General features: G+C 45.0%; 3 protein-coding genes across 6 annotated transcripts in view; all 3 read right to left on the minus strand.

Moving 5' to 3' along the window:
- LOC306780080 (heterogeneous nuclear ribonucleoprotein L-like) overlaps positions 1–7677 on the minus strand; it is a 12197-nt gene extending 4520 nt beyond the window's left edge. For both annotated transcript variants that reach the window (XM_079272288.1, XM_079272287.1), the window contains exons 1-6: positions 7551–7677; positions 4805–4920; positions 4340–4577; positions 3480–3565; positions 3034–3130; positions 2683–2755 (exon numbers count right to left, since the gene is read on the minus strand). In XM_079272288.1, coding sequence (XP_079128414.1) covers positions 2683–2755; positions 3034–3130; positions 3480–3565; positions 4340–4577; positions 4805–4920; positions 7551–7628 — 688 coding nt within the window. In that variant the 5' untranslated portion in view covers positions 7629–7677. The remainder of the gene's footprint in view (positions 1–2682; positions 2756–3033; positions 3131–3479; positions 3566–4339; positions 4578–4804; positions 4921–7550) is intronic.
- A 1558-nt stretch (positions 7678–9235) lies between these two features.
- srsf7a (serine and arginine rich splicing factor 7a) lies at positions 9236–17244 on the minus strand. 2 transcript variants are annotated; one of them, XR_013772131.1, is made up of 11 exons: positions 17198–17244; positions 17031–17090; positions 16026–16145; positions 15467–15706; positions 14644–14820; positions 14432–14518; positions 14287–14328; positions 13970–14014; positions 13244–13336; positions 11314–11866; positions 9236–10133 (listed from the first exon to the last, which is right to left on the minus strand). XR_013772131.1 is itself a non-coding variant. In XM_079272091.1 (9 exons), the coding sequence occupies exons 2-9, from the start codon at positions 16058–16060 to the stop codon at positions 10082–10084; spliced, it is 771 nt and encodes a 256-aa protein (XP_079128217.1). In that variant the 5' UTR covers positions 16061–16145; positions 17031–17230; the 3' UTR covers positions 9236–10081. The 2 variants fall into 2 exon arrangements, 1 of the variants encoding a protein (XP_079128217.1); XM_079272091.1 differs by lacking the exon at positions 11314–11866 and having other exon boundaries at positions 17031–17230.
- A 9209-nt stretch (positions 17245–26453) lies between these two features.
- Positions 26454–52002, minus strand: slc8a2b (solute carrier family 8 member 2b; the record flags this gene model as incomplete). 2 transcript variants are annotated; one of them, XM_079271760.1, is made up of 14 exons in its annotated part: positions 26454–26830; positions 28006–28272; positions 28500–28599; positions 30935–31059; positions 32371–32388; positions 34742–34845; positions 36114–36487; positions 40129–40259; positions 40960–41155; positions 42496–42621; positions 46643–46996; positions 47978–48205; positions 48581–48718; positions 51616–52002. In XM_079271760.1, the coding sequence occupies 14 exons, from the start codon at positions 52000–52002 to the stop codon at positions 26454–26456; spliced, it is 2925 nt and encodes a 974-aa protein (XP_079127886.1). The 2 variants fall into 2 exon arrangements, with proteins under 2 accessions (XP_079127886.1, XP_079127887.1); XM_079271761.1 differs by lacking the exon at positions 32371–32388 and having other exon boundaries at positions 51616–51933.
- Positions 52003–72089: the final 20087 nt, after the last annotated feature.

Here is a 72089-nt window from a genome sequence, read left to right on the forward strand (position 1 = left end):
CCCAGAAAGAGAAAGATTAAGGCTGTATGAGAGAGGGGGGGAGGAATGGAGTCATGTCAGCCCTGTGTGGCGATGTTGGGTGCTGGGACTTTGGAGTCATGTGGTGCTGTGCAGGTATGTTCCCCGGGGAGGGGCTCGATTTACTTACTGCATGCTTACAAACAGTGGGGCGGAAGATATTTGCTGCAGCAGTTCCACCACTCATTTCAATCCATCCATCCCACACTCTTTATCCGTTTCCTCTCTTGGGGGAAACAACTCTCCACCTCAGGATCGACTCCCTGGTTTTATCAAGCTGAAACGCCCCATTGGTGGGTTGGTTGGTCGGCCGTTTGGCTGGCCTTTCTTCCTTTTTGTCCCTTTTTTTGGAATAGTCCGCTTAGCGCCCACTGGTAGGCCTTGAGGCTGCCATAGAGCACAGTTCAGTTGGGTAGCTGGCTCCTCTTAGCCGCACATAGCCAAACCTGCATCACATGGAAGGCGTTACACAGGTTCTAGACTTTAGAATAATTAAAAAAAAAAAAAAAAAAAAAAAAAAAAAAAAGAACTGCACTCTAAAAAGGAGAAGGGATAGCTAAACAGGGATGCATGGAGGAAGAAAATCATAGGGAGAAAAAGATGAAGGGATGAGGAGAAAGAGCAAGAGAGAAAAGCTGAATTTCACTCTGGAAGAAACACATAAAACCAAAAGACGGGCCTGAGTGTGCTTGATGGTGTTGTCAGCAGTGTCTCGTCTTCATCAGTTGTCTTGTGTTGACTCCAGTGTGGCTGGCTACAGCTTGATTCGGGCGTGCGAGTCATCTATTGGATCAGTTGGTGCCGGCGCCAGAGAGTGTCGGAGAGAGTGTGCTGCTTGAACGGGTTTTTGTTTCGCCGCCCAAAACGGTACAGGAAGGGCCGAGGCTTTTGCAAATGTCGACTGGTTAGTATCAGTATGCAGTCAGTTGGTTGTACCGCGATGTCAGTCTCTACCTTCTGTTTGGGTGGATGCTGTGTCTTCTCTGGTATCAGTCTCCGTTGGGTGTAGACAGTGGGGGGGTGGCGGGGTTGTTGATGCAAGCTTTGGCCTGCTTTCAATGTGTCATTCGCTTGTGTCTCGAAATGGGTACGAGGAAAAAAAAAAACAGGGGGAAGGGCCCAAGTGTAGCTCAGTGCCCAAACCCCCCCCACCACCCTCTAGAAGTGGCTCTTCGTGGCTCTTGTGCTGGAATGCGGCGACGAGGAATGAGTGGTATATCAGTCCTACATCGGCATGTTGAATGGGTGGTGTCTTGTAGTTTGTCCCCTCGTGTCTCAGGGGACATTTGGCCCTCTGTATGATAGTGGCTGTGTCCTCACTGAAGAAGTGGATACTTGAGATGGTGGTGATGTTGTCAGCATGTATCAGCCTCTCCCTCCTGTGCGTGTTTTTTGTTGCTGTTGGACTTGCTGATAGCACCGATTTATCAGGAGGAGATAAGAGTCACATGACGTTGCAGATGTTCTGTTTACCGACGCTGGTCCTTGCCTCTGTTCTCACTTCTCAGACAAATCACACTTCAAAATAAGGCTGGAGTTTGGCCAACTGCTCTTTTGTCAGAGCCACTTTGATTTTTCTCAAACTCATGCTAGACTTTAGTACGTTGTTGGTCAAGTTTAAAAACAGCTACAATGGGAGAATTTAAGGCAGAAGTTAGACAGTGGAAAAGACCAGGCTCAGTCTGGGTGGCAAAGAAATGTGTCTCCAGTGACTGACTTAAAATACATGTTGCCGTAAAAAAATATATATCTATCTATCGATATAGATATATAGTAACATTGCTAACATTTTTAACTTAATGCAACATTTAGAGGTGTGGCCAGGAAGGCAGGAAGCGCAAATGCTGGTAAAAAGAACACCGACTGAAATATGCAGACAGGATGCTCAACAGACAGCAGTGAGCTCTGCTGCCCTGGCGCCCCGTGTCATCAAGTGCCGCAAAAACTTCAATCCCTTGCAGAGAATGAATATTTGACACTCCCCCACTCTTACTACAACTGGCTTAAAATAAATAAAAGTAAACGAGAATATGTTTTGATATCAGGTAGTGACTTACTGGCAGTGACTTGCAGCTAAGACAAAGTCGAGAGATATGAAGGAGCTGAAACACAGGTTTACAGGAGGAGATGCCAGTCGGCAGGAATTACAGCTCAGGTGCTGAAACTGACATAGCATCCGTCGCTACATAGTTTTTGTGTTTAGAACAAAACAAAAACGCCAGCCTGAAGCTATAAAGACGGGAGTAACACAGTTTACATTGGTTTAATGTCACCTTTGTGTCTGCAAATGTGTTCCTGCCATTCCTGCCACACTGTAGCTTTAAAATGAAATATGTACCTGGAATTGGGGGTATTCATTTAACATCTCGTGGCAAAATGATAAATAACCACTAACTTCCACAGCTGGATTGCTTTGAGCAATCTAACCTGAATATTATAGTCATGGCGCCCCTGCCTTCCCCAAATTAAATTGAGACAAAGAGCAACACATCAGTCATAATGCCACGCAAGTTCTTCCCAAAAAGCACTACATGTCAGCATATTGGACACAATTTAAATCTATTTAGTAGCATTATCAATGAAGAGTGTTGCTGAAACTCCCCACAGTGGCAGCAAGGATGCTCAACGTCAGGCTCGTGGTTTGGGAGAGTGTGGATGTTTTACCTGGGCCTCCGAGGTTGGGGTTTGTGTAGTCCCAGGTGTCCTGGTCATTCTTGAACACATTCAGACGAGTGGGCTGAGGAGACAATCGATATGAATACAAGCATGAAGATACAAACTAAAAGTTCAACAAAATATGTATGTTCTTTACACACACATTTAGACAGTAACACAGGGATTGGATATGAAAATTAAGCGTCTGGAAGCAATAAGCTGCACTCATTACACCTTTGTAAACCATGTGTTAATCTAGTTGTGAGGCATTACGTCAACCCAGAAGGGTAACATTTCCAGCATGTTATTGTGCAGGTGTGTGTTATTCTGTGTCCAACGGGCCGGGCTTTGCAGCTGTACCTTGGCGTACTCGATCTTCAGCGTGCAGCAGCCAGAGTAGATGTCTGCTCCGTTAAGGGACGCCTTGGCCCGCTGGGCGCTTTGCACGGAGTCGAACGTAATGACAGGAGTTAAGGACAATATGTGGAAGCATCTCTTCCTGACAGAAATGATGGATTAGACTACCAAAAAACACAAAAGGGTACTTTTTCAACTGAGGAGCAGTGTGCAGGTTTTTTTTGGATGCATGTGCTTATGCTTCCTGATGAGTGACAGACGCTGCCAGCCAATCACCAGTTCATTATGACATGTTTTAGAACAGGTTTGTACCAGAAAACAGGCGTTTCAAACTGAACCAACACACCAGACAAGTTAATAAAACTACAGCGACAACCGTTTGTTCAAAATACCGGGAGTCAACAATCAGATTGTGCCGCCTGTCAGATAGCACCCGCGAAAAAGGATATTCAACCATCGCCTGGACGCCGTTCTTCCTGAAGATGACGATTCTCTGGACAGGCCCGCAGTTGTTGCAGATGGTGTAGAGGACGTCCTGTGAAAATATACCGGGTTAAAAAAACAAAAAAACAATATTCATACAACACAGGGGCGAATGTTAAAATCGAAAAGTGAACATAACACTGAAGCATGTGTAAATCTGATCTTGGTTTAACATGCAAACTGTAACAAAAGGTTTAGTTCGCTAGTACAGTCAGAAATATATACGGAACAACAACCTCTGAGGAGAGATAAAGGCTCGTTGTAGCAAGAGACTAAGTTTAACCGTTTATTTTTCCGGTAAGTACATTACAAACAAGCCTGGTTTTGACTAGCCAAAATTCAGAATCTTAATTTACATCAAAGCTGATAATAAGAATTATGGACGCACCCGTCTAACAATTTTCTGATATAATCAGCTGATTAATCCACAATGAAAATCATTGCAGCCCTATGACAGACCACAATATCAGCCAGAGAAAAGCAGGTGTTTGCTTCACGTTGGCAGCATTGTGTGCGTGTGCGTGCTGCCATACCAAGCAGTTGACAGACACAAGTGTAGTCATGTTATTAAATATTTCAGCACCTCAAATTCTGCTAGCAAGGGGAGCGGCAAAGGAGTCGGGTAAGACATTACAAGCCATAACAAACATTAGCCAGCTGACGTTTGCACACAGGCTTCTGTTTAATGCCAACAGCGCTGACACTTCAACACCCAGGTCACAAGACGCAGCCCTCACACTGGTGCCACTATTCTGTGGGACTTCAAAATGTATAGTCAAAAAATGTGATGAAGCTGCACAAATCTAGTTGAAATGTGTGCATTTACCGAGGTGATGGGGTAGATGGGGTTCATGATGGTGAGCAGAAGAACATTGTTGACACTTCTGGAGTCGTCGGAGTCTCCCGGCCTGGAGATCTTCTGGCTCGTGGAGTAGTTGATGAAGGCCGGGTGGCCGGCGATGTATACTTGGTTGTCTGCAGCATAGGTCACGGCTGTGGACGCTCCGTTCATGTCTTCGTACTCCACCAGTGCCTGGCGCTTCTTGGGCATCACCACCACATAGCTTAACAAAACAAAAGCAGTTAAATGAAAGGACCGATGCTGTGAACTCAACTGGGTCAACATTGAGGCTTTGCTGCTGGTCACAATTTCACCTGTAACTTCATATCTTGCAGTTAAAAAAGGTTGAAAGTTGCCAAACCCCTAAACCCAACATCATTTGTGCTGTGCTAAAATCCAGGTTCTTTCTAACACATTTTCCACACAAGTGGAGCTGCTCTCTTCCTCTACCTGATTGCTCCAAATTCTTGCAAAGCCTCCACCAGGTCAGCCTCAGTAACGCCATCCACCAGCCCCCGGACGTGCACCACAACGGATGGAAGGGTCTTGTGTGGGTCTTCGTATCCCTGTGTTTAAGAAAACAAGAGAATTAGCCGACTTGTTCAGTGTGAATATTTACTTATCTGAAGCAGACACATGTGTCCGAGCCTTCTCTGATACAATCTTGTGGTCTGCTGCCTCCAACAATGCTACCACAAAATGTATGAAAAGAAAAACATGCAAGCAGAAAAATGTGAATCAATACTCTACATAATAGTGGGAAAGTACAGGTATAAAATAACTACAGAAAACAGAAAAAATATATAATACTTTTGTAGACCGGTGTACATACAGTAGAGCTGCAACAATTAGTTAAAATAGACCAAATTACTAATCTAGAAATTGATTGGGCAGATTAATTGATAATGGAAATAATAGTTAGCTGCAGACCTAGTGATATAGAGAATAAACCATACCGAACTAGTATTTTGTAGCAAACTACCATGTTGCTGTACCAGTCTGTGCATATTTATTATGGGGTGTATATGAGTAAATTTACTTAAGTACAAGCACCTTGAATTTGTTGTTGAATATTTCCATTTTATTGAACTAACTCTACTACGTGTCAGGCGGTAAATGTTTTAATTCACGACACTTCTCATTACCATGTATCTGTGAACCGTAAAGTGAAGGATTACGTGTTTTCTGAGCAGTAACGTTAGTTCAATTGAACTATAAACATCCATAGCAGCACAATGCTACATACACAACAATGCAGCAGTAACACTCATCCTAAAGACACCGTAGTAGTAAAACAATGGCACCATTTGACTAACGTTACATTATGAGCTCTACTTTTAAACACTTAAAGCACATTGTGCAGAGTATATTTAATGCTGGCTTTTGCTTGCTTGTTTGTATTAGTATTTTCGCAGTGTGGTATTAGCAACGTTACTTTTACTCAAGTAGAGAATCGGAATACTTTTTCCACCTCCTGGATAAGTGTGTAACGCATCATTTGCCCGAAACAATTCAGAGACTACAGGGCAAATAGATGCCGTTCCTAAGTTTGGCCTGGATATGGAGTGGTCTCACCGACGTCACGATCTCCTTAGTTACGAGGTCGGTCGGCCATGTTGGAGTACATACAGAACCTACATGGCGGCGAGTAAACAAGGAAGTGCGGCGAAAATACCATACTTTGAATCACTGGATAGTGCATCAAAGGTTCGCTACCTGGCCAAATTGAAGGTTATTGGTAACTTGGATCCCTATACGATGAGTGCAGATCGTTTCAGTGCCGATCCTACTTATCTTCCATCGGTAAACTACGCCAACATCTACGCGTATCTCGTGAACACCCCCAGTCCTACACAAAAGACGAGTTGGCGTGCTACAAAGGGCTCGACGCTTATAATCAGTTTGTCAGTGGATGGGTCCGAGACGTCAAAGCAACGGTCGTCGAGAATTCTCATCTCGTCATTGGAAGAGTAAATATATACAGATCTGGTCAGATATTTAGCAATATTCAATGTTTACTCAGTGCAAACAGACACGTGTGTTTGTTTACATTGTACATGCACGTCATTGTGTGCGTGTGTGTAGGAATTAACTTTAAACTAACTCCTAACTTCATCCATCGGTGTGTGTATATATATATGATCTGACGTTAAACTCATATCAAGCAATGCTGAGGCTGCATCTCTGTGTTTCGCCTGTTGTACACGCTCGACACGTCTCTGGTACCGACTGCTGTCACGGGCCGATGAAGCTTCGGTAACCTTCTCATGTCCAAGTTTAATTTATATTTCCTTTATTAAATACTGTTCACAAACGAATTAGTAAATAAAATCACTGACTACTTATAAAGTGATCCGCACATACTCTAGTGTACGCCAAATTCCATTCCTTTATATCTCGAGAGATGCGTGACAGCCATTTCTCGCGACGTCGCTTGGATAGCTCCTTCGTGTCATTTCCTTGATGTGCAGTGACCGCTGGCAAACCAAAGAATGATTTCTTGTCTCTATCAGCTCTGCTGCCACAACCAAAGACAGCACAAAAGTTCACCACCGACTCAGCCGTGCATGCCAGTGGCTTTGTGTGTACTCCAACATGGCCGACAGCTAAACTGTGACGTCACACGAGACCACTCCATACCTCAAAGCATGCTAATTGACCTCGGGTTGCAGCTGGGGGAAAGCCAGGGGCAGCTAATCGCCGTGCATTATTTAAATGTTTAATTTAATACTTTTCTCCAACTGAAAATGGATATTATTTTTATTTAACATACACGTGACGTTACAGTAACACTAAAATGTTAGCGGCACTAAAATCCCGTCGGACACTGGCCAGTCTCATTATCACACGGTTAGCTCACAGCTAGCATGTTGCTAACCAATACCGTGTACGTTACTAGAACAAAGCCGGGCTCAGGCGAGGCCCGGTCGGAGCAACCGATCAAACGATCCCTCTCAGGGCAGCCCAGCACGGGTAGATGCGCGGAGAGTGTTTCTGGATGCATCTTTGAGAGGCCCTGCTGTGTAACTACGTGACAGAGCTGCTAAAACACGACAAACCTTCAAAAAATGACCTGTGACGCTCCGTGACACTTTTTTTGACAAACGCGCATCTGACTGAATTGAACCACGAACGAGCGTGTTCATTCGGTAACTTATACTAATATTCCACTGCGGCTCACGCGCACACGACTCACCGTGGCCATCCCGTCGGTTTTCTGTCGTTTCGTTGCCCTGCCGTCCTCGCTGTAGTAACGGCTCGCTGCAGTAGCCATGTTGTCCCGGTTAAAAAGGATGGTGGTAGTGACGCTAAACTGAAATGGACGGAAAAGTCGAGAAAAACGAGGCTGTTGTATCCACGCCCAGTACAGCGGCAACGCGGGCTGTGATTGGCTCAGGCAGCCGTCGATCTATCTGTTGGCTTGAGTACCAGGCAATAAGGGCGCGGTACGCGTTCACGAGGTTTAAATTTAGAACCATAGAAGACAGAAACGTTCAGGATCTGATTTATTATAAATAAAACATCTATAGATATAGCACCAACGACCAACTATTAAATAAGAAAATAAAGCAATAATGTAGGTTTTAAACAATACAAATAGTGCAAATAAATAGACATGAATGGATTACCGTATGTACATAGTGTGTAGGATTTCTGTTCACAATTTTATCCCACATTGTCTTGTGATAAGTTGTGTTAAGAGTTCAAATTGATTGAATATTGACAATTGTTTTTTTTTTAATTAAAGAGTCAATGTTATTTCTGTCTGACATAGTTCAATGTTTTACTCTTGTCCAGCTTCGGTTTCCTCATTTTAGCTGGATGTCTATTTCTGTGTATGTGCAGAGAACAAGAAAACATACCATATCCCAATAAAAGTGATTCTTAAACTTTCAGTGTTGGTAATTTTTTTAAGTCAGTTACAGAGCTGTTTTGCAGTAAACGGTCACCAAAGACTAGGGTTGGGTATCATTTGGGTTTTTTCCGATACCGGTACTAAAACGATACTTTTAAAACGATACCGGTGCCTAAACGGTGCCTGAACCGATACTTTTTTCTTCAAATTGAACAATATATTAACGGTTTAAAGTATACTATAAATATAAATAAATACAAAACACTTGGCTTCAAACTACAGCTTCAAACTTTTTAACTATGAACAATATATTAACTGTTAACAGTTTACAGTATACTTAAATAAATATAAATAAATACAAAACACACACACACTCTGTACACACACTACAGCTTCAAACTTCAGCAATTATTTTGCAGCAATATGAGCATATTTTCCTTCTCTGGCAAAATACGACACGTCTCATGACTTTATTTTACCAGTTGGTGGCGGTAATGCGCCAATTCGTCGTTTGCCAACCGCCACTACTCCTCAAAGGAGGAGAAGAAGAAGCTTTCGCGTGCCTGTGTTGTTGTGCTTATGAGCGGCAGCGCTAAGTAGCCCGTTGTAATACTATGAGTGAGGAGCGGAGGACTGAGTCCTGCTGCCAGAGTCACGGAATCATCAGAGTAGTGTAAAAAAAGTATTTCAATCGGCTCAGGCACCGAAATCTGCGTTACGTTTCGGTCCGGTAGATACCGGACGTTTAGGAACAGGTTCCATATTGGCACCGAGTTTCGGTACCCAACCCGACCAAAGACATGTATTTTAAGTTTGTGACGCTGTTTTAAGCCTGCAGTTTCAAAATGTGCACTCTTTAGAAATGCAATGAACTAGTACACCACTGTAAAAATATCTCACGAAAAACTGCTGATACCGTGACATCTTTCACAGAACATATCAAAAGAAATTATGAGAATAAATACACTATTTGTTTTTAATTACGCAAAACAAACTTAGTGGTTAAAGAAATTAAGACGACTGAGGTATGTTGAGGAGGTTTATTCAAAAATAAAAACTGCCACTGCCTTACCATATCAGCCAGGAACATAACATAACTGTTAAAGCAGCCCGTACAGAAATCAAACTTCAGCACTGTATAATATCTTAAAATTAAAAAGACACTGGAACAAATCGGAGACCAACACATGGGGGGGAATCTATTCAGCACACGGTGAACAGGCTCATAAAAGGGACAGTGCAGCACAGAAACAACAAACAGTAGGAATGGGACATTTTATTTAAGGGCATGCGGGCCAGCAACTACCTCCTTATGCAGAGTAGAGACTTATAACGGCATTTGAACTCAATCAAATTGGAGCGCGAAACCAAAAAAATGGAATCGTATTGTCGATTCTCAATGGGGGAAAAAATAGTTCGATGTTTCGAAATTTTAGGGATTAAAAAGTTTTTCGACGCGTCGTCACCCTCGAGAAGCGCATCGACTGCCCCCATCTTCCACTGAAAATGTGCTGTACAAGCCGCTCTAATCGCTGCTCAAAGTCAACGGCAACATTGGGCATTGCCCTAACACGGGTGTTTCTTCTTACACATGCTACGCAACTTCAAAATTAGAAAAAGGAGACATGCAGCAGCAGAAACACCGGAAACAATCTATCAAATGGAAACAGATTGTTGTCTGCTACACTGACTAAATCTTCAACAATCTGAGGCTGCACGAAGACGACAGTCCTGGGGAAAGAAAGGAAACTAAAAAAGACTGGGACTAGACGGACAGGTAAAAAAAAAAAAAGCTGCTGTAGGGCTGTAAAAGCAGACAGGGTGTGGGGGGGTTTGAGGGTCTGTCTGTTAAACTAACTAGTCTTCTTCACTCAGTTGTCTGCTGGCGCAGGGCTTCGGTGTTGACTTGCTGAACGGGAGCGACTGAAACAGAAAGGGAGAGGGGTTAGCTCGCTGCAGGGGAGGAATGAAGATCAGCACACACACACACACCACATTACTCAACATATTGACACAGTGTACACCTTCTAAGAGTCCCCGACTGGATGGGTGCTGAAAACCTCTTTTGGCCTCTCTTTAAAAATAAAAATGTCAAGAACCACAGATCTTTTTAAAGCTGTCTTTAGGCCACTAATCTTTGCATTTCAACGAAGAAATAACAGTCTATGGTGAGAAAGCTAAATACATAATTGAACCCCCTAGAACAAAAAAACCCCAAAAACACTACAATAACTAAACTACAGACTGTAAGCATAGTTACTGCTCTAAAGAGATTTACAATTTAACCCTTCGGTCTACAAACAAAAAGTTGAATAGAAACTGTTCTATACCAACTGCATATTTGAAAGCCATCATTATCATTGTACCAAGTTTGAGAACTGAAATAAGTACAGTGGAAACCTCTTAAAAGTAATCAGGTGAGGGACCTGATCACTTTGGATCACCAAGTGGGTGATTAATATTATTATATATATTTTTTTCTTCATTTCTCTTGCAGAATACCATCTAACTGACATCTGAATATGTACTACATAAACGGACAGATCAATTTGACTGACTTTCACAATACAGTGTCCGGTGAGGCGTTAATGTGCACATTCGTTTTCCGTCTCCATCACTAGCAGCCACGACTGTTAACATTAACAACGTAGCCAGAGGAACACCAGCTGTGCGTTCCAATACCCATACTAACATACTACTTAGTATGCCAGAAAAATATTTAGTACGTCCCAATACACAGTATGTCAAATGACAGCGGCCGTCTTGGTTACTATAAGTAAATGATCTAAGCAGCTACTGCACAGGAATGATTGGGTCCCGAGCCTTCTGATCCAACATAAGCGGTTTCCACTGTACTGGTAGAGAAGCCTAAAACAGTAATGATGCTGCAAACATGTATGGCACAAGAATAAAAACATATGATAAAGAGATAACTCACTCATCCACTCTCACATGCACACACACACACACACGCTCTGAGCATGCTTGTTAAAAAGGCTCAACTTTAGCTTGATAATCACCAGTTATAATCCCAGAACTACATCAACCCTGTGCATTCTCTCACTATGAACATGAGCTTTTCAGGGGTTTGATTTTTGGTTACCTTTGGAGACAGTGGCAGAAACAACAAGTACAGAGAAGCGAAGGATGAAAGGACTGTAGGACGGATGACTACAACTCGGAGAGACACTGCGCTGCGAAGGCTCTTGAAGACTGATCTCTCTCGCCAGCTTTCTCTCACTTTCAGAAGCTAAGACAGAGGCCGAAGAACTCTGGTAGGTAGGGGGTTCTGGTAGGTAGGCAATGGATTTTAAACGGTAGTGGTCGAGCTCTGATCTGTGTGGGTCGGCCCTCTGGTACGTCTGAAGGCTGGCTGGCTGGCTGGGTGACTCTAGCAGATCTACTGTGTGTGTGCGAGGACGGATCTCGTCTGAGCGTGTGCGTCGGTCGAACAGACGGGGTCGCCCATTCACTGTGTGGGAGGGTTCGGTCGGTAGGTCGACCTCTTTCTCGCTGTCTAACACCGGATGCAGGCGAAGGCTGATCTCAGGTCAGCGCTTAGTCACCCTCCCGCAGGACGTACACACCGCCAGCTGGCAGACCCTGGGCCTGGTGTCAGCTGTGGTGTCAGTGCAGTGCTCAGCTCCCACCACACGCTTTAAAGAAAATATGAAAAATAAACAAAACTGTGCTGCAAAGATGCTTAACTTAAAAAGATCACACCAATGGTGTCGTATCATTATTATTTTTGTCTGATGTCAGCTAATGTCTCTCTGGAGAGTTCACTTAAAATAGCCAAATTCAGCAGAGGGCATTTCAATTTAAGAAAAAGGTAAAAACATTTACAATAGTACCTCTGACCTAGGGCTGGGCGATATGGCCAAAATATTCTATGGCGATAAAGGTCTCGATAACGATATACATCACAAAATAGCATGTTTTCTGGTAATAAATAAGTAGACTATATGAAATAAACATTTGGTAAAGCTTTCTTTGTATACTCTTATGTGAATTAAAAAAAGTCATTTTATTAAGAACTAAAAGTTTCAAGTGAAAATATGAAGAAGAAAACAGTTTCCAGCTACACACCGACTGTTTAAACTCATTCGCACAAATACAGATTTTTCACATTAAGTAAATAGTTTGACCAGATTTTCAGAGAAATTTGAGTCAGTATGTGCTCGTCATTATCAATTTAGACAATATTATCGCGACATCTCAATTTCATAGTGGTAACAAATAAATTATCATATTGAATTATCGCCCAGCCCTACTTCGACAGTTTTTATTTAACACTCGTCAAACCAATAAATACAATTGTCCCTCTTGCTCTGACAGCCCTGAATTCACTTCCTGTAGACTGAAGCTACACCTATGGTGGGTGAGATCTAAAGGAAAGGGTACAGAGGATATGGGTGCATCTCACTGGTTTTTAGCTGCTAACAGGCTCAACAGTTCATAAGCTGAGTGTCTCTCGCGTGCTCCGTTTTCAAGATCCAGTCAGACTGAGAAAAGAGCTGCACCGCGTTAACCAGCGCAGAGCCGTCAAGAGGTGGAAAAGGGAGCACACGATAGAGAGAGGGGTCTAATCTTTATTCTACTCATTACTTCCCTACACCGGACAGAGGTCACTGTCCTCTACCCCTCCCCACTGCTGTCCAGCAGCAGAGGCAGAAGACGCAGATCTCTCGGTGGTCTCGCCGCTCGTCCGTCTCGCCGTCGAGTGGCAGTTGTCTGGTGGCAGCATGGCGATCTCCGGTGGAAGGAGGGTCTACTGAAACAGTCACTCCCTGTCTAGGATGGAGCACCTACTTCTGTAAAGAACTTAACTGACCCTCTCCTGGAACGGGAACATAGTTGTGGTCTGAACTTTGATATCTACAAAATCTAGAGTGGTTGGATCTAGACCCTTACTGCTGAGGTGTTACATGAGTCTAAAATGTCTTGGTAAAACACTGACAGGACTAAGCACTAGAAATGTATTAAAACAGGCCTGTTTCAGTGGACGAGAGACATCTAGAATGGGGGTTTACCTGCTCCTCTTGTGATTGGCCACCGGGGATCGTGATCGGGAACGCGAAGCGGAGCGCCTTCTGGGCGCGGAGGCGGACCGAGACCTGGAACGACTGGAGGAGAGGGGGGGGGGGGGAAAACATTTACGTGCTCCGCTGTTGGATGAGGAAGCTGGAATTATGCTTCTGCAGAGATACATATGAACATCTTTGCAAACCGAAGCAGCGAAGGGTGTTATGGGTAGACTGCACGAGCTCGCAGACGTGCACAACTCCCAAATCTCAATGTGCAGTCCTCGATCGGTTGATCCAACATTGTGCAGTAGAATGAGATCTTCTTTTAGAGCTCTGGAAACTAAATTCCTCTTCACAGCTGTTAATATGGTTGCCCATGTTGTCACTGTCCTGTCAAATCAGGTCGATAAATCCAAATTCTTTGTAGTTTGTTGTAGATGCAGTGTTTTTGATTTGTGTGATTTATTTTGACTGAGTTCTTCTGTATTTTCGTTACACTGTGGTTTTACTGAACAATCAACACAGAGAATCGTAATTTTAGGCCTACGTCCTGACTTAAGAAAATGTAATTTTTCAACAGAGAACATCCCAAAGCAGAACTGTTGTACTTTCTACGTCTCACTCTGCAGTCGCGTCTCCGGTGCAGAAGCCTTGCGACGACAGCAATGATGCGTTTCAGATACAAGCTGTGTGTCAGCTACGGCGTGAAAACCTGCTGCACACACGACCTACCTTCTCACTGGAGTCCTGGACTTGGAGCGGGCCGGGGAGCCGGACCTACCATGACGGGAAGCACAGCGGATTTAATTACAGCTCTGGTGGAAACGATGGCAACACTTGAGCCATCTAACGACCAGAGTGGGGGTGACAAAAACAACAAGCACCAGAGGGAATGTACTGATCATCGGTTCTGCCCTTCTGCCGCAGAACCGGATTAACAACGCGGATGAAGAGTGGCTACACCTGTCACATACAGTGTATCTCCAACGATACCAAAAGCACTGTAGTACCATAACAGTTACTTATAGATCAACTAATTATATTCTTACCTGCTCCTGCGTCTGGAATAGGATGGAGATCGACGACGGCTCCTGAGAAAAGAACAAAAAAGTATAAACAAAAGGCTCATCTGTTGACCTGGCTCCCATGAATAAACATGACACAAAGAGTGTCTGTGTTTCAGTGCTGACTTACCGGCTGCGGCTGCGGCTGCGGGAGCGGGAACGAGAGTGATAACGGCGGCCGCGGGACCTGGAGCGAGATCGGGAATGGGAGCGAGACCTGGAACGGAAACACACAAACATCTCTTATTCTCTGCTGTCTTTTGATGGGACAAGAAGGATGAGTGGCACTCGTGTCAACGCGCATCGCTTCAGCCACATGCAAAACGGACTGTATCCCCTAACCTGCTGCGACGGCCTCCTCGCTTGCTAAAGCGGTAGCAGTCGTAGGCATAGTGGCCCCGGTCCCCGCACTGGTAACACCGATCGCTGGGGTCGAACTGCCGTCGGCTGGGGCGCCCGCGGCCCTTCCTGGAGAGGCCGGTTGACAACTCCACTCGAACCCGTGAACCACAGAGGAGCCTGAGGAGAGGAAAGGGTCAGCGAGGGAGGCTGCAGGGACAGAAACCCTGAACAACATTACACTGTTGTCCTCTAAGATTCCTATAATATTTGTGTTCCTTTTGTCTGTTACAAAAGGGATGGTTGCTTTAAAGAGAGCTTAAACAATGGCTTCAGTTCGCCGTCAGGTAAAGCCGTGAAAATATTCTATTACACTTAATAATACATTTTATTTATTGAGCGCTTTTCATAATTCTCAAAGACACTTTACATTAAAATCATGATATAAAAGAAAGCTGTACACTAAATTTGTAAAACACATAATATCGGTCACACACTAAAAGCAGTTTGTGATTTGAATATGGAAAGGTCAGTGCAGTCTCGGATGTGTTTGGGGAGAGAGTTCCAACTGATGTTGATTTTTTTTAAATGTCTGAAATAGCTACTGTAGGTAGTCCTATGGATAAGTACTTCATACAACCCCACTTAAAAACATGCAAACTGCCCCTTCAAAGGCTACACACTTGTAGATGGGATTTGTACATTATACAGCAGTGGGTAATTTTTAGATTTTTTAAAAATCTTTTGTGCTTCCTCTATTTTTATTGAAGAACAAAACAGAGGACTACTGAATATTTCCGGACAATGTTACAGGATATCAACTTACTTTCCATCCATGCCTTTCACTGCATCTTCTGCATCTCTGGGATCCTCAAACTCCACAAAGGCGAACCCAGGTGGGTTCCTGGCCACCCAGACGGTCCTCAGTGGGCCATAATAACTGAACGCTCGCTCCAGCTCCCCTTTGGCGGCACCATTGCCCAAGTCTCCGACGTACACTTTACAGTCGGTGGCCCGAGACGAACTACGGGAGGAGGAATGGTGCGACATTTCTCGGTCTCGTTGCCTGTTGGGAAAATGTGCATAAATCAGTCAATTAATCATTAAGATAATTTACAAAATGTACTCTCGTAATTTTTCAAGCAAAATTGAAATCCCCTGGTACTAATACAGCATTGGGAAAATCTGACATTGATCTCTTAGTGATGGCGAAAACAATCTGATTAATTCATTAAATATTACAGGAGATAATTGTGACCCTCTGCCCACCGTCAGCCTAATAAACATTACATTTGTGCTGTTTAAATACAGATTTTCGTCCAAAGCCATTTACAATCCGCAAACACCCTTCTTACACATTACAACTGCAAGTGCTGGTTACAGACCTTTTCACTTTCTCAGAGAGATCTTCTGAGCTCATGATGGATGCCTTTCTACAGATCAGAAGTTCTCACAGGACAGCAATGCTACACACATCGGAGTGTCGTGTAGAATATGATGCGCTGCTGCAGATTACAGTGTATAAATGAGTTAGAATGCAGCATACACATTCATGCAGCAGTCATATTAATCCAGAAACATCGTATATAATAGTAAAACGCTGACATGGAACATTTTAAAGCACAATCAATAATGTTATTTTTCATATTTTGAGTACATTCAGCTGATAATACTTTTACTTTAGTTAGGATTGGAATGCAGGATTTTTTTTTTTTTTACTTGTAGTAGAGTATTTTCATAATGCGGTACTAGCACCGTTATTTAAGTAAAGGATCTGAATACTTCTTCTTAGAAAACATCTCGGTTGGTCACACGAGCGCCTGTTCGCGCGCCAAGCACCAGCCTCCTGCAATCTCTTAACATGACCCATCACGTCCTGTTCAGTGGTGTCAACCGTATCTACACAGGACGGACTTTGCGTTATAGTATTGCCGTTATAGCGGAACAATAACCGCGTTGTATTTAACCGTCTCCGTTAACTAATGTTAGTTAGATACAGAGCAGTTATTTTCTAACCGGGCACCTTTCATTGGGGCCAATAACAAGTCTATAAAACCGTACTATGATGATTAACGCTACATGGTGTCTGACACCAGCGGAAGACGCACTGTTTTGAACTAAATGAGATACGCGGATTAGTCTGTGTCGTGTTAGCTTGATCAGTCAAGAGGGGCCATTTCTAGCTCACCAAACCACCACTAAATATTAAATTTAATATTTAGACACACTTTTTAAGAGACAACTATTCGACTCAAATACACAATATATCTGTTTGGTGTGTGCATGTACCTTAACATGTATTTAATTGGTTAAACATGGAGAATTAGCCGAAGGCCTCGCTCTCCGCCTGCTCAAAAACAATGGCGACCGCACGCGCTAGCTAACGTTACCTTCTGCCGCCGCTCCGATGATTACCGACTCAGCTCCGCGCAGGGGGGAAATTCAGCCGCCTGAAACAGAAACCCGAGGTGGTATTAAACCAATTTACCAATGTTTTTTCTCAGAATTATCTTGCTAAATTGCCACTTTCGTGGACATTAACGGCGATTCCACATGCCTATCCCACAGGTTGGCCGGGTTAACCACTAGAAACGTAACACAGCCCCCCGAACTAACTGCGTCACATCCGCATCTGCGCACTGTGACATTAAAAAAAGGCACACCTCCGATGAATACTTTCAGAATACAGTGACCAAACTGGCCGCTCAGATCAAAGTACCTCGGATTTGGTACAGCACTTGAGTAAACGTAGGCCTACTTAGTTACATTCCACCACCCGAAACACCAACAACATTCCCCAGTAACAATAATAAAGAAGGACATGCTGATTATCTGTATAAATGCGCCATTTTCTATCAAACAATATAAATCTGAAGTAATCAGTTACCACTGGAGAGCAGTAAACACATTAATATCAGTATGAATACCTATACGATACATCAAGATGAAGAATGTGTTGTTGTTTCTAAGTCTGCAAACCTGTTATTAAAGTTATCTTTTCCTCACTATTTCTAATTCATATCTGAGTGTATCAGTCTTGTCACTATATTTTGAAAGGGCAAGCCGGTGTCCCTCGTGGAACTCATGGTCCCATAGGACAAAGGTCAGGGGTCTCTGAAGCCAGAGCTGCAATTGTGTTTTAAGGTACACTACGAGAAAAAACTTGGTTTTGGTGGAAAGAAAACATCGTAAATCCACATTTAGGTGTTTATTTTACTATTTGGTCTTCTGCGTCTGTAGAGTTTTACTAAGTTCACCAAAAGCTAGCATAAGATAATGCCTCATTTGCATATGATATTTGCATAAAACTTGTATTACAAAAAATAATTGCCCTGACAATCAACTGTGGAAGTTGTATGGTGATATCTATATTTTTATCATATTTTTTTTATCATATTCACCTGTCTTCACAATATATGGAATTGTATCTATAAAGGCTGTTTTCTTCAAATAACTTCTTTCTCACTCTGAGCCAGTAATATATATTCTGAAGGTTCTTATAGAGGGCTTTGTTTATTTCATTCACATTCTGATTTATGTAACCTTTTGTTCCTAAAAACATGGTCAAATGTTGTTGTTTTTAATGGCTGTTGACAGTCTTTTCTGATTTTTGAAGTGATACAAGGAGATATCCAAAAAACCCTCGGTAAAACCCTTTGACTCTAATGTGTCAACAAAATGAAACAATCATTTTGAACCTGGCTTTATCCAATGTTTTATGATAATGCCTCATATGCATATTCAAACACACAATTTCAGAAAAAGTGTCATGCTAAAAAGAATTGTCTAAATGTAAATAATCTGTCAGGATCCAGGATCCCTGTCTGCCTCCAGACACCTCCCATGGCCGCACCCTTAATCGTGCACGGCTGAGGACACTCAAGCCGATCACCTCCTGCAGCCTGACACACCAGACTCAGGGCCCCTTAATGAGTATCCTGCCACTACATAAGCTCTGGCCCTGCAGTCTGGGAGTGTCAGGTCGTACCGTCTTTAACCCGCTGAAACCCCGTGGCATCCTCTGCCCTCCTTGTGTTTGTGGATACACTCCGCCGCTCTGCCCTCCTTGTGGTCTACGGATTACACTCTGTCGACTCCAGTATCGAGCCACGGGACTTCACGCCGTCAACTCACCAGCCCTCCAGTGTCGAGCCACGGGACTCACACGTCGATCTGTTGACTCCAGTATCGAGCCACGGGACTTCACGCCGTCAACTCACCAGCCCTCCAGTGTCGCGCCACGGGCCTCACACCGTCGATCTGCCGCTCGGGTGTCGGACCACGGGCTCCACACCAGCAACCCACCTGTCTAAATAAAACCTGATTAACATTCACTTCTGTCTCCTGTGGTCTTGCGTTTGGGTCCTACCTGCGGACTCCCACATGACAGAACGACCTGACCCTAATGGACCCAGCAACCACAGGAGCAGCTACGCTGTACAGCACCACCAGGCTGCTGGAGGAGATGAGACGTTTCGCTGCTGAGGTTTCTCGGGTTGGCTGGTGCGGGCAGGAACTAGCCCGGACAGTCAAGTCTCCACCAGTTCCAGCACCCGCACTATTCCCAGCTGTCCTCGCTCCGCCGGGCTGGGAATCCCCCGTGCCGGCTCCCGATCCCTATGATGGAACACTGGGGAGGTGCCAGGGCTTCCTGGTGCTATGCCAACGGGCCTTTGACCGGCAGCCGCAGACTTTTGCTTCGGACGGGTCCAAGGTGTCCTACGTGGTGGGATTACTGCGGGGAAGGGCTTTGGACTGGGCCGAGAGAACGCTAGGTGAGCGGCCTAATACGGTGGACTTTGTGGCGGATCTGATGAGGGTTTTTGACCCTCTGAGGGACTCGGATTATCTGGCCAAGCACCTTCTCAGCCGGAGACTGAGCCATGGAAGTGTAGCGGAACACTCAGTGGCCCGGCCGACTCCGGCTCCCCGTAGTCGGACGGCATTGCAGCCAGCTACTGTTCCTGCCACCTCTTTGCCACAGCCAGCTCCGGTTCCTACCGCCTCTGCGACACAGCTTTCTCCAGTTCCCGCCGCTGCCGTCCCAGAGCAGCAGCGACCTCCAGTCCCGGCCGCCGCTGTCTCCGTACCGTGGCGACCTCCAGTCCCGGCCGCTGCCGTCCCAGGGCAGCAGCGACCTCCAGTTCCCGCCGCTGCCGTCCCAGAGCAGCAGCGACCTTCAGTCCCGGCCGCCGCCGTCTCCGTACCGCAGCGACCTCCAGTCCCGGCCGCTGCCGTCCCAGGGCAGCAGCGACCTCCAGTTCCCGCCGCTGCCGTCCCAGAGCGGCAGCGACCTCGGGTCCCGGCCGCCGCCGTCTCCGTACCGCGGCGACCTCCAGTCCCGGCTGCTGCCGTCCCAGGGCAGCAGCGACCTCCAGTCCCGGCCGCTGTCATCCCAGAGCAGCAGCGACCTCCAGTTCCCGCCGCTGCCGTCCCGGAGCAGCAGCGACCTCCAGGTCCCGCCGCTGCCGTCCCGGAGCAGCAGCGACCTCCAGTCCCGGCTGTCGTCTCGGAGCCGCAGCTATCCCCGGACCTCGCGGCCGCGGAGCCAGAGCTGCTCCCAGTTCCTGCCGCCGCAGCTCCAGTTCCTGCCGCCGCAGCTCCAGTTCCTGCCGCCGCAGCTCCAGTTCCTGCCGCCGCAGCTCCAGTTCCTGCCGCCGCAGCGGCAGCTCCAGTTCCTGCCGCGGCCGCCTCTACGCCAGTTCCTGCCGCTGCCGCCTCTACGCCGCAGCCCGCTCCAGTTCCTGCCGCCTCAGCGCCAGCTCCAGTTCCTGCCGCCTCAGCGCCGCAGCCAACTTCAGTTCCTGCTGCCTCCGCGCCGCAGCTATCCCCGGACCTGGCCGCCGCCGCCTCAGTGCCGCAGCTATCCCCGGACCTGGCGCCGCCGCCTCAGTGCTGCAGCTATCCCCGGACCTGGCCGCCGCCGTGTCGCAGCCTCTCCCAGACCCGGCCGCCGTCCCAGAGGCGCAACGACCTCCAGTTGCCGTCTCTGAGCGGCAGCGACCTCCAGTGCCCGCTGCCGTCGCGGAGCAGCAGAGACCTCCAGCACCCGCCACTGCTGCACCAGCATCCTATTCTCCAGAGCCCTTCCGCCCGCCCGGCCGTCCGCCGGAGCACTCGTGTCCGGAGCCCTTCTGCCCTCCCGGCCGTCCGCCGGAGCACCGGTGGCCGACGCTCTTCGGCGGCCCCGTGGCCGGTCAGATCCTGTCACCCCTCCTCCGGACCCCCGCCGCCCACCCTAGTCGGCCTTGTAGCTGTGGGGACATCCCTCCTCCGGACCCCCTCCACCCGCCCTGTTTTGTGTCTTGTTTTACGTCTGGAATCCGTTCCTTAAAGGGGGGGTACTGTCAGGATCCAGGATCCCTGTCTGCCTCCAGACACCTCCCATGGCCGCACCCTTAATCGTGCACGGCTGAGGACACTCAAGCCGATCACCTCCTGCAGCCTGACACACCAGACTCAGGGCCCCTTAATGAGTATCCTGCCACTACATAAGCTCTGGCCCTGCAGTCTGGGAGTGTCAGGTCGTACCGTCTTTAACCCGCTGAAACCCCGTGGCATCCTCTGCCCTCCTTGTGTTTGTGGATACACTCCGCCGCTCTGCCCTCCTTGTGGTCTACGGATTACACTCTGTCGACTCCAGTATCGAGCCACGGGACTTCACGCCGTCAACTCACCAGCCCTCCAGTGTCGAGCCACGGGCCTCACACCGTCGATCTGCCGCTCGGGTGTCGGACCACGGGCTCCACACCAGCAACCCACCTGTCTAAATAAAACCTGATTAACATTCACTTCTGTCTCCTGTGGTCTTGCGTTTGGGTCCTACCTGCGAACTCCCACATGACATAATCAACTGGGGAGGTTTCATGGTGATATCTATGACACATAATGTGTCATAGATATCATGTAGAAAAGGTTAAAAATAGGATACCCTGATTGTTCTTCTTGGAGTTCTGCTAATTCCAAGTCCAATGCTCTATTTACTTTTCTTATTGTTTATTTTTCTCAGAACTTTAGAGTTATATTAACCTCTGAGGTGTTTCGGTGCATGTTGGGTTTAACTGCCGTTTGCTCATTCAGTGCAAAAATCATGACTCAGACACATTATGCCTTGAAAATAAATAAACTATATTCAATTAAGGTCAATGTCATTTAATTCAAGACCTTCATTTTCTTTCGGTAACACATTACACCTCATGCCATGTTCTCAAAAACAAGTTCGTCAAATGTTTTTTTCATTTCATAAAAAAACTTAAATCTCATCTTCAAGTTAATAATTTATTACAGTATTGAATAAATGTTTATGTCTATCACATGATATTGTAGTAACTCAGTCGTTATTTCCCTACAAAGGTTCAGGCAGAGAGAGAGAGACATTTTCATCATCACAGGAAAAAACTTCACATTGAAGGGCAAGACCCGGGAAGGAGGGATTGGGAGGAGGAGAGAGAAGGAGAAAAGGGAGACGAAGAAGAAGGAGGAGGAGGAGGAGGAGAAGAGGGTAACACTAACACAGAAATATTGTACACCAACAAACTAAAAAAGATGACCCAACAGAGCCCGCTCCCTTTTCACAGCTTCTGAAGGTAACGTAACTAAAGAGCAGCAGACACTGTCTCTGTGTGTCTCTTCTATATCTGGATGGAGCCGCTTGCTCTTTTTAATCTCACAGAGAGCCTCTGGTGTTTGGGATTGGAACTGTGGAGCATTAACCCCACAGGGTAAAATAATGCCTACAAGGCGTCCATCACAGTAGACCATGCTACTAACACACGTACACGGAGGGTTCAACATGCATCTTGCAGAAGGACACGGAGGGGGGAGGCAAACACGGACGTACACTTAGGGGGAGGGCGAGGAGGAGATGCTGGATGGGGAGGCGTCACATCTAGCTACAGAACAGCAAGGGGCCGAAGCCAGACAGTTAGTAACAGAAGTTAATGAGAAACATAGTCCGGACAGTGTTCTGTTCTCGGGGGGTGGAGCCACACCTGCTGGGACGAGGCCGGGTACACAATCTGATATGTAGACGTCGGTGCTGAGAACTCTTCACCCATTCATTAATTACACCGCATCTCTGTCTGTGTGTGTGTGTGTGTGTGAGGTGTGTGTACTCTAGGTCCCACCGGGTGGTTCAGTGAGTAGACTACAGTTAGGCTGCTGTAACATCACCGGCCACCATTCATATCTACAGAAAGTTCTTCTAGAGCTTATTTAGCTGATGACGACCCGAGACTGATTGACAGTCTCGTTGGCAAACGTCCCACAGTGTCCTCATGTAAACATGCTACTTACACTCAAAAACCCCATCCTCCTCCGAGAGAACCGAACCACGAAATGAGCGTCGGCGGAGGAAACAAACAATGGAGCAGAAAAAAATGTGTGAGCTGACCTTTCGTCTCAAAAGCTAACCGTAACGTGCCGGCTACTTGTTTTCCGTATTGCACATCGAAACCACTCCTCGAAACGGAACTCCCAAGCTGGTCGCCTTAAGAACCTGCGGCCCAGCTTATTCACAGATAAATCCTCTTCTCGTAAATAAATAAGTATCTAAATAAATAACACGAGTAACATTGACACAAACGCACTACGGTAAAGTAGACGGGGCTATGTTACATTACACTGTTTGAGCAGTTCGGAGGGAAACTTCCTCGCTGTGGAAAATGTATCAAAATGTAATCCGCTAAACTCAGTTACGGTGTATATATTGATACTTATATATTGATGCTTCTCCAAACGTTGTTTAGAAGTAAAAAACAATCTGCCTTGGCTGTATCTGCAAGTCACAAAATCTGCTTTAGAAAGTTTCACAAAGTATAGTTAGTTCAGGTTAAAACAAATCAAATATTTCTGATCATATTATATAGCGCTTATCGTTTGTGGGTGAACATGATAGTGACGTAACTGCAGCACAAAGCCTAATGTATTTAAAGTGACCAACATGGAATATTACGGTAATTAGAACGTCGACCGGGTCCTCGTGTAGAAAAAGGATGGTGGGTTCTCGATGCTAAGCTAACAGCTAACTAATATATTAGCGCACCACGCTGCTCGCTACATTCGCTGCGACTGATTTAAAAAAAAAACTTATTTCACGCACCGACTTCTCAGCATTTATGTTAAAAAGTAATAAACCCTAAAATGTCGATGTGGAAACGTCACAGCGCTGTTATGTTTTCACCGTCTACTTAGCGGCCATTTTTCAGTAGCTTGTGAACGTGTTTTACCGTATGCTCCAACTCTGCCACGCAATACTGAGTGACACGTGCATGCCCCTGCAGGGCCGTGTTTTCTAAAGGGGATTCCCCATTGCCTGTGCTGTGGTACTATGACTTCAATGACTGTCTGCTGACCCACAGAGTGTAAACAAAGTCTGGGGAACATTAGACGATAGACCTTAAGTTAGTTAGTTCAACAGTGTGCAGACTCTCCATGTAAACGGAGTACATCAGTCAGTCCGGTGGCAACTTCAGACAGCTCATAGTTTTACCTTTGTTCATTGCACACTTAACAGTTTGTCGACTGCAGAAAAAACACAGCACGTTTTACATCACATTAAAATAAAGTGCAGCTTTGTACAGCTGAAAGCTTGAATACTAGATTTTTTACTTGAGAGTTTTCCTTAAGGCATTGAATGGGTGCCATCGTTGAAGCATCAATGTGTTGTAGTCCTGCGTCCTAATTAAAAGTGTTGCTCATTATGCTGCAGACTGAATGTTGATGACTGGAATCAGTTTTTAAATGAGGTTAATTGTAATTCAGTGACTTTAGAGCAGGGGTGTCAAACATACGGCCCGCGGGCCGGACCCGGCCCACCACGTCATTTTATGTGGCCCACGAATCCGCCAGCAAAAAAAAAAAAATAATAATTTTTTTTTTTTTTTTTTTTTACAAAAATTTAAAGTTAGATGTGAAAATAAAAATATCCCCATGGTCGAAATTATGCGATAGAAAGTCGAAGTGATGAGATGGCATGTTGTCTGTGTGCCGACATTAAAACTATCACAACAGGTGGACAGGAGATGCAACAGCCCATAAAGAGGATTTCCAACAAGTTTCTCAACATGCGTACTTCTCTGTACTGAAACGTCATCAGTCTCAGCCCAAGTACTGTTCCAATTCAAAGTTCACATCGAGCCAAGCACGGCCCTAATGCCCGGATGTGGCTCGCTCTGCCCATTTTACCCGGGATGCATCGGAGGTGACTTGTCTGTACTTGGGACAGCCAAATATCCCAGAATGCATTTTGCACCAGCAACAGGAAACAATGGCGGAGGAGAAATCACACAACTGGAAGTACGTGTTGTGGAAGTCACAGATATCCCGGGAAACTAAACTAACTATGTTAGGAGTACCGTAGTTACATTTACACCGTCTTACATTTACAACCGGCCCTTTGAGGGTGACCGTGATGCTGATGTGGCCCCAGAGTGAAAATGAGTTTGACACCCCTGCTTTAGAGGCTTCGCTATTGTGAGTAAACTAACACTGTTAAGTCCACGCTTCCATGTTTGTGTGGCCCGAGCTGCCCTCACTAAAGGTGAAGGATCAGTCTGTTGGGGTACATGCCAGAGTAATGGATTAGTCCTGACACGGTGAGGACTGACTGCGGGTCAGAGTCTGCACTCAGATCACAGTCCCTCTGGATGGGGAGCACGCACGCACACACACACACACACACACACACACACACACACACACACACACACACACACACACACACACACACACACACACGGAATTTACAGGTGGATTCTGATCATTCCCCTTTATTACATAATATATTTGTGACTCGTGTAAAGTTGCTCTGGCTATACATGCAAAAACAAGTTTGATATACAAACGTCTCTGTCAGAGCTATGCTCTGGTTGCCATGAAAACCAGAGATGCATCTGAGAGGAACATGCTGGGGAGATATAGCTCTTCATAAACTTAACATTTCAGCAGCTTATCGTTTATTTGTTTGGTCAGCTGAGACTTTAGTCTCTAATGGCATGTTGCAAAAAAAAAAAAACGACCCACGTTGTCTGCACTTTCTTAATGTTTGGGAATGTGTGGCGTTCCTGCCTGTGTGTGGATTTAAAAAAAACAGTGTTTCCCTCCCCTTTTCTTTTTTTCTGTAACTGGATTTTCTGTACAGAACAGTCGCTGCTGAAAACACTACACTCTATATATACAAACAAGTACACTTGCTTTGACTATTTACAGCGTGTGTGGAGAACCGCCTTCATCTAAACGGTGTATTAGATGAGAACCTCCCGTCGTAAACAAGCTTAATGTTGTTGTAAACATTCCACTTTTTGTAAATTACTTTTTTTGTCCACACATGCGCTCCGCCTCCTCAGTGGAGAAGAGACGTGAAGCAGCACGGGTAAAGACGGCGACACAGAGGAGAGCTTTTGTCTCCTTCGACGCGACTCGGATGGATACGTTTTAGTTTTCTGCCGTGCGCCACTTCCTGTTTCTCTTACGGGTCTGATGGGTGACCCCTCTCTTCACCTTTAAAATCTCAACTTCGCTCTCTTCACCCCTCTTCTCCGCTGACTTTGCCGCAGTACCCCTCACTAACACTTCCTCTCGCCCAGTCGTCATGGTGCGTGTGTTTTGTCACGATTTGTTTACACATGCGTACATATAGTGTGTGTGTGTGTGTGTGTGTGAACATGTAGTGTCTTAGAATCCCCGCGTCAAAGACCAGGGGGCTCACCACAGTGAGCCCTATCAAACACTTGTTTCATGTGGAACTGTGTACCGCTGAGTGTTGAAGTATATGTGTATGTTGCTGTGCAATGTTCCTCCCGTCTCCCTTTTCTCTAAAAGCCGCTGATGTGGCAGTAGGCCTCCAGGCTGGAGAAGAGGATGTAGAGGAACCACAGGCCCAGGAACAGCAGGGTGGTGACCACCCGGGCGCCCCTCGGGCCGCCGAGCTCGCCGCCGATGGAGGGCCGGCGTCTGAACATCAGCACGCCCATGCAGATGAAAGCGAAGATGATGAAGAGCGTGACGGAGAAGGCCAGCGAGCCCGGGTCCACCCTGAACTCCTTCCCCTTGGCCCACCAGTAGATGGCGGCCACCGACCACGCCACGCCGATGCCCAGGAACACGTTGACGGCGTTGCTGCCGGTGACATTGCCGATGGCCGCGTCGGCGTGCTGGTCCTGCATGGCGGCCACTTTACTGGCGAAGGTGTCTGAAAACGAGAGGAAGAGGTGTAAACAAAGTTACATTGCTAGGCAACAGCTTGGATCCGTGATGACTTCCTGTCCGCTGTCGTCATTCACATACAAGGATTATATAAAAGAAGGACGGGTCGTTACTGTGACACCAATTTTATATATGTTTTCTAAGTAGCGGTATAAAGGTCCAGATTTTACAATTCAAATCTGGGAATTAGCTCCACCTCCTGACAGTGATAGGAAACATCATGGAGAGAATATGATTTAATATCATTAACAGTTTGATGGTTGGTTGGTTATTGGTAACAGTGATGCTCTCTTACAAAATAATACATGTAGAACACTAGCAGCTCGCCAACAATGCCAGTTAACTGACTTTTCTTTCTTTCATAGGTTTCTTGCACTGCAACAGGAAATGAACTGTGACGCATACAACTGAAACGCTCTATAAGGGGGTGTGAATGCTCCAAAACACAGACATGGATGTGGATACATTTTTTTTGCGACGTGCTGAATCACAGAAACCCAAACGTTCTGAATTACCCGACGCCGTTTATCCTCAAAGCAATAAAAAGCTTTTGAGAAACCGGTTAAACAAGACGCGTGGATCCGCCTCTGTTTGCTGAGGGCAGGTGGAGGCTTCCAGGAGACCACCCTCACACCCTCACGCCCTCACACCCTAGTGTTCAGTGCCTTTCTCATGTAAATGTGAACTGAAACCCGTTTGGTCTCTGGTTCCTTTTTATCGTATCCTGAATCTGGCGAGGGGAAAACGGGCATGGCCATTTTCAAAGTGCTCCCTTGACACCTTGAATGAAGATGGGTTCTGTGGGTTCCTGAGAGTCTCCCCTTTACAGACACGCCCACTTTAGGATAATGCATGCAGTATGAATGGGTTGTTTTTGCTGATTCTAAAAATGGTGTATTTGAATATTTCATGGATTTGCATGAATTGGGTATGACAGGAAAGCTAAGACTCTTGAGGATCCAATGAGCACAATTGTATTTATATGTGATGATGTTCATCTCCATAGTAGCTATTTAAAGATCCCCTAACCCTCTTAAAGACAAGGGGGGACTAGAAGAGGTTAAAATGCTGAAATTGCATTTGCAGATTGATTTAATTGATGGTTCTCAGGACATGTTACCTTCCACACTCTCACTCAGTGAAAAGAGCGCCTTCACTCACCTGGAATGGAGGTTCCCAGTGCCACAAACACCACGGCGGTCACGCTGTCCCGGAGGCCGATGGTGCAGCCGAAGTGCGACGCCAGGTCACCGATGACGGCGGTGAGGAGGCCGATGGAGCTGATGGAGACCAAGAAGCAGGCCCAGCCGTTCCAGTACTCTGTGGGCGGGACGCAGGCGAACAGGACCTTCCAGAAGACGGTGACGAAATGCATGACGTAGTCGTAGCAGGACGGCAGGCGGCCCTCGTCGTCGCCGTCGCCGTCACCTGCGGGGGGGGGGGGGGGGGGCGGGGGGGGGGCGTTCAGGGCACATCATGAAGAAGAGCAGGCCTTTAATGCGTTTTAAACGTGCACAGAACCTTGACATAGCTGGCTGAGAGTGTAGTTAAAGGGTGCCAGAGTCTCCTTGTGACAGCTGTTTGTTCACTCCAGTAATACGTCAACACACACACACACACACACACACACACACACACACACAGAGGGAGCTCACCTGCGCTGACAGTGACCGCCTCCACAAACTGCTCCCTCCAGGAGTGCGTGCCGATCACCAGCGCCAAGTTGGTCTTCTTAATGAGCTTGTCCACGGTGCTCTGCCAATCAGGGGCACAAAACATACTTCATTAGCAAACCAGCTATAGGACAGGTGACAGGGGTCACTCAGGTGAGACCGAGCTTGTTTGCTGTGCTGTTGCATTGTGGGAAATGTAGGAAAAGTTGGCACATCTAGGCCTCTGCTACTGTGATTTTGACATTCTGGGTAAATCGGCTTATTCACTTTCTGGCAGAAGATTAAGATGTGGAATGACACCACTCTCATATCCGTACGGTAAACGTGAAGCTACAGCCTGGAGCCAGTTAGCTTAGCTTAGCATACAGAAACAGCTGGCCTTGATGGGTTAATGGTTAACGGCACCTCTAAATTTTATCTAGTTCGTATAATCCGTACGGACTATGAACTCAAGTTAACCCAAAGCACGAGCAGAGCCATGTTCCTCACCATGTTCCTCACCATGTTCCTCACCATGTGTTACAACTGCTCTATGCAGACGTGCTGAAGTTTGCTTTGCAGAGGATTTTTAATGCATTTGTATTGGAGTAAAACCTCTAAAGTGCCTTAAAGTAAAAACAACAGTAGAAAAACATCGACATCAGAACAGATATGCAGTGCTTTCCCCCCCTTTTTTCGGAGAAACACACTTCAGTAAGATGAACAACAAAATACGAACATGAGCAGACAACACGACCCACCTACCAAACAGAGAACCTCAGTCCACACACATTGATCTCCGGTGTACTTCATCTAAATGCCAATCATACAGAATTGCATTACTTTCCCCTGCTGGTTCCCACTCCCCGCGAGTCATAAGAGACAAGGTCAATTGTAATATATGTCTGCGAGGGGTCTATTGACTCCCTAATCAAATGGAGGATGAGAATATTGAATTTTGGAGCGATGATAGGACGGCAGGCTCTCATCCATCTCTTTTGTTGACGTTGTTTGTTCTCTCTCCCCTGCTGTAATTAGTTCCCAAACAACCCATGCGCTGCTGGTTGTTAATTGGCTCAAAGTTAGACGGGGTGTTTGATGCGTTTGCTGAACTCATCCGTGTTATTTAGGGAGTGGGAATGAGCACAAGAGGGCTTATTAGGTCCTGAGAAAAACACACACACACACACACAGGACCACGGCATGCTTGTTCATGAATTCTTTCGAATCTTTGAAACACCAGGACTTGTTGACATTTAAATAATTTATTCCGTGCATTTAGACGGACTCAGAGGCCTAGAAACAATACGATACTTCCCCTCAGTGCTGCCGGTAAAACAGCATGCGATTTAGTTCCCAAAAAGTATGATGCACACGAGGGAACTTTCCTTAATTTAGATTCCGTCTTTTGAATTTTTTCTTAAGAGCATTTAAAACAGATGGATTTGCATTAGCGCATCCTTGTCTGTGTTGGACCTTCAGTGAATTGAGACTCATTGCTATGCCAGTGAGCTGAGCTCATTTTACTGCCGGCTTTTATTTGCTTACTGAGCCCAGTGCACGTTTCATATATATTTGAATTGCTCGCAGTCCTCTTCCTACGATGTTGCTCGTGGTGACACAGCTCGGTGGAAGCCCGAGAGGCAGACGGAGCAGACGCTCTGTGCATCGAGTTTGAATTCTGCACGCTTCAATCTATCTGCTGCATCCAGGGCAACTCATGCACTTTCAATAATTCAAACAAGTATTCGGGCTGCTGGCTGACAGGGCTAAGGGTTCACGAGTGTGAGAGAAACGGTACTGGTGGATTACATAACAAGTCCAGAAGAGCACAGTTCAGTCCCTTATGGCCACAAACACGATACAGTGCAGGACCACAAGTGTAAATATTCCTGCTCGGGCTTTTGTCTTCAGCTGAATGACTAACTATAAATATGTTCGATGTTTAGTGTTCTTAGCCCACATCTCTGCATCTCTGATATTAGATTGCTACTTCAAATTATATTTGTGGTCTTATTTGCCAGTTCTTTTCCTTTTTATTAAGTTTAATTACAATAAAATAAGAGCACTACATCTAAAGCGACTGTTAAGAGCGGAAAGTTTGTTCAACTTTTGTTATTCTGGTTGTGGAAATACGTAAATGTAATTTCACTTGAATACATTGGATGCATGAATAGACATTTAATACGAATTTCGTTTGACGAAAACCTGTTATGAATGTCGGAAGTAATTGCATTTATTTTCTTTTAATAAAAGTTTTTACTTTTTAGACTTTCAAACGCTTTCGGCGTTATTAGAATTTGTTTGGATCACGCAGCCACCTCTGCTATCGTCAATAAGTCATCCCCACGTTCACCTTCAGGACATTTGAATTTAAAAAAGCACAAAACACAAAGAACGGAAACCCCCGTGAGGAACATAATAAATGAATGGTGCACCTTGAACTCATACGACTCCTCGATGACCACCTCCAGGCGGCTGTGCTCCCCCAGGATGGGCTTCCCCATCTCAGCTATCCTCCGGGCCTCCTCCTCCTCGGAGCTCATCTGCCCCTCCGCCCCCTCTGTGGGGGGGAAACAAGGAGGACACCAACAGTGAAACTCAAGGTGCGTGTCACAGATATTTACCGAGCTCCATCGCTGTCAACGACTGTGAGTGAGCATGTTATTTAGAGCTGTGCCGCATCGACGCATGAAATATGTACCCGAGTCGGTGCGTGTGTTCTCACACAGCATGGGACAGGGACATGAGAGGATGACAGATGGATGATATCTGTGTGTGTGTGTGTGAGGAAGCAGAAAAACAACAACACTGCGACACACACACACACACACACATCTACACAGAGCAGGTGTTTAAACACTAACACTATTCGGTTGGTTGACCACTGAGCTGAAGTTCAGAATCAAACAGAAAATATTTTATTAAAGGTATAGGTTATATACACGGGCTGTGATTTGGTAATTATATGTGTTTAAAACAAAAACTAAAATCCGATGCTTTTAAATGTCTGCTCTGTTAAGCACTTTGTGATACTACTGTCTGTGAAAAGCGCTATATAAATAAAATTCATTCATTCATTCATGTCAGGCTTCTTCTCCTGTCTGCTAAAAACAAATGACAGAAATGACAGCCTGGGCTCTGGCTCTCACTGCATAGTCAATACCTTTAGAGGGATTTTCTCACTGATTAGATTAGTTTTTTTGATGCATCACAAATATGTTTCTACTTAATAAGGCTCACTGTTATTACGACTAACAGAAACGATGTAAATGAGGCCCAGGTGAGGGACAATGACTGAGTGAGTGAACTCAGCTTCCCTGGATGATTCCAGGCCAGACACTGATGAACCAACATCAAGTGATAACACAGTATAAACATGGTTTTTCCCCCCAAAGATGTGCAAGTTTAAGAGGCTGAACTGCTGAGCAGAAGAGTTGCGCATTTTAATGTTTGATTCTCTTTCTCGCAAATCAGCGGGGAGCAAAGCGCCGAGTCAGGCTGAATACATATCATTCTCTTGGTGAACGTGCTGATGCTTCGGTGTGGCTTAAACCGCTGCTCCTAAAGTATCTCAGATGAGAAATGGGTTTGTGATAATGTTAAGCTCAGATCAGCCTCCGAGCTAGAGCTGGAGTTCACGAATCTGCCATTATTTCGTAATCAAATCATTTTTCAAGAACAGACATCAACCGTTTCCTAGTTTCAGCTTCTCAGTTATGACGATTTGCTGCTTCTCACCGTTTTATTGCATTAAAAACTAAATAATGAGCAAACAAGACACCTGAAGACATCATCTTCTGACATTCTACAGAACACACGTCAAACAAATAATGAAAACACTCCACTCGGAGGAATACTCAGATGGTCTCACCTTGGCTGAGCAGCAGAGCTGTGAAGAGGACAGAGGGGAACAGAATAAAGAGCATGAGTAATGGCACGCATTGAGCCTGACAGCAACATCTAACAACACATCAAACTCCACGCTACGCTCGGATGAAAGCACTAACACACACTCACGGTTCGGAGAGAGTTCCTGCGTACACGGCTTCACTGTAAGTGTTTACCATTAACAAGAAGCCTCTCCTGTTGTCCCTCCGTCTGACAGCTGCTGGCTCTTTCCTAATCTCTGAGTTCATAACACACTGCGGAGACGGCCTCTTAATGCAACGGGTCTGACTTCTAGGAACATCTTCTGAAATTCAAATAAACATTCCTCTCTCTGTCTCTGTCTGTCTCTCTGTTTCTCTCTGTCTGTCTGTCTCTCCCTCTCTGTCTCTCTGTTTCTCTCTCTGTCTGTCTCTCTGTCTCTCTGTCTGTCTCTCTGTCTCTCTGTCTGTCTCTCTCTGACTCTCTGTTTCTCTCTGTCTGTCTGTCTCTCCCTCTCTGTCTGTCTGTCTGTCTCTCCCTCTCTGTCTCTCTGTTTCTCTCTCTGTCTGTCTCTCTGTCTCTCTGTCTGTCTCTCTGTCTGTCTCTCTCTGACTCTCTGTTTCTCTCTGTCTGTCTGTCTCTCCCTCTCTGTCTGTCTGTCTGTCTCTCCCTCTCTGTCTCTCTGTTTCTCTCTCTGTCTGTCTCTCTGTCTCTCTGTCTGTCTGTCTCTCTCTGTTTCTCTCTCTGTCTGTCTCTCTCTGTCTCTGACTCTCTGTTTCTCTCTATGTTTCTCTCTGTGTCTCTGTTTCTCTCTCTGTTTCTCTCTCTGTTTCTCTCTCTGTTTCTCTCTCTGTTTCTCTCTCTGTCTCTGACTCTCTGTTTCTCTCTATGTTTCTCTCTCTGTCTCTGACTCTCTGTTTCTCTCTCTGTTTCTCTCTCTGTCTCTGACTCTCTGTTTCTCTCTCTGTTTCTCTCTCTGTTTCTCTCTCTGTTTCTCTCTCTGTCTGTCTCTCTCTGTTTCTCTCTCTGTCTCTGACTCTCTGTTTCTCTCTATGTTTCTCTCTCTGTCTCTGTCTCTCTCTGTTTCTCTCTCTGTCTCTGACTCTCTGTTTCTCTCTGTCTCTCTGTCTCTCTATGTTTCTCTCTCTGTCTCTGACTCTCTGTTTCTCTCTCTGTTTCTCTCTCTGTCTGTCTCTCTCTGTTTCTCTCTCTGTCTCTGACTCTCTGTTTCTCTCTATGTTTCTCTCTCTGTCTCTGTCTCTCTATGTTTCTCTCTCTGTCTCTGACTCTCTGTTTCTCTCTGTCTCTCTGTCTCTCTCTGTTTCTCTCTCTGTCTCTGACTCTCTGTTTCTCTCTCTGTTTCTCTCTCTGTCTGTCTCTCTCTGTTTCTCTCTCTGTCTCTGACTCTCTGTTTCTCTCTGTCTCTCTGTCTCTCTATGTTTCTCTCTCTGTCTCTGACTCTCTGTTTCTCTCTCTGTTTCTCTCTGTGTCTCTGTCTCTCTCTGTTTCTCTCTCTGTCTCTGACTCTCTGTTTCTCTCTCTGTTTCTCTCTCTGTTTCTCTCTCTGTCTGTCTCTCTCTGTTTCTCTCTCTGTCTCTGACTCTCTGTTTCTCTCTATGTTTCTCTCTGTGTCTCTGTCTCTCTCTGTTTCTCTCTCTGTCTCTGACTCTCTGTTTCTCTCTGTCTCTCTGTCTCTCTCTCTGTCTCTGTCTCTCTGTCTCTCTCTGTTTCTCTCTCTCTTTCCACATTACAAAGACACTTGTATCGTTGCAGTGACGGGTAATGGGTGAATGGATGGATCCATGAATGTGTGAGTTATTATTAACTTTACTTTAGATCCAACACTTTACTCACTGGGAATACTTCCTGATGATATGACAATTAAATATTTCATTTCTTCACTGGGAATCTTATAGGGTTGTATGAGTTATTTATCCATAGTCAGTGTATTACTACAGTAGATGGCCAGCTGAAGAAAAATCAATATCAGTTTAAGTGTACGCTACATTTAGAATATTTTTACAACTTTTCCTTGCCTTGTTTTTATAATATTCTAAATGTAGCACACAATTACACTGATATTGATTTTTTTAAGTGTTTAAAATCTGTTTAGCTGCCCCCCCTCTCGTCCACAGCAGTATACTGCTTTGCTCCTGTGATGGTTCTCCCGTCTGTTTCTCCAAACTCCATCTGTAGTAATTCACTGACTATGGAGAAGGAACTCTGTGCAATGAACAAGTGTAAATGTGTGTATCTCGTCCGTGTGTCTGTGTTCCAGGCGACTCCCCCAAGAGGACTTCCTGTTTACTCCTTTGTTTGTTTGTCAACATTTCACTATAAGGGAAAATAAAATCATCTCATCGAGTAAGAAATACCTGAGATGCCTCTCTTAAGCCAGCGTGGCTCCTCCAACACGATGAAGAAGTTTTCATGTTTTTCGTATTCTTCGTCATCAATTATCCTCACCTGGAATGACTGACTGCACGCACACACGCACACACACGCACACACACACACACACACACACACACACACACACACACACACACACACACACACACACACACACACACACACACACACACACACACAAAAAAGCACAGAAACAAACAAATTAACGACAAACTTAGTAGTATGTAGTAGTAGTAGTATGTATGCAGGGGAGCATCCATACTCACTCACACACTTAATGAAGTAAAGCAGTTCATCAATAGGTAATGTACACACACACACATGCACACACACACACACACACACACACACACACACACACACACACACACACACACACACACACACACACACACACACACACACACACACACACACACACACAAGTACAGTACAGCATAGAGCTGCCCACATGGTGGCCTCCCTCCTGTTTTCTGTGTGAATCACAACAGAAGGAAGACGGATGCAGAGAGAGACGGTCAGAGAGGTGGGAGCAGAGAAGGAAAGTAAAGAAGAGCTTCCCTGAGAAAAGGTTTGAGAGGACAGAGTTTGAGATGGATGACAATACAGATTTATTTGGATCCTGACCAGATTTAGATAGGTGCTCATTTTCAATGTGTTGGTGTTGCAGGATGAGTCCTGAAACCCTCAAACGAGTCAGTGTTTTTGCACTTCCGGTTCCCTCCTCTTGAAGTTGATTTGGGTTTTTTGAATGGGTTTTTGGTTAGATGCCGGAAATAAGGTCTGTGGTCGGCACAAGCTTCAGAGATTTTGTTCTACGATAGAGGATTTGTTGGTAAATATCGAGCTGTGGAATTTTGAAGCTTTTCAGTGTCTTAAAAAAATGCGGTTGCTAAACAAGTGAGAGGACAAAACGCCATCAGGCCGGCCGGTCCGCCTTCGTAGCAAAGTCCCATTGGCTTTTTGTTGAGCGAACCAGAACGATGCTAACTTCTGGGGTTTGGCCTGCCAAAATACGTCACCCCTGCAACATGTCCAGCGGTCACAAGGTAACATAAGCATCAAGTGGAGTCGTGTTTGTGTCCACCAGATGATTACATGTCCAACATTCACTCTGCTTTCTGCTCTACATCTCTTTAGCTGCTAGATGTTCCACCTTCTTTACCAGCTGGTCATAACTGTGTCTGTCAACATATCGGGCAAGAATTTCCATCACATCTGCTTTGTGACCAGCAGCAGGAGACAAAGAAGGTTGTACAGAGATTTTACAAGACGCAAATATATGAAAATGTAAAAACTTGTGTAAAAAGAATCAATAATTCTAGCTTGACTCACGTGGTCTGGTCGTTGGAGAACTCCAGCTGTCCTCTGGCATCCTCGTAGTCCTCGCCGGACTTGGCGGTGCCCGACTCGGTGCGGTACGGCAGGATGACGGTGCCGCGGGCACCGGAGTTGCGCACCACCGTCACCTCCATGGTGCCCACGCTCTCGCTCACCCGCACCATGCGCTCGCTGAACGTGAAGATGCCGGCGTGGTCGTCGTCCAGGATGGTCACCGTGGCGACCAGGGGCTCGAGCAGGCGAGCTTTGGGTGCGGCGCCCGCTTCGTCGCTCTCGAACATCCCCTCCACGTCGCCCACGCGCAGATTCAGCAGGCGCACGAAGAAGTGCTCGTCCTCTTCGAATATGTCGTCGTCGATTATACCGACCTGGAGAACGCCGAGAGACAGCAGGTCGTTATCTTTAGGCTCCAATGATCTCAAGTTCATCTTTACTTTGACACCTGTTTACAATAAAACAGGCTGCGTCGCAGAGAGTCCAGTACTTTCTATATCAGGACCCTTCTGAGTGTGTAAAACATCAACTGTATATAAGAAGTGGACGTAGCCATTGCGACGTCACCCATTGGCTTGTGGACTGTGGTTTTTAAGTCTCTAGTTCGGCATTTTGGCCGTCGCCATCTTGGATTTTGGCCCGCACCATCTGTTTTTTTGCAACCCGTGAACGGAAGTAACCTTGTTTGGAAAGTGCAGGAGCGATGTAGAGATGCCATATATGGCTCTTGTAACGACCTGTTAATCACTGTGTAGCCCCGCCCTAAAGCATACTCTGCTTTATGGTCTGTTTGACTCTAAATGGATCATCATTTACGAAATGAGCATCATGCTGTATTGAAGAAGACTTGAAACTAGAGATTGAGACATAAACTCATGTTTACAATGTTTACTGAGGGAATAAATCAAGAGAGAAGTCGAGTCATTTTCTCATAGACTTCTATACAACCAGACTTCTTTTTTCAACCAGAGGAGTCGCCCCCTGCTGGTCATCAGATATAATGGAGGTTGAAGGCACTTTCGCATCTTCGTATCAATCCTGGTCTGGATGCTTGTGCTGAATGCAGAGAAGAGGCACGGCAAGGAGCATCTCCCTCAGCAGACTCATAAACAGAGGCTCCGGTTACACCTCTCATCTACATGAGATTGTTATCCAATCATGCCCCCGCGCATTAACCTAGAGGTGGGCGCTCCCAAATCAGATTAGGCTGGCATTGTAATCCAATGAGCCAGACCACGTCCTGCTGTGTGTTCAGACTTAAACATATTCTGGTTGGTATTGGCCATGATGCAACATGCACAGATGAAATAGGCGAAAATGTGATTCCTTTTTGCAAGAGGATATCAATTGCTGGTGAATGTTTAACAGATGGTTTGGCCTCTTGGGGGCGGCAGAAACAACAAATCACCTTTTAAGATGATACGGTGAAGTTGTTAGCAAACAGTTGTCTATTTACACATCCGGCAATAACAGAGCGACGTGATCATTCATTAGAAGTCTTTGTGTTTAAAGAACCTGAAGACTGTAAGTCTAATATTCACTCTCTTTCAGCTCTGTTTTTGGTCTCCGCCGACTCCTGAGGGAAATAGAGTGGTGCAGGAATGAGTCCTAAAACTCGTAAATGAGTCAGCGTTTTAGCCCTTCAGGTTTCCTCGTCTCGAAGTCAATGGGTTTTTGGTTACATACCTGATATAAGGTCTGTGGTAACACAAGTTTAAGATGTTTATATAATATATCGTTTTTTTCTACGATATAATATATGTCAGAAGAATCCCCTCTAGTAAATTTCTGAAGTTTTTATAAGTAAAAAGGACGAAATGAGACAAAACCTCATCACAGCGAGCACGAGCCCGCCTTTAGCTTCGTGGTGGTGGTGTGGAGTCATGTGACCGTGGCGTAGTTCATTTAAGCTTTTTACTTCTGGTGATTGCAACGCCTCAAAAATCATAAAAGTGGTGTTCATTTGTGAAGATTATCGAGCTGAACAAAAGGTATAAGAACCATAAACGTGTGTTTGCCCATTCTCTGTAGATTCATCCCTTCGACCACCTTTCACATGTCATACACTGTTGTTATCAAAATGTCGCTTTAAAGAGTAACTGAACCTCCCGTGAAAATCTTGTCTTTACTGACTTCCAGTGATTTAACTTCTCATCTTGCGGCAGTGATGTAGAGATGTACTCCAGGACTCTCTGACATCACTGCAGGGTGTGGTTACAGGCACAACAAAGCAAACTTCTAACCACAGGCTTGAAACTTTCAAACGGCAGTGACTCGCTGTTTTTTTTGTTTGGCTACTTATTAACCTTAATTCATGTATATTTAGTGCTACAACAATTAGTCGCTTACCAATTAGATGATTAACAGCAAATTAATCAACAACAAATTTAAGAATCGACTGACTGTTTACAATATATTTTAATCAAACAAATGTGACGATTTAATGCTTTTTATGCTTCTCTGATCATCTAGGTCTTTTTGGACGAAACAAGTGTGTGATTCGATTTTTTCATATTTTATCAAAATTTCATAGATGAATTAAAATCCATATAAATTAACATTATTACTTATAATTGTCTGTCTCATCTCTGTTACTGGTGGAGTCAATCTGCCTACTTGCACCTTTACTCCATCAGTGGACGTGTAGCGACAATCAATCAAATTTTCATTTCGTGCACAACCCTCCATAAATGTCCAACCGTGACGAGGCGACGTCTTGTTTACTATGAGGCCCTGCATGGAGGGGCGTCACCATCCGGTCTCAAAGATCGGCATCGGGGGCCAATCGAGGCCGACCCGGTCCTGTGTTCTACGTCAGCTGTCACACGCGTGTTTGTCCCAAGAATTACGACTCTTGGTTACAACAAAGAGTGCTGGCTTTGATTGGTTCTGTCGACCCGATCACTTTTTGTTTCACCGGTAGAGGATAGAGTCGCACAGTGGAACGGAGTGAGACATTCAAGTTTAATTGGTTTCCCTGCTGCTCACCTCTGGCACCGTGATGGATGAAATCCACCGGTGTGCCGCTGAAACGGATGACACTGACCTTTTCTAATGTACTCACTGAGCGTCTCTCCATCCAATCGCTCATGGTAGATGGGCTTACTCACACTGTGTGCTTTTGTACGTCGCTCTTCGTGCTTCTTTTATGACACTCTTCAGCCTCTTGCATCACTCTCCCCTTCTTTTGATCTTACATCAAACTTAGAATGTGAGGAGAGATTTCCCGGCTGACCTCGTGCAATCACCCTGCATGCTTTTCATTCACACAGCCTGGTGCCCTTTAGAAATATAAATATTCTCGATTTCTTCAGTTCAGATTGCGGAAGAAAAAAAAGGTCTGGAATATAAGACGGCAAACTTTGAAGCAGGTCACTTTGACTGATCATCGAACTCTGTGCCTTTTTTTCAGATAATAGTGCTGGAATCATTTCAAGTACCAGATGTTATTTTAGTTTTTGATCGTAACTTTTTCTAATCGGACTCCTATTATTTAAAAAGCGCTACATTAATCACGTCCTGTTTGAGGTATTCAAAACTAGAATTCCGGCCTTGTGGTTGTGGTTGTATGCCTATTTTCTTATTTTGGTATTTTTGTCATACAGATAAGCGGTGAGGATTGCTGGGTGATAAGTGTGTTGATGTACAAATATCTGAGGAGACGATGATGTGCATATGCCTCATAACTAGTGACCCATCATAATAGTGTGCAGCGAGGCCGATCATAACTATCTTACACCACCGTCCCTTCAGGAAAAAACCTTTTTATTTCTAAGAGTGAAATACATTCGAGGAGCAGCAGATAGTAGCAGTGGTAGTAGTATTAGGAGTACTTTTACTTACTCGGATACATTCATCTCTATTTTTTATTAATTTAATTAGAAAGTTTGTTACCCGGCCGCCATGTTGAAACCATCGAGCCAAAACCAAGCACCGCCCACCGGCCGACGCTGACTTTCTCCCTTCTTGACTTGGTTTGTGGTGGTTTCAGTGTCTCCCTCTTCTCCTCACTCACCTTAATCTCTCTGCGGGTCTCTCCGGGTTTGAACACCAGCGTTCCTTCGCTGTACTTGTAATCCGATCCGGCGTTGGCGGACCCGTCCTCCGTCCTGTAGTCCACGTAGAAGGTGTTCTCTCCCAGACCTCCTAAACACCAGGAATAAAAAACAGAATAACGCCACCACACTTTCATTTAACATTCCAATGGATCTGATATAAAAAGAATGACTGCATCTGTGTTGAACAATTATTAAAATAATATGTTCTGTTTACATTATAGTTATATGAGGAGATTCTTCTGCAATGAGAAGATTGTAAAACACTGTTATATTTTCACACTCTGCTCTGATTTACAAGGAAAGTGCTTCTTGTTATCGTTGCAACATTACTGCTGTCGAAGTTTCCTTTGTTGTGGAATGTAGTTCAACACTGTACTGCAGATTAGACCTGAATATATGGCTTTACTTTCAAAACACAAATAAAGCAGCAATGTCCATCACTGAGGTAAAATAGTGAAACTATGTCTATTTACTGCAGTACAATATTCTTTTAGCTACTTGTACTTTCCCTTGTCTGTTACTTTATTATTCCTTTCAATTTTTAATTCAAACCTTAGAAAATCATCTTAGAAAATACAATACCTTATACATGTATAATACCTCCCGGTAGAATAAACGACCCCAGAATAAAGAACTCAAGTAAGATCTTAAATGCAGGACTTTTACTGAAAGGGGAAGTGTGGTATGTATTATTGCTTCAAGTTCGGATTGCAAATACAATGTGCACTGATCAAAGACAGATACAAACATGTAATTGAAACGTAAGCGTTCATCTGAAGAATACCCACCCTGGCAAACTACAGCCAGCGTCAGGATGCCACAGTTCTCCATGCACTGACTGTGGGCGCTTTCGAACGAGATGCGGCTGCACACTCCCAGGTCTTCCTCTTCTGGCGCCTCCTCGTCGGTCACGGCCGTGCGGCGAGCGTTGTCGGCCGCGTGCCTCTTCAGGACGTTACCGGCTCCGATCATCATGCGGGTCGCCTTGATGGAGACAGACGGACAGGAGGAGGATCCGTTTTTACAGTAGAAACAGAGTACATCATTCTTTCTAAAACATTTACATCAAGAAATAGACAGACATTTCTTAAATATAATGTGTCGCCGCCAGTGCTGGAGGAAGTATTCAGGTCCTTAACTGAAGTAAGCGTACTAATACCACACTAGAGACACACTGTTACGCGTAAAAGGCCTGCATTGAAGATGTTAACTGAAGAGTTTGCAAAATGTATCAAAAGTATAAAAATGACTGTTTTACTATTTCATATTCTATCATGAGATTATTACTCCTCGTGCATTCATGTAAAAGCAGGGTTTCACTGTTGAAGTTGGTTGAGCTGGAGCTCATTTTGAACTATTAACTAACGATTCTTTTCATTATAGATCAATGTTCTTCACAATGAGCGCAAAGTGACACCTTCACTATGTTTGTTTGGTCCAAACCTCAACATCAGTATGAATACATTTACATTATTAACATCATTAAAGGGTAAATCATCAAATCTGGAACCATTAAATGTTTTTTAACATAAGAAATTACAATCAAAATATTTAACAGTTCATTTTCAGTAAATCGACTAATCATCCAGCTGTACTGATGAAAACAGTTATGTTGAGTCATTTGTAACAAAACACCATATTTTATAAGCTTTTGTAAGTTTTGTGTGCAGAGATCACAACTCAAGTAACTAAAGCTGTCAGACAAATGTAGTGATTTCCCCTGAGACGTAGTGGAGAGGAAGTATAAAGTAAAAGACTCAAGTAAAGTACAAGTCGCTCAAACTTGTACTTCACTACAGTAGTTGAGTAAATGTACTTAGTTACATTCCACCACTGTTTATGACATCTGGACTTTTCATGTACAGTCATCATCCGCTTATAGAGATCAAAAAGTGTTTGAAACAGCGGCGCTTCAGTAAAGAGCGAATGGAGCAGTAAACAGCTGTTCATTTCATAAATCTATATTCATGTGATGAATACACACATTTCAATCAGATGGTAGTATGCATTAGAAATAAATAAATAAATAAAAAAGATTGGTTATAAATTGGGAATAATAATAATCCGCTGAAAGTAATCAATTTGACCTGGACAAACGTGATTACATTATATAATTACATTATATACGGAAAAGTGTTACAATAGTTGTTTAAAATTGTATTGATTTTCATAAAACATTTGTAGTTCCATCATGAGCTGAGTCTAAAAATGAGTATCAGAAATTTAAGTCCTTCAACACAATGTCCTTCTACAGGTCTGGACAACCTTGTATTCACCTCAGGGACTATTTATGAATAATGTGTGTGTGTGTGTGTGTGTCACACCTGTATGCGGTAGAAGGCCCTGCTCTTCTGCTGGTGCAGCATAGCGTAGTAGTTGGCCAGCTCCACCAGCTGGTCCAGCTCCTTGTCCGGATATTTCTGCTTCAGCTCCTTCAGGATACGAATCACCTGGAGGACGAGACGAGAGGACGCACTCATGATCAGAATATCTAAACCACACACACACACACACACACACATACACTGACGGCATGCACGGACGCTTCTTTACATCTCTGTGGCGGGGAGGAAGGCCGGAGGAATTTATGCTTCGGCTTCCAGCTCAACAACAACTTTCTATGATGCTTGAACTTTCAGAACCTATGACCGATAATCATTTTCATGTTTTAACTTCTGTTGAACGACGGCTTGGTTTCATGTGTGGGTTGAAAAAAAAAGTCAAAATTTATCAGCTGTTGAAAACATTTACAAAATGTTAAGATGCAGACCTCTAACTGGATAAAAGAAGGAAATGTCCCTCCATTAAAAATATATATATAATGTACTGCTCTCCAACCAGACGAGTTAGGCCGAAATTGAACTGCATCCAAGACATTCAGAGGCTGACTGGATTCAGTTCTGTTATTTGTTGCATTAGTGATATTGAAATATTGCTGCGTGTGTGTCTGTTTTAGAGACGATGATGAAAAGTTGTTTAGTGGCGTGGGGAAAAGTTCAACTAACCCGTCGACATCACAAGAGTAGTATCATTGAGCAGGACGAAAAATTATACTGCAAAGCATGTACTACATACACATGACATGTCCCATTCGTATCAGTAAGCTGTCGAATAACTGTATAATATCTTAATTACTAAAAAGTATTTGGTGGCTAAAAATGCCAACCATATTTTCAGTTGCGGCAAACAAAAGCTAATGCCAGCCTGGCAACCAACTTTTAAACGTTAGTGTTGAGCCCTGCAGCAGTTAACGCACCACATGGCCGGATGCAAACGTCTCCTTCTATGATTGAAAATGAAATGAATCAACAACAACCGCGATGATGGCAGAGAGCGTATCATTTCGTATTGTAAAACCACGTTCGAGAGTATAATGCTGGAGATACACAAAGTCTGACCAAACAACGGAAAGACGTGGCGGAACCCAAAACCGGTTCCGGTTTGCTCTGGACGGTGATCTGTGCCTGGCTCAAACTGTTTTTTAAACATGGTGTAGGGGACGACCGAATTCACGGGGCCCCTTTAAGGAAAGGGGCGTAACCCTGGTGACAGAGGGGGTTAAAGGGTGGCAGGAAGTGAATGTGTTTTATGTGTTGTATGGATGGAAATAAACGGCCACAAGGTGCAGCCAAAGGGAATACTCGCCTCCTTGTTTGTTTCCACGCACCTACATTGGTGCCCTGACGCTCCTGGACGTTTCCAGAAGAAAGAAGGACGACGCACGCAGTTTCGCTGAAACTGCCGGAGTTTTGGGAGACGCAAGCGGCGGTGTGATTCGCTCAAACTGAGGCACAGTTTACCCTCAGAGACATTACAGCGGACGCGACAAGATATTATTATGTCGTGGCGGCTCTCGGCAGTTCGACAGCAGGCAGAGTGGTGAGCATTCTGGAAAATCCCCCAGAGAGGGACAAGTACGATACCTTGAAAAACCGGCTGTTGAACATTTTCGGGTTTTCGGACTCTGAGCGGGCTCACCGGTTGCTTGCTCTGAATGGCCTCGGCGACAGCAAGCCGTCGGAGCTAATGGACAAAATGTTAGCGCTGCTAGGTAGACACGAGCCAGAGTTTCTGTTTACCGAACTTTTTCTGCAGCAGCTCCCGCTGCAGGTGCGGGCCGCTTTGGCCAACACCAGGATTACTGATTGTCGGGAGTTGGCCGAGGAGGCCGATAAGTTCTTTCTTGCGGGCCAACAAAGCTACACGGCCGCGTTGAGGCCGGCTCAAGCCACGGTGTGGCCGGGGGAGACAACGATCGTCGCAGCAGCAGCAGCAGCGAGCCAACGGCGGGGAGCTACCGGCCTGTGCTATTACCACGCAAGGTTTGGGCCACGGGCTACAAGGTGCCGTTCACCATGCAGTTTGGGCAGGACGGGAAATGCCAGGGCCGGCGCTCAGTGACTGCCATGAGCGTCGGTTGGGAAGGCAGGCTGCTGTTCATCCGGGACGACGTTTCCGGGCGGCACTTTCTCTGCGACACGGGGGCGCAGAGGAGCGTTGTGCCTGCATCGCGGGTGGACATGCTGACAAACGGGCAGGGCCCCCCGCTGGAAGCCGCGAACGGTACCCCCATACGGACTTTTGGGACACGGTGCCTGGAGCTGTGTTTTATGGGGCAGCGTTTCAGCTGGGACTTTGTTACTGCCAAAATTGCCATTCCCCTGCTTGGCGCGGATTTCCTATGCGCTTATGGACTATTGGTGGACGTCAAGGGCCGCCGCCTGATAAATGCTGTGACTTTTTGCTCTTACCCATGTACACTCAGTGGAGCGGGCTCTACCAGGTTGACTAACATGCTTGCAGCGGCTGATGAGTTTCTGCTGGCCGAGTTCCCAGACCTCTCGCAGCCCACCTTCTCCTCCTCCACGGTCAAGCATGGGGTGGAGCATCACATCTCTACCACCGGCCCACCGGTACATGCCCGGGCCCGGCGCCTAGATCCGGCAAAGCTCACCATCGCCAAGATAGAGTTTGAAAACATGGAGCGCCTGGGCATCATTCGCCGCTCCGACAGTCCATGGGCTTCACCCCTGCACATGGCCACGAAGCCTGGGGGCGGGTGGCGCTCGTGTGGAGATTATCGCCGGCTTAACGAGGCAACAATCCCAGACCGCTATCCGGTTCCACATATTCAAGACTTTTCTACCCACTTGTCGGAAAGTGTCGGAAACCCACTTTCCGACCTACAATGGTGTCCAGATGACAAACTCTGTCATTTTACAGCCACATTTTAGGCGAGCAATAGGCGAACCAGTAACTTGTGATTTATACTTGTTAAGCGGCGGCAACGACGGACCTCGCTTGCATAAAGTTGAGGTCGAGTCCTGATTGTGCAAATTCAGATACGCCGAATGGTCGGTCCACTCGCAGAGCCGCATCCATCATGATCTCCTGCTCCACAGAAAACGAATAGGATCCATCAAAGGATTCGGTGAATGAAGGCTCTCCTCCCTACACCACTGAACTAGATCTTCAGAAAATGCCAAATTAAAGATCGCTGTGTCCACACAGGCTACAAGCTGCCGATCTTTTTGTCTTTCATTCCGTCCTCACTTTCCTTCTGGGAATGTTTCTCCCTCTGCGCCTCGTTTCTCCTCGACCTCTCTGACCCTCATCGCGGTGTTTTCGTCTTTGTCCGTCCTCACACCTCTCCTTCTCATTCCCTCTCAAACCCTTATTTCCTCTCCTTCTGCTCCTCAACGGTGAGACAACTCATCCCTTGTCAGGTTTAAATGTGGACCATTTCGTCTTCATTCCCTCTGCATCTGCTTGAGACGGTGTTTTCCGCGTGAACTGAATTATAAAGTCGAGAGGAACATGGTTTACATAAAGACTGGTATCGCGAAACACAAAACGAAGCATGCCTTTGGATGGGAAATAGAAATCGTAACTAGAGCCATTCATCGCAGCTTTTACGGCCACTTTACTGTCTCCTGCAGGCAAACGGTCCATTGTTTTGCACTCCGATCATGTCACAATCGTAACAGTAGAAATCCTGTTTTCTATGTTAACTGCATTTTTCAGCGACACAAAAACCTGTGAAATGAGATGAGAGACTCATAACAGAGCACAATCTGCAGCGATAACGGCGTCTTACAACCTATGTGTGAATTAAAAACTTGCTTCGCTCACTTTGTCATTTCACCCTCTCTGTGAACAATCCGATGTTTGAACATTTTGATAAGATGTTCGGCACCAACCAGTGGTGTGTTTCAGGGACATTTTGAGTTCTTTATAGGTTGACAAAAGGGGCGGGAGTATCAAGACCTTCAGGGGGAGAAGGAGATGCCACAAGTCCTTGAGGAACACCACAGGAAAAGCCATGCTGTGGTTTGGTATCATAAACATTTGATATTTGGAGATTTTTGCAAGAATGTCTGGCGGCAATCTGCAGTATGTTATGTCAAATCGTCATGTTATAGATTAGTAGAAATATAGATTCCTGAAGCTGTCAACATCTCCGTGTCTCACCTCTTTGCGGCTCTCGTCCAGCTCCTTGCTGCTCGCGCTGTTGGAGTTGGGCAGGTTGCCCCCCGCGCCGAGGTTTTTGGCCACGGCCCCCGCCGTGCCGTCCTGGGTCCCGCCCCCGCAGTTCTCGGCAGGCACCACGGCGCCCCCCCGTGGCGAGAACTTGCCGTCTATCATCATCTCCATGCCGCCCTTGTTGGGCGTCAGGTCTCCCTCGGTCTCCACGACGATGCCGTGGCGCTTGTCGGCGCGGTAGCGCTTGCCCATGTACTTGTAGAAGAGCAGGCGGCGGTCGGCGATCCAGGCCAGGATGACACACACCGGGAAGTACAGCAGGGTGACCAGAGCCTCCCATACCTGGAACACACAGACCGTTAAGGCATCGCTTCCTCCCTTTGGGCACACAACTCCGGAAACTGGGCTCAGGTGCGATTGTTCATGATTCTGGTGCAATGTGGCACAAAGTGAGAGAGGAAGGAGCGTCATGAGGACAACAAACCTGCTTTTGGAGGTGAATTTACTTTTCAGCAGTGGTTGAAGAAGTATTCAGATCCTTTACCTCAGTACAAGTATTAATACCACACTGTGAAAATACTCCATTACAAGTATTTAAGTATTATCAGCAAAATGAAAGTACATAAAAGAAGTACAGTGCAATGTCGTGTTCCCTCAGTGTTTTACTATTATATATAATGTTTCTGGACTAAAATTACGGCTGCATTAATGTATATGTTGCATTTTACTGCTGTAGGTGTTTTTAAGGCCTTAATATCCTGTTAGCTAGTTTAATCTACATCAATGCATCACACTAAGGCAACGCAAAATCTATTTCCAGTTTTACAGTCTGTTTCCTTTTTTTCTTCTTCAAAAGGTCAACTCAACCTCAGAGATGGAAGTCTCAAAACCTGGCCCAAGACAAAGCCTTTCATTGATTCAATAGGTTGCACTCAGATGCTTATTCATGAACATCCAAGGAGGGAGACATGTTGATTGAGTCATGTCTCCAAAAATATTAATTTCCTACATTTCCACCTTCACCGTCAACCCCAATCCCTATCAGACACAATTCATCAGGACAATTTAAATTTAAAATACGCGTCTGAGAGCATTTTCCGTTTCCAACACAACAAAAAGTGATTCATGACAAAACAAGAGCCATTCTGCCTCCTGGTAGCTGCCACCTGATCTGTGTGGATTGCATCACTTCAGCCACCTGTATCTAAGAGGGTTCATTTCAGACCAAATTACCCCCCCCCCCAAACAATGCACACAACAAAATTGCCGCCGCCTTTTTGTCTGCGCTGACGAACAGTGCCACTCTTTCTGAGTCTGTCTCACCTCCACGACGCCCGGCGAAATGACGTACAGGATGAGGAAGAGCCAGATGTAGGCGAACATGCTCCAGAAGGCGGTGATGAAGAACACCCGCAGGTGCTTGATCTTGCGGGTCTCGCCCTCGGGGATCGTCCACACGCAGATCCCGATGATCGCGAACATGTTGAAGGCGGCGCTGCCGACGATGGTCCCCGGGCCCAGCTCACCGGCGCGGAACTTGTGACCGCACACCTGGGAGGGACGTGGTGACGAGAGGCAGAGGACCGATGACCAGCGTAGAAACAAACTCAAGACACAGAGTTACTTTTCAAACACCCCTGAACAACATGGCTCGTTTGGCCGACTGAGCAGTCTTGAAAATGATTAAGCAGTCTGAAGTTTATCGCGAGAGCATTTTGATTCAACAACATGCAGAATATGTTATAGTTCTACAGACACAACTGAAGAGGAATATTTTACTTTGGAACAAAGAAATGAAAGATGATTAAGACGGATGGAGAGAGAAAAGGGAGCACGAAGAGAGTGCCGGCGGCATCGATGAATCCACATAACTCCCTGTGATAGAGATACACAGTAGTGTGTGTGTGTGTGTGTGTGTGTGTGTACCTCTATAACAGATAGCAGTATCTCCGGAGCGCTGGAACCGAGAGCCATGAGTGTCAGGTTGGACACCGTTTCATTCCAGATTCGAACCGTCGCCACCGACGTTTCCCCGTTAGGCATAGTGATGGTCACCTCCTTCTCCTGTTGGCCCAAAACACACACGCGTCGGTTTTTTGACCAACTACATTAATTCACTGGATGAACTCCCTTCACACACCCACAGATGTGTCCAGTTATTTGGGCTGATTGCACCCTTTTACTCAGGTTGAAGGTTGGGTCCAAACTATGCAGGTGTGTATGTCAGGTCACTCGATTCATTTTGTTCCAAGCTAACTGGAGAGTGAGGAGCAGGATGAAACAGTCTGAACACACACACATACACACACGCACACACACGCCACCCAGGTTAAAGGAGCAGTGTGTAGGATTTAGAGACATCTAGTGGTGAGGTTACAAAATGCAACCAACTGAACACTCCTCTGAAGACCAACTGAACTACGAGTGACGTCTGGAGCGAGTGCTGCTAGCTTCATTGGGAAAGATTGGCAACACTGGGCTGGGTTTCCCGGTTGGATCATTTAAAAAAGTAAATAACCGAGCTTACACTTGCTAGTTACTTGAGATTGTCATCTCTAGCTTGAACTAAAATATGTCATTTCAACTGAAAGGTTGCCTTTATAGTGTTAAAACTGTCTCATACGTATTCACAAACAAGATCTGCAAATCTGTGTCTGTATCTATGCCTCTGACTTACGACTCGTATATCACCGTTTGTGCATCAGCTTAGCATCTTTCAAAGGAAACCTGAATACCCACCTACTTGTGTGGATTCTTCTGCGGCTGTTCTACTGTGCCGTTTCACACAAAGTACACAAATACTGAAAGCATGTGACTGTAAAATGTCATGCGACTCGTGGTGTTGCTGAAGTCAAAATACTTATTCAGAATATGTCTTAATTCTCGAGCTCACTGTGTGTTTCATACTCACAAACTGTAATGGAATTACTAGTTACAGTTTAAAACATATAGCATTCACTTAAACTGAAACTGACTTTTTCTTTCTGACAGGAAACATTATATTATATTATATATATTATATCCTTCTCTCCGAGGTCACCGGACTCCATTGACAAAAACAGTAATTCTACCTTGCAGAACACGGGACTAATCATGCAGCCCTGCATCAAACAGTTCCGTTCATTCCAAACTGAGCACAGCTGACGTTGACTCAGCTCGTGCTTGCATTCACATCATTCATAACCCGATGATTCGTTACTTTGGTAACCTACGTCACTGCTCTTCGGTATGAACTGAGTGGGCGCGACACCCTCCCAGAAAAGAGCACAGATGGAGTCGAGCTTTAAGCAGGCGGGAGTGTAAATGAGCTCTTACTATGGAATGAATCACTTCCAGTGAGGAGAGGAGGGCGTGGCAGGAGCCATGTGATAATAGACTGTCCTTGTTCGCCATAATGTAAATTAAGGTGCGAGGGAGTTTAATCTGGTATCAAAATGAGTCATCTGAATGGCTGAAAACTCTGCAGGAAAAAAGAACTGCCTGTGCTTCGGAATGAATACAGAAGAACGTATTTGTATGTTAAATATCAATCTGTTCAGCTGCACATGTTAAATAAAGGTTAAAGAAAGAGTTGTATTATTATTGCTTGTCTTTTGCAGACAGCTGACTGGCTTTTCTAATTTTGGGTACCAGGCACCTGAAAAATAGAAGCTTCTGAGGATCCAAATGAAAGAGGTTGTTCCGGTCTCTTAAGCAACTGTACGTTTGAATTGGAAACATTACATCTGATGAAAACAGCACTGTTACTTCACAAAGGAGCATGAGAGTTTCCTGACCAACGTAATGACACCGAGAGGTTTAGATATGGCTGTTTGATACAAATATTCAAAATTTGTAATTATAAATATTTGCATGAAAAAAAGGGGCCCAACCCTACGATACACTGAGAGTAGACTACACCTCAGCACCTCCCTGCTGTGTTCAGTGAAACAGATACACTTGATGATTCTCTCTCCCTCTGGAAACAGCAGAGGGTGTAAACTACAGAGGAGACATGGAAGGAGAGGGACATCTAAATGAATCTCGATCAGACAAGGACATGCAAGGACGATGCAAACACACTGACCTTGAGCACAACAAGCACTTAAGAGTCATTAAATATGCTGCCTGATAAATGGCTTCATATACAATAAGACTATTTTTGGTCGGGCAGCATGGTTCCTGTCCAACTGCCACCGATTATGGAGAAGTTTGAGAGCTAATGGTGAATGCACCATTATCTCTGGATGTAAGCCAGCGCTATATCAACAGGGGGGGGGGGGATATTAGAGGCTGTGATGTGTTTGTGAAAGAATGGTATCAACAGGCAGCGTCAACAAGCCCATAGACATAAAAGACATAAACATATGTTTGTGTCATTTGTGTCAAAGGTTTAACGATTAGCAATGCTGTTTTTCGAACTTAAAGAGAGTAACATCTGTACAACTGACATATCGACTGTGGCAAATTATGAACTTTAAAAAAAAATCTGGTCAAAGCCAAAGAACCTATGGAGAAACTCAAACCTTTTTTTTTTAATCAGAAACATAACAGCACTGGACACTTGAGCTAGTGTTTCCAATCTATTCATCCTCAACATGTCATGGTTTCAGAACGATGAAGACAGTTGAAGAATATTTAGATACAAAATAGGATGGAAGATTTACGGGATGATTATTTTTCCTCTTGGCAACGATCCTGTTTGTCCCAAATAATGTAGAGATTGTACAGGTGCTGTCATACTGTGTTGATGACAGGTGCTTCCTGTTTCATAAATTGCAAGATATTGTATGGACTAAACCATTTGTAAAATAAATAATCAAGTCATTATTAATGATAATAAAAAAGTACCGGTAAATTGCAGCCCTATCTGGAGGCATATAAGCTTTTTTTAAATTGTATTTACCATCATCAAATGAATTTACAACATTTAGTTTCCATCATGTCCCACGCATATATTCCCTCCATTCACTCGTTCTCACCTGGGACGTGATGACCTCTATGGACGCCATGAAGCGGTCCGCGATGATGGACACTCCCAGGAACATGTACATGAGCGACGCGAAGTAGACCACCGCTCTGGCCACCTGGTCGCCCAGCCCGGGCCGGTTGGGCTGCCAGACGGGCAGTATGATGCCGGGCTTGCACTCCGACACTTTCTTGCACTTCTCAGGGGTGCTGTTGGCGTAGAACGCGGACGGCGGGAATGAGGAGGGGAACATGGAGGGCGTGACCGCTCGGTACCCGGGGCCGGTGCTGGGGTCGCTGCTGGGGTCGCCGCGCTTGGACTCCGGCTGGCAGGGAGGCAGCGGGAGGAGGAGGAGGAGGAAGAGGAGGAGGCAGGGGGCGGGGGAGGCCAAGAGAGACATGGCTGGCTGTGTGTGCTTCCCACGAGAAGTGGGATGGAAAAGGTGAGGCAGGAGGACGGCGGGATTAGGCTGAGGAAGAAGGAGGTGGGAGGGGGGAGATGCTGCGTAGAGCTGAGGGCGGTGCGACTAGCTCACCTAGAGGGGGGGGGAGAAAGAGAACAAAAAGAGTGACAGACTGATGTTATGGTCCGGCGCTAGGACCATAGCAAATTATGGACACACATGCAAGAGATGAACTAAATAAAGACTTTTATTGAACAAAGATTTACCAAATGTAACCAACATGTGAATTCTAATAAATGATGCTGGCAGGGAACATACTGCCAAGTCAACTGAGGTAATGTTAAAATAAAGTATCCAACAAATGAAATATCCACAGCATCACAGCACGAGGTGTGCCGGGGGAAAAGAAGCCCACAATCCCACAGGGCCGTCACACTGAAGACACCTTTAAAATCCTCGAGCACATTCTAGAGGAGTGGACACAAAGCAGACCGGCTCTAGATGGAGAGAGTTGAGGCCCAGACACGTCCACCTGAGACTGAGAATGTTATCCTGAAGCCGTGTTTACTCACTTTGCACGATCATGCTGACACATGAGGAAAAAGGAGATGAAGTCTTAAAACCAGTCTGAGTCAAACACACTCACAGACACACATGCTGTCGATATGTAACATCTGTACAATTCACATATCGACTGTGGCAAATATGAACTCAGAAATAATTCGGTCAAACTCAAAGAGCCTACGGAGCCAGCAACAGAAACTCAAACCTGTTTAGCACAATCGTAACAGCACTGGACATGAGCCTGGACTGTGGCGGCACGCAGTCTTCGCCAAGACGATTTTGTCCCACAGTTTTATAATGAACCGAAAATATTTTTACACTCAATGGCTGGGCTGGCTCTCTTTTGCGCATTTCCCACTGAGATGTAGTGGATTGGAAGTATAAAGTTAAATAAAATGGAAATGCTAAAGTACAGTACAAGTCCCTCAAAATCGTACTTAAGTTGCCTAAATGTAGTTAAAATCCCACCACTGCTAGAACAACAGTATAAAGTTCTGCATAGATCGATGTGCACCACATTGATGCATTTCACTTTAAAATCAAGGAAAAAGAAAATTCCAAGGGGAAGACGCACCAGGACGCACCCACATCCTGGTTTCAGATAAAGGAACGTGATTTTAAAAAAGGATCTCGAAACAGTTCCCTGCAGCTCTGCGTTTGAGGGAAATACATAAAAAAATATTGCACAATAAATTGAACTGCGTCAGTTTATCCACTTGTTTGCAAATCCACGAACTCTTTCTTTCTTTTTTACCCTTTTTCTCTTCTTTTCAATGTCAATTACATTTTAAGACGGTGCCCATGTTTACCAGGAAGAGTCCTGACTCATCTATCGACACAAACATCCATTCAGATGATGTTTTCCACGGCTCAGACGTGGGCAGAGGGTCCTTGAACACTAACAACTCAAGTGGGTGCATTTAGACATTCAACTTCAACACAAACTTCTGAAAAGATGAAGGGCAGACCCCGACACACTCTCGTCATGGTGGTGAGTCACCACTACCCCTATGAAGGGCACGAGCTAAATACAATAACGTTTTTGAGGCAATAAAGTTGTACTCCACGTGTTGCTTCAGCCTTCTCCATATGCCAGAGATCCCTACTGTGCTACAGTGAGTCACACAGGAAACTACAAAAGCGTCAGAGAAGACAAAATAAAGTTATGGGAAAGAAAGGCGGGGCTAGAAAGATGGAGCAGGAGGTTATGAGAAGGAGATGAAGAGCACGAAAAAAAGGGGAAAGATGTGGAAGAGGGAAGAGATGGATGGAGGTCGATGGATGTGGAAAAGTGAAGCTCGTCAAGGAGGAGACAAAGAAACGACCGAGAAAGATAATCAGAGAGAGATTAGAAATAAAGGTATTGGTAGGTGGGACGGAAAGTTAGATGGAAGGAATAAATAAGACAGGGAGGGAGATGAAGAGAAAGAAAAGAGTGGGAAAGAGGAACCTGCGAAAGGTGAGAACAAGGGAGGAAGATCGACAAACGACGTGCACAGAGAGACAAAGGAGACGGCAAAGAGAGACACAAAGGAATTGAGCGCGGCTTTTGTTGCTGCTAAAGCTGCACAAATAAGATGAAACGAAACGTTGCAATTCTCAAACACCCGCAGAGGGTGAAATGCACCTCTTACTGCGCTGCCAAGGGAATTAGCATCGCAGTGCTGCTGTGCTATTTGAACGTATCTAAGTAAGATGATATGCAGACGTTTGGCGCAAAAATTGGCCCCTATTTCTGTAAATGACCCTCACTGCAAAAATCGATATGTCTAATTTCACAAAGATTTGCACTAATATCAAAACCCAGTTATATTTAAATGATAAGCGTCTACAGAGAGTTGGTGGTAACTGAAGGACATTTAGACACTCAGAAGTCTATCGAATGTCTGGGGTTTCTAAATGCGAAATAGTTTGTTACAGCAGCTGCTAACAAACCTACGGCCTACATGCACATAGACTGCATATAAGGAGTAGACGTAGTCATCGAGACGTCACTCATTGGTTTGTGGGCTGTCGTTATCAAGCCTCGGTTTCAGTGGTTTCGGCGTCGCCATCTTGAATCACGGCGGTCGCCATGTTGTTTTTGCAACCAATGAACAGAAGTGACCATATTTAGAATACGGAGGAGTGACGTAGAGACACTGTATACGTCGCTGGTAGCAGCAGCGACCTGTCAATCACAGTAGCCCCGCCCTAAAGCATACTCTGATTTATGGTCTGTTTGACTCTACATGGACCATAATGTACTAAATGAACATCATGTGTATTGAAGAAGACTTGAAACTAGAGATTGAGACATAAACTCATGTTCACAATGTTTACTGAGGAAATAAATCAAGAGAGAAGTAGAGTCATTTTCTCATAGACTCTCATAGGAGTCGTGCCCTGCTGGTCAGTATGTAAGCTTTAAGACAAAAACTCCACGTCTGAAGTTTTGCCTTTGCGCCTCGTCTGTCAGGACCGAAATCTAAATTTCCTTTTTCTCTCTGCCATTGTTCTATCTACTCTAATCTTTTCCCAACTACATGTATACTCTGCCACATGGATAATTGCAATCAGACGCAAAAGAATGTCACATTGCACAAACTTCATGTGCGTGTTTGCACTCTAATTATCGCAATGTCTGGATCGCACCTCAAGACGGGCCAGATAGCGGTTGCAAGTGATGCATCGTTCATGGTGCCATCAGCGGCCACAATCCATTCTTTGAGAATTCAGATAAAGAGTGTGTGTGTGTGTGTGTGTGTTAGAGTATGGAAGAATGCGTCTGCCAACTGGTGAGATTTAAACCTCAGCGTGAAACCAAAGGATGGACAGATGGACGGAACCCTGTTTTACGGTACGATAATCTTTCTACCGTTCTCTTCCTGTCACGCTTCGGTCCGTTCGAAAGCACCTGTTCTCACCTTCTGTCTTAAAAACACACCTCAGCTCATCTCAGTTTATCGTCACATCAAACGAGTTCATCCGTTGCCTTTTTCTTTCTGTTCCTTCCACTCCCCAGGAGAAGAAAAACAGAAGCTTCCTGTTGCCGTGTTATAACAATTCCTGTTCACACAATAAACAAAGCCAAGGTCAGCCTCTTCAAATGTGATAAGCCCAACAACAAAAGCGAAGACGGCAAATATGCTGACACGGCAAACACGACAGGTTTCCGTTTAGATTTATATAACCGCGGCAACATGTTTATTCTCCTGTGAGCCAACAGGATGCCACGGGGCTGCAGACAGGGTCTGCCAACAAACACGATGGGAACGAACCGAGAGCCGTCGTCGGCCCAGAAAGGTCCGTTTGTTCCCCAAAAAAAGATCTGATGAGAAGCTCCAGGCTTCTGTTGAGCTGTTGGAACGGCTCATGTTGCACTCCAATTATCAGCTGAGGCGGGATCTGCATCTGTCACGGTCCCCGAAACATCTGACATCATAGCACTACTTTGAGAGGAGGCGTATCTTTTATATCTTAAGTATTGTTTCATCTTTACATCTTTATGATCTAAAAATCGTTTTTAAAATTGATACAGTATGACAAACTAATTCTATTTTCCAGCGCTGCACAATTAATCGAGTATGAATTGCGATCACCGTTTTGGCTTCCCTCAGTTAAATGGACACAATCGACTGTGATATTGACATTTAAAATGCTCCGCTCATAGTAAAACTGTGCTGCATGTCAAATCAGGCGCTTCCTCAACTAACAGCCAGCCAGCAGTGGGCGATCCAGATGTTTTGGCTTTACTTTTGGCGGGCACTGAATGCACTGAATTCAGGTGAAGAAGAATCTTATTTTGAGTCTTATTTGGATGCAAAGGTTTGTTAATTAGCAGGAATGTAGCACGCTGTGGAAGTGAAAGCAGTGCTCTGTCATTTAAATGTGAAAGGGTAATGCAATGCTTTGTCCCTAAAACAAATGAATAATCCTGATGAATAATCGTGATCTTAACATTGATCAAAAATGATCTTGATAATCATTTTGGCCATCATCGTGCACTCCCAATATTTGTGATATGTTTTTCTGACAGTCCTAATGAGAATGAATTCAAATGAAAGGATGAAATGAACCAACAATAAATTAAGAGTTAAGATAATGTTTGTAGCTGCGGCAGCTGCACATTTAATCCTCCTAACGACATACGTCTTTAGAAACAGTCTTAGAAATATCCCATGTAGTTTCATTTAAAAAAGAAGTAGGACGGTGTTTGTGGTATCATTTAGTCGTCATTTCTTGTCATTTCGCATGTCCATGTTGTCCTTTTGTGTCTTTTCATAGCCGTTATGTGACTCTTTGGGACCATTTTGCTTCTGTTCGTTGTTGTTTTGTGTCTTTGTGTCCTTTGTAGTCATTTTGAAAACAGAACAATGGTTCTGCTGTATATCTGTGCTTGATTAAAGGTTGGTGAAAGATGGTGAAAGGTGAAAGATGGTGAAAGGAGAGGCCGATGTGTCTTCATGTGTCCAGGACGAAGGTCCGGGCGAAGAGAGCGTTGTGTGCTCCCTGTCCGACGGAGGTCGAAGGGAAAAAGCATGGAGGTGTGATCTGCAGACACTTTTGTTGGACAGTGGTTGAACCACAGGGGTCCTGGGGTCTCTTGGCCTTCGGCCAATGAGATTGCAGCGGTGCATTCAGGTGACCATGGTTTTTTTTTGGGGGGGGGGGGGGGGGGGGAATTCACACCTGAGTGTGAAATTCCTTTGCTCTCATCAAACTACAAATCAGGATGAAACCTTTGCTTGAAAAAGTGAAGGCCTGATTCTCTTTGTCCACAGCACATGTTGAAGCCATATGGTCAGACCCCAACAGCGTTTCATTCATTTCATCTCGTCATCTCTCAAATTGCAACAAAGCGTTTCCGTGGAGCCGGCACAGCGTCCAAATTGAAAAGGAAACAGGGAAGATGAGTGGGGAGACTCATGGACTCCGCTGTGATTCTCACATTCACCGGCAGAATTGGATTACGTTTAGTTGGTTTTGATTAACTCAGCTCGACTGCTGCATTTATTCCCTTTCCACGAAAATACAATTTGAGAGAAGTTATCAATTCAACTGATGCATCGGTGGAGACAAGCGACGAATAACATCATCAAACAAGTCTGTGTATAAGAATAATAAACTGTATTTCTCATGTCCTCTGTTTTATCGTATCTGTTTTTATTTTCCAAACAGCGGTGAGGAAAGAAATATAATGCGGTAAGAGTGATAGATGAAGGTAGAGTTTAATAAAGAGAACCGGAAGGAGAGAGAGGACAAGGAATAGATGTGAGAAGAAAGAGAAGAGGAAACGCCCGTATTAATAACCAAGGAGATTTGAGACATACAATGTGAATAATCACTATCAGTGTGGTAATCCATGGATTACGGCCGTCACCATGTTTTTCTGCAACCGATAAACAGAAGTGACCATATTTGGAATGCGGAGGAGTGACGTAGAGACAGTAAACCAGTCTTAAAGCATCCCCTGCTTTATGGTCTATTTGACTCTACATGGACCAAAATGTACTAAATGAATATCATGCTGTGTTGAAGAACACTTGAAACTAGAGATTGAGACATAAACTCATGTTTACAATGTTTACTGAGGGAATAAATCAAGAGAGAAGTAGAGTCATTTTCTCATAGACTTCTATACAACCACAGGAGTCGCCCCCTGCTGGACATTAGAGAGAATGCAGGTTTTAAGACACTTCCGCATCGGCTTGCCTGGTTAAATGACTAAACGATGAAATGGATGAAGGCTTGATTAAAGAGGAGTAATAGAAGGAATAAAATGAGTCATGGAGGAATAGGAGGGATTAAATGTAGCTCAAGCGCAAGTTCAATCAGGAAGACACCCACTAGTAATCGCTGTCTTTCCTCTCCTTGTAAGTACTCTATCAGCTGATTGGGGGCGTGCACTTTTAAGTAACCAACCAGATTCGGCACACCGGGTCCTCAAGCCAATCATACCGTTGCTGTCAATCTTTAAATAGTGTTCTCCTCTCTGCTGCTGTCAGGTGTCATTTCAGCTAAGCAGATGTGAAGCGATACTATTTCCCTTACATTTTAAACAACTAGTTGTGGGTAACTGAGACAATGACGGATTCCGACTTTGATCGTTTCAGGAAGAGTCGGGTCGCAACATCGTGTTTAGCCGGAGCCGGCATTCAGCTCACCAGGTGGCCGGCGCAGTAGCACTCGGCCAGCGCGGCGCAGCGGCTCCCCTCAGACGAGCAAGAAGCCTCTTGGCTCAGCTAGTAGTTTGCGGTGGTATCCTAGTAAGTCTAACAGTTACTCGCGATCAGTCGATCCATCGCTGGGCTCATCCGAGCTCCGCAGGCGGCGTCCCGTACTCTCTCCACCAGCACTCCTGGCCTCCATTGCAGACAAAGCCGTCATTTCCACCGGGTAGCTCCATCTGCTCCATCGATACTGGTCTTCAATCTCCGGTAAACGATGCAGCTTCTGTTATACTCTTAACAGCGGCGCCACCAGCCGCCATGGTAAATCAGCTCCACGGACAGTTCAAGGCAACGCAAGGCAAGGCAAGTTTATTTGTATAGCACATTTCAACAACAAGGTAATTCAAAGTGCTCCACATACAACTATTAAAAGCATCAAAACACAAGGCAAAAGAAAATGAGATTAAAAAACAGTGTAAGAAATAAAATGCAGTAGTAAAATGCAGAAATGCAGGAAATTGATTAATATATTAATTGAATGTGGTTCAATTAAAGGCAGCAGCCAACAGAAAAGTCTTCAATCTTGATTTAAGACCTGCAGCTTTCTGGGACTTTGTTCCAGATATGTGGAGCAGAAAAACTGAACGCTGCTTCTCCATGTTTAGTTCTGACTCTGGGAACAGATAGTAGACCGGTCCCAGACGACCTGAGGGGTCGGGATGGTTCATAAGGTAGCAGCAGATCAGAGATGTATTTTGGCCCTAAACCATTCAGTGCTTTGTAAACCAACAGCAGGATTTTAAAGTCACTTCTTTGTTGGACAGGAAGCCAGTGCAAAGACATCAGAACTGGGGTGATGTGATCCACCCTCCTGGTCTTAGTGAGGACTCCTCGCTGTTGAAACAGAGACTTTGTTTCCGCTACTGGTCATTTTCCGACAAATGAGGAAGTCATGGGGCTGACACACGTCTGGAGCTCCGGAGCATCGCTCTCATTTAATTAGTATGAAAGCGCCTGTCCCAGTAGTGGAAGTAGAGCGCATTCATAAGACTACAAATCATTATGAGCCGAAATAAACAGAACTAAGCAGCAGTTAGTTAGCAGTGAGTTTATCCTCGTCGTAGTGATGGGTACTCGCGGCAAGTATTCACGGCAGGCGCGTGATGCGGGTAGGCCCGCAAGTGATCACGGTTCGGTCATGCACCTCCGAATTCAATCTGGCACGGGCGGTTCTCATGATCAATTGTATATCACAAAGAGTGCACTGATAAAACACTATTGTAATGTCTGGGGAGTATAGGAGATGGGCCAATTATTTTAAGAGGCTTCAGAACAGCAGGGTTTTCATTTTGAGTAAATGTTTGGCAGCCACATCCAGTAGTTTACAGGATATTTAACCTGTGTTTTGTATGATACATTTAATACTTTATTTTTCCCTAACAGGGCTTGGCTAAGGCGATCAGTAGTTTATGAATATGAGGTTACAGATGACTACAATCCCTCCTCGGCATTGGGGAGGTAGGCCATGGCTTGTGTCAGCTATGCCAACGTTCTATGAGTAACAGGCCTCTGTTATTCTTCACAGCCCATGTTGTTGGTACGCCTCTGGTGTTTCAGAGAATGACAACGCATAGAGCAGGGTGTTCAAATGAACTTCAACAAGCCCAGTTTGAGAGAGGGTCCTCATGCAAATGTCCGGAACATCACGGTCGGTCTAACGTGCGGGATGATTTAGTCCCATATAAATTGAAGCAGCCTAACAGTTGTATCAACGTTGGTTGGTTCGTAGTCAACAGCTGATTATTAAATCAAGAAGTTGAAGGAATATGTCGTGTAAAGTAAGGGATGCATTCATAGATTCAATTACATAACATAAGCTTTTAAGAACTTTCAGCTTAAAAAGATAAAGTACCTAATTTTAGTAAATTAAGGCAACTGTATCGCCATGCAGCTTTAAATGCAGTACAATCAGGGTGAAGTGATGTAAATGAAAGTATTACATCGTACGTTGAAGAAGATTGTGTGCAGCAACATTATTTGTTATTAAACATTTGGTTCGGCTCTATTCCTCTTGTGACATCATAGTTGGGCAGTGAAATCAGGTGATAGGATTCTGATTATTGGGCTCATATCGGGGCCTCTATTATTTTGGATTGAGCGGGTGAGTTTGCTCAAAATGTTTTGCTTAGTGGCGCTTCACCTGGCTGCTTGGAATAATCATAATGGTCTCTGGACATATGAAACACACGGGGTTAAACTGCATGGGAGGAATGAACTTTTAAGAGTCTGTCCATAGTGGTTAAGGCTGATTTGTAAATGTCCACATTCTGTGTTTGGGAGGCGGCCATGTGTAATGTCGTAACCGACTCCCAAGCTAGGACAAATACGGAAGGACACGAGGCAGGATGGGATTTAAAGGTAGTTATGATAACATACTAAAGAGCGGCTACCAATGGTGAGGCGTGACAGTCAGTAACATCAGTAAGGTAATGAGAATGCATGCCTGTTGAAGTGTGGGGCATGGTCAGCGGAAGTAAAAGACCACATCTTTAAACGGGCAGCACTGGCAGAGAGGAGTTCAGGTGCACAGAAGAGCAATGGAGTAGGGCTGTTATTCCTCAGAGCTCCAGGACCAGGGGCTCTGCAGCCAGTAATCTGCCACAACGGCGTTATTGTGACTCCTGACGGGGACGGTTAAGTGGCAAAACCATACGTGGACATTTATACATAAAGTAGATCAGCTCCATTCAGGCTCATCCCCTAGGGACGCGCTTTTCCTCTCCTGCTCGTTGGACATGGCATCTTCCTTGGCCTAAGATGCACAATCTACCTTGATGTTGGGTGCTGCGCTGACCTGCGTGTCAGGTTGCTGTGCGATCACATGAATGGTGTAACAAGCTGAGTTTCGCTGATTCACTAAAACGTCGACATGGATGCAGACCATCCGTGGGTTTTGGGGGATTCTGTTAAGGCCAGTGGTTTGCTAGACACAAAGGGTAACTCAAGCGCTTTAAAGCCTTAACAATGTGTACGGTAAGTCATGCATAATTCATGCGTCATGTTGACATTGTTTCTGGTATTGTGGCTCGTCATGCAATTTGTCTAATAGCATTATCTCATTCATGCAAAATGTATTATCTCTAGAGCTACCTCTCGCATGCTGTTGGTCAAGTGGATCTTCGCGCATCACGGTATAAGGCCATTGCACGAAAGTCTGTTGGACTCCCACTATTCTGGTCTAATGGGTACGTGACTTGGCTGGTAACTCATGGCCTAAACACTCCAAGGTGCTTGCACAGTCGTTGTGGCTTGGATAGACTCTACTATTCTTACTCCAGCTATACTCAGGGCACTCTTTTAGAATAGGGGCTGCTACTTCGGCGGCTACTACCCTACAACAATGGGGACGTTGGTCATCCTCTACCTTCACATCTTACATTCTCCCCGATCTCAACACCGTCCTCGATAATGAAAGATCATTGACGCCTTGAAATCCGGTAAGGAATGCATATAACTGGTGGTGGTGACATGTTTACAGCGATTGGCGTATCGTTGGTAGGTCACATTCTTGGTATTGGTTCATAGCAGGGGATAGCATTATACCCTTCTTGAAATGTTCCTTATAGTAACCCTAAGGGATGGTTCACGTTATATTGTGTAAATGGATATCCTATCAGCACTGTATATTACTGTGCTCTGCGTTTATCTTGCTCTATTCCTCTGGTGTGACTCGACCGTTTTCTCCATCTGATTGGTCTAACACTGTTTCCCAATCTCCTGGTCTCACGTGACCTGGCTTATCGTGACTGTTTTCCTAGGTGAACGTGACCTGGTTTAACGTATCTGTGTTTCGTAGGTGACCGTGACCTGGCTTAACGTGTCTGTTTCCTGGTCCGACGGGACTGTTTTACTTTCCTAAAAGAAAAGGAGGGTTTGAGGTGCCCCGTTTCTAATTTCCTGGTCCGTATGATAAGAGACCCGTCCAGAGTGACAAATTTCAAATTTCGCAGTCAGATATGACAAAATTTTTGTTTCGCGGTCCGAATGATGCGCGACCTGTCAAAGTATGACATACGTTCTAGTTTCCCGGGTGAGCTCACCCGGTCTGGTTGTGCTGAGGCAGTCAGACCCCAAACCTGTGGGGGCCGTAAGACCCCCAACCGTGCTGTTCTACGTTCTCTCTTGAACCCCCCTATTCTGCTCTGCGGTCTAAACGTGACCCATTACTATCCTACGCTGCGGCCTCAATATGACCCCACCTATCCTTGTCTGCGGTCTAGCTTGACCCTCACCTATCCAGTCCTGCGCTCGGACCCTCCGCAGGGCCGACCCCGCCATATGTTTCGGGATCTGTTGAAATCCTACTATACTCCCCTAGGGCAGCGGTTCCCAAACTTTTTAGCCCACGCACCCCCTTCTACATCCAGACCGGGTTCACGCACCCCCAATCCCCCCCCCCCCACACACACACCTTTAAAAAAAAAAAAGCAACAGAGCCGCATAAAAATCGGACTAATGAGAGAACAGTTTGCTTACAAGAGAAAAAACACAAAAAACTCTTCCTGCACCGTGCCTTCGAAAAGGTAACGGACGTACACCAGACGATTGGCCACATCTGTAGACTCGTCTACTTGCAGAGAGTAAAACTGACTCTTCTTCATGCGACCGATTAATGTAGCCAGGATGTCTTCGGACAAAGCATCGATGCGCGCGACAGTGTTGTTGGACGCGGGATCACGTCCAAGTTGTTCGCTTCTCTCTCTCCAATCATACATTCCACCATCTCTTTCACATTTTTTTTCCCTCTCCACCACCGCCTCTCCTTCTCCCTATTACGCAGTCAGAATACTACCACAACACGCCGCCTGTCTCCGGCAGAAATGCGCTCATCCACGCACGCACCTCCCCAGCAACGAGGCACATCACCCGGTCACAATACCTCTAGAATATCCCCCGGGTGAAATCCGGGACTTGGTTTTATGGTTCCGAGTGGCGGCGCTCACCCGTTGACACCGGGACGCGAGGTCTCCAGCCGTCCCCGCCGCGAGGCACCCGATCGTCAGGTCTGTCAGCCCTCGGAACAGGCCGCGGGTCAACAACTCGTGGGTGGCGGGGTAGAGGCGAGGCAGATCACAGAAAAATAATAAAGACTAGAGTACGGCAAAGATATGTTGATGAGAAACGTACGTCAAACACAAACGTAATCAGGGAGAAAATACGTTTGTGGTCAAACGTAATTGAGAATGCATTTTAGTTTTGGGGGAACGTAATTTTTAGGAGACGGGACTGCACCGCCATTACATTTTTTCTCTCGCGCACCCCCTAGAGGCAGCTCGCGCACCCCTGGGGGTGCGCGCACCCCACTTTGGGAATCCCTGCCCTAGGGGCTATCTAGACCCGCCATATCCTGTGTCTGCGGTCTTCCAGACCCCCGTATCCTAGTCTGCAGTCCGTCGTGACATTCCTCTATCCTTTGCTGTGACTCAACCGGTCATCTTACCTCTGGTCTAACCTCTACTTGTTCACATTCTACCCTTAGAGTTCTCTTATGACTAATTGTCTCTTTTCTTAGGAAATTCACCACAGCAGTAAGGTATGTATGTCTGTATTTATTTATTTATTTATTTATTCATTCATATAAATAAATGTCTTTTAGGGGATTAGGCCTGTTGGACCTCAGTATCTCTACCCTCGGTGATAGTACTTCAGGATGGAGTCCAATCGCCAAAGACTTTGCACTTTTTCATATTTGACGCTTGTATAATAAATCATTGTTAAACTTATGAAACAAGTCTCTCCTGATTGAAATGTAGCTCAAGCGCAAGTTCAATCAGGAAGACACTCACTAGTAATCGCTGTCTTTCCTCTCCTTGTAAGTACTCTATCAGCTGATTGGGGGCGTGCACTTTTAAGTAACCAACCAGATTCGGCACACCGGGTCCTCAAGCCAATCATATCGTTGCTGTCAATCTTTAAATAGTGTTCTCCTCTCTGCTGCTGTCAGGTGTCATTTCAGCTAAGCAGATGCAACCCTCCTCCACCCCAGTCGCCTCCAGTCAGCATCACAGTCGTGCTCCTGATTCATCATCAGATAGCAGCGACTCCTGTCATCACCACCACCAGTGTCTGGACTCCAAGGGGGGATTAGGCCTGTTGGACCTCAGTATCCCTACTCTCGGTGATAGTACTTCAGGATGGAGTCCAATCGCCAAAGACTTTGCACTTTTTCATATTTGACGCTTGTATAATAAATCATTGTTAAACTTATGAAACAAGTCTCTCCTGATTGAAATAAGTAAAGGAGAGGGCAGTTGGATTGAGGGAAAGGACGGTAGGATAAAAGGAGTGCTATAGGAGGGACAGAAGACACAAAGAAGGAGGAAAGACAGGAATAACAAGAAGAAGTGATTCAAGTGAAAAAAGGAGTAAAAGGAGGGGTGACGGGTGGAGGCGCAAAGGGAGGGCTAAAAGGTCACAAATGAGAGGAAGCCTGAGGAGAGGATAGAAAAAGGGGGGATTGCAGGAACGATGTGACGGAAGTCCTAAACACGTTTTATAGTTGCCTTTCAGGGTACAGGCACACGGTGTTGCCTTGGAGACCAGGGAAGAGGTTGGGTGGGACAATCAATCACCAGAGGTGCGTGCTGAGGTGGGAGAGAGAGAGAGAGTGAGTGAGAACAAGGGATAGAGAGGAAGTGAGGGAAAGAGAGAGACAGAGAGAAAGAGAGAGGACACACACACACAAGGGCTGAACAATAAATTGTTTTTGTTTTCCGAAGGACAAGTCGTGACTGCTAAGAACCAAGCAAGTAGCGAACGCGGGTGTCTACTTCATCGTTTCCAAATGTATGCATACTGGTCCGCAACCCCAGAGTTTCCAAACGTATCCGTCCTCTGGAGCGTTTTCAAACGTCTCCGTTTTCGGTGCTGTGAAAGTCTGCCGTAGTGTGGACGCTCAGTGTAAACGTAGCAAAACATGCATTTTCAAATGGAAACGGAGTAGTGTGGACGTGGCCTTAGAAACTAGATATTTCTACTATTGCGCACTGACTGTTTCACTAGAAACTAAGTTATTTATTGTGTGCCAAACATAAACATCGGGTCTATTTTCCCCACAACTGGTAACATAAAACAGTCCTTTCCAGGAAATCATTAAGACATTATCCAGACATCACCTGAAAAATGAAGCTCTGCCAAAAACGAATCACAGCAGAGATTGTTGAGGGGATTTAGGATTTTTTAAAATTCACCTCCATTGTAGTGGGTCAACGAAACAAATCTCTGACTCTCATAACCGTGACAAATAAAACCAAAGCTTTCTGATTCCACAGAGGGAAGCGGCTGTTGATGCTTTCAAAATACACCCAGTTGGACCCAGTTTTATTCTCTGTGGTTTAATTGTCTTTAACTTGTTTTAAACCTGGGTTTGAATTCTATTTTAATTTTGCTTTATATATTTCAACATCTATGCACATACATGTCTCAATTATTGTGTGTGTAAGCATGTATATCTGTCTTTGTTTACCACTTTGGTGCAAAACCTGTTTGCTTTTTAAAGGGCTATATCAATTAAATAAACCTGAAACTTGAAAAAAGTTCCATAAGAGAAACGCAGCTTGATTAAAACCATGTTCTATGCCAAACAGCATCCAGAATGAAACCTATAGCAACTCAATCCAACTGTAGGTACAATGTCACGCTATCACAATATCACTACATCCACCTTTGCTGCAGAGAGAGGACCGTCATTATTTGCACCACCAGTGGAGGTTTATTTGTGACAAAACAATAAATATTGGTTATTTCAAGCGTTTGAACAAATTACCAATGCTGCTTTTCTTCAGGTCAGGATGGTCCCAAAGTGACGCACTGTGTTTTAACACAATGTATAGGATCCTGTCAGTATTTACTGGTGATGGCAGGCCTGCAGGGTTAGGAGCTGAAAGTTGTGAAGCATTTGGCAAAGACTCAAAGAGCAGTGACTCAAGGACCCCTGCCACTCTGAGGCAGCAGACTAAGACTCGCCTCTGCTCCTTTGAAAAGCCGACAGCATTAGCTGTGGCAGCACCACACTTTTGAAGGGAGAGGTTTTTTCGTCCCTGTCGCCTTTCTCAGCCTATTTCTGTTCTCTTGCTCCCTTTCAGTCTGTCACTCTCTATCTGTGTTTGTTCTCTTGTTGCTCACAAACACAAAGCTTTCCAACTGTGCAAATTGGTTACAATTTGCCAGCGAAATTGTCCTTCAGCTGGCAGGACGTCATTTTACTGCCAAGCAAAAAACGTCCTCATCCAAATATCAAATTCTATTTTGCCATTTGTGAGTGCACGATGAATAGACAGGATGCCAACTTGTTATAGTCATCTATAGTGGGTTTTTTCCTTCATAGAAACACACAATTCAAATGATAAGCAAATAAAATATTGTATTTTTATAGATTAGAAAAATCTTGTCAATAGTTCATAATAGTTTAATGATGTATTATAAGCTGCTTAGATGTATTGCAAACAGCTCATAGTTTCCTCTCTAATATCTATTTGTCAGGAAAACGTCTCCTTCAAACAACAAGTTTCTCACCAACATTACATTTTACCAGATCACATGTGAACACTTCATGATAACGTTATAATTTACCTTCGCCCAATACTAATTTTCACTGAACAGAGCCTGAACGCATCATAATGTAACTGAAAGAGCCTTGAACTGTGTAATTAATCCGCGGTTCACATGCGTGCCTAACGGTGAAGGGGGGGAGTCAGATCACGGATCGACAATAGTCTGTTACACCACCACAACGGGAGAAAACTCTTGAATTTGGATCTTGAATTTGTTTTCCAGTTTAGAAATGCGGTTTAAACTGGGATTAGTTCAGCTGATGTTCAACTGCGCTCACTCTTTCTTCTTTTGTGTCCCTGGAAATGAAGGATGTCAGGATGAATGCAGGATCTATTTTCCTTTTCCACACCACATCCTCCCTCTGTGCCCACTTTCGCATCCCATATATCAAGTTAAAGGAAATTTGATGAGTGTTTGCCCTTCATCAGACACCTCTGGAATATCAGCTGCAGCCAGCTGGCGGAGGAGTGATAAGCTTTTGCTGCTGTAAATTGTGACGACACTAATTCTAGGAGCGAATGATTATGAAGTGTTTCTCAAGAGGGCGATTATAACACCATCTGCTGTTGACTTGACAGGAGGGAAACATTAGAGAGATGTAGCCAATGATGACACGGATGATCACAGAAATATGAATATTGGAACGCCATAGTAACCAGTCAACTACTGTTGAAGACTTGTTGCAGCAATTATTAAGAAAAAACATTTCTATGAACTGCTGAATTTGAAGGATCTGTTGACCTACATGACAAAAACATTTTTTTAATTTTTTTTACCTCTAGAGGTATCAAGCCATGCAGATAGTTTTGGTTTCATTGGCCCAGGTTAGGAAATATCTGTCTTTGACCGTCTGCTTCCACACCAGTACAATGGAGGTGAACAGTTTTTATCAGTCCCTTCTCTGCATTGTTCCTGTGTGTGTGTGTGTGTGTGTGTGTGTGTGTGTGTGTGTGTGTGTGTGCAACCTCTGATCTGTAGGAATTACGCCCATGCCTGACGATTCTACATTTCATGACTTACATCCAGTGCCAAAGTTTAGTGAGTGTCCTTTCGATAATGAAGCAGAAAGTATGTCTGTGTGGAGGTCGTATGACAATTGTTGCTTTCCCTAAAGCTTGGTTAGGGTTTTCCAAATAGTTGTAAAAGCTTGGACAAATATACTTGAAAAATTAAATTAAGATGAATGATGAAAATCAATATCCAGACTGATTTCACATCCATCAGTTTACTTGGTGTTTCCCTGAGCACTGACATTTTGGGTGAGCTCACTTTAAGTTTGACCTCCAAATAAAGGGATTTAGACATTTTGGCTAAACTGTTTTCTTAATCACAACCTGTCTGGTCCCCAAAGCTGTGAATAGAAACCATAATTATTCTTCAACAATATGCAAGATCAGAGCCTCTCGTTCAGTAATAGCAGTGTTCCAACACTGTAAAATGCTGAGTCGAGATATTTCTCTTTCAAACAGCAACACACTTCATGTCCGGTCCGTCATACACATCTACACACAATGACTGTTTCCCATTCATCACGGGTGATGTGTGAACAGGCATTGCACAAACAAAACACATGAGATCCGTTCTGTGTCCCATCCATCGCTCCATTCCAGTGGACAGCACTTGCTTCAACTATAACTACCGGAAGACAAAAGAAATCAGAAAGCTGTGACACACTGTTATCATTGTTAACATGAAATACATTCAGAAAGTGACCGCATATTTATTTACATTGCAAATTGTTCGTTGAAATTGTGCATTCATCGTGATGACGTTGTCACCTTTCCGACACCTTGCAAAATGCGTGAACATGAGCAGGTTGCAGTATTTTTATAAATGGTCGTTCCCCTTTAAGGCTTGTGACATCTCTTATTACCACCTTAAGCTTCATTTCCCAAAGAAGATAAATGTGTGTGTGTGTGTGTGTGTGTGTGTGTGTGTGTAGTGAGCACCTGTTATGTGACTGTGAGCTGTTATTGTTTTCATCCACTGTGCTAATGTGTCTGAGAACAAACCAATCAGATAATGAGACAAAAGATAAACCCAGCTGTGTGTGTGTGTGTGTGTGTGTCACTGTCTAATTCTCTCTCTACCAATCTTGTCTCTATCCAGATCTCTCTTTCTCTGGTGGGAACTCTCAAAAGGCACAAGACAAACAGCACTTTGGCAACGACACTTCGCTGCTGAGCAACACTCAGTGGGTACACACACACACACACACACACAGACACACACACACACACACACGCAGACACACACACACACACACACACACAGACACACACACACACACACACACACACACACACACACACACACACAACACAAACTAAATAAGTGCTTTTATGATGTTTCCGTCTCAAACTAATGAAGAGAGCATTACGCAGCGTGCTGCTTTGATCACTAAACACTTTTACCCAGAACCTCTGCTGAGTGCATCAATAAACTAGAATCAAATAGAAATGGTGGATGGGCTGCATTACAGCCAGCAGAAAGAAGTGGAGGATTTAACAGAACAACCAAGGCCACTGCTGCATTTAGAAAGACATTTACAACATGATTTATTCACACAGACGTGGCAGCTACCAGTAAATAGAGAATGTACAGTCAGTGAACAAAAGAGTAATTTCTTTGAAATAGCTGACGTATGAATGTCTGATTTAGTCCTGCCGCAGTACTCAGTGTTCGGGAATACACAATAACACCGCCCCCACCGTCGCTTTGCTTCTTTTGTTTGCGTGTCAGGCGACGGATGCTACAAGTACAAACTGAGAGTGTATCCGCCTCTCCAGCAGCACAGAGTAGAAGAAGTCAGATTTCATTCATCACGTGATGAGAGTAAGGGCCATTGTCCGTAAAGCATCAATTCCTGGTAGAAAAGATGGAGAGGGCTTCATCCCAGGGTCCTATCAAAAAAGTGCTCTGAGCACTTCAAAAAAACAATATCTGGACAATATCTGGAGCACATATCCCCACTCTAACCTCTAATATATAATAGGCTAGCATCGCCCCTTTGCTTTTCATTATCGATCTATTTGACATTGTTTTTTTCATCCTGAGAACCATGGGGCATACTTGCTTTCTACTTTTTATGGATGAGCTTGTCCCTTCTCAATCGGAGAGCCATAGCGAGGAGATAAAAGCCCGACACTCGGCTGCAACAGTCAGTGTCCGCCCGGCTGATCGTGTCTGTCCAGCATCAAGCTCAGGATAGACAGACACGCCAAAAACAAGCTCTTCCTCCATTTTCTGACAGTGATGTCACCAGAGATATTAAATTAGAACCCAACAAACAGGGAAGCGCTCAGAAAGAAAGACGCTGAGTGCAGCGCTTTTTCTCTCGGCGGTCGCGTGCACTCACTCCTCATTAGGAACGATTGGAAAAAGAGGAGAGAGTTCACAGTTCCCCCTACAGCACCAACCATATGGAGCTTTTTTCCTGTCTTTATTCAAGAGTGCGTTCTTTCAATTTGAGAACATGACTCATTGATTGCACTTCAGATTTTGTGATGCTTTCCCTCAAAACCCTGTCCTCACGCTCAAATGGCCCCTGCTTGCGCTTGGATTTGCTCTGTTTTTTGCTAAACCTGTATGCTTGCACTCAGATACAGATATGTTATTGCTTGCACAGATTTCCTACGCTCCAGCTCCAGCCCTTCTCCTCACAATTCAGGCTGCTTCTGTGTGCTTGCGAAACATCTGCTATTAGATTTCTCCTTTGTTCTCCGATTTCTCTTCTGCTCTTGGATTTTTTTTTGCACAATAACCCTGTCAGAAATCCTCAACAATGCCAGTTGTAGTGTTGCCCAATGTGATGAATTCTGCCTGGTTGCATGTGCCTTCACTTTACTTTTTCGGGCTGGAAATAATCTTTAATACCATTCATCATCCTGCTGTTGTGAGGGCCCAATCACGATGTGAGACATTAGTTCTGATGGGACCCACCGTTTCACTGGATTCATTGTTAATTGTTTGGCACTCCAGAGAGTAGAGGTGCTCACACTTCTAATTAAAACTGCCAAAGGCTGAACTGAAAAATACAAATGAGGCAGTTTGAAAACTACAATCTATACATATTTTGCAAGTGCATGTGCTTGTACTGTCATTCAACACACAATTTAAGTCTGTGTTGACTAAAAGTCCCTGAAGCATGTAGTTCTGCATTCAATTTGACATTTTAATTAAACTCAGTTTGTAATTTGATTCTGTAGTGCAGAGCCACAGCACCTTGAACTCTCTCCCTACCTCATCTTTTACCAGTATGTCTCCTACTGCCGCAGTGCAGTCTCTCTCTCCGTTTGCCTCATAGACCTCAAGTGCAGACGATACATGCACATAGTCATGTGTACGCTAGCTGTTCTTATGATGTAAACACCAACCACTGCATCTGGATTCATCTCCATTTTCATTGCCATGAATTCTATCGTCATTAACATCCATTTATTCCAATGCTTATGCTTCTACCGCCATTTATGGAATTTTTTTCGTCAACGTGACGAGAAAAGATGTTAAATATCGTCATTGTTATTCCTTCATATTCTCTTCTTTGTCTCTGCTATTTTTAGTGCTCTTTTCTGCTTTCCTCTTTGTCTGTTTCTGTTTGTTTCATGCTTTATTATAATGCAGAGTACTTTGAATTGTATTTGTATTCATCATGCAAAAACAACAACTTGAAATAAGGTTGATCAGCCTATATTGTTCAAAGTGTTTTTCTTCAAACTGTTTCCAAAAACATCAAGGTCGTCTTATATTTGGTAC

The sequence above is a fragment of the Melanostigma gelatinosum genome (assembly GCF_949748355.1).
Source record: "Melanostigma gelatinosum genome assembly, chromosome: 7".
In the NCBI taxonomy this organism is placed as follows: domain Eukaryota; kingdom Metazoa; phylum Chordata; class Actinopteri; order Perciformes; family Zoarcidae; genus Melanostigma; species Melanostigma gelatinosum.

Excerpts from the sequence above, each read along its gene's own strand:
- srsf7a (XM_079272091.1), bottom strand. The coding sequence starts at position 16,060 with ATGAGCTCAGAAGATCTCTCTGAGAAAGTGAAAAG. Across the intron at positions 14,329-14,431 it reads CGCAGCCGCAGCCGCAGCCG|GAGCCGTCGTCGATCTCCAT; the intron begins GTAAGTCAGCAC and ends TTCTTTTCTCAG. Across the intron at positions 13,337-13,969 it reads TCCAGGACTCCAGTGAGAAG|TCGTTCCAGGTCTCGGTCCG; the intron begins GTAGGTCGTGTG and ends CCTCTCCTCCAG.